The sequence below is a fragment of the Apium graveolens genome, chromosome 9 (genome assembly GCF_009905375.1).
Source record: "Apium graveolens cultivar Ventura chromosome 9, ASM990537v1, whole genome shotgun sequence".
NCBI classification, from domain to species: Eukaryota; Viridiplantae; Streptophyta; class Magnoliopsida; order Apiales; family Apiaceae; genus Apium; species Apium graveolens.
The window spans coordinates 255,972,519-256,044,607 of NC_133655.1; the positions used below are offsets into that span (position 1 = coordinate 255,972,519).

The 72,089-nt window shown below is 36.3% G+C and overlaps 2 protein-coding genes and 1 non-coding gene across 8 annotated transcripts; 1 reads left to right on the forward strand and 2 right to left on the reverse strand.

Annotated features, from left to right (window-relative positions):
- Nucleotides 1-16,649: 16,649 nt before the first annotated feature.
- On the forward strand, nt 16,650-34,809 carry LOC141683617 (lysine-specific demethylase JMJ31). Of its 6 annotated transcripts, none has more exons than XR_012560374.1 (16): nt 16,650-16,868; nt 16,965-17,042; nt 17,799-17,882; nt 17,976-18,143; nt 18,321-18,389; nt 18,681-18,807; nt 24,258-24,330; nt 24,448-24,564; nt 26,915-27,034; nt 27,170-27,188; nt 27,831-27,909; nt 28,059-28,384; nt 28,905-29,020; nt 29,106-29,199; nt 32,028-32,185; nt 34,530-34,809. XR_012560374.1 is itself a non-coding variant. In XM_074488350.1 (15 exons), exons 1-15 carry the CDS (start codon nt 16,776-16,778, stop codon nt 32,094-32,096), a joined length of 1,632 nt encoding a protein of 543 aa, XP_074344451.1. In that variant the 5' UTR covers nt 16,650-16,775; the 3' UTR covers nt 32,097-32,347. The 6 variants fall into 6 exon arrangements, 2 of the variants coding, with proteins under 2 accessions (XP_074344451.1, XP_074344452.1); XR_012560375.1 differs by lacking the exon at nt 34,530-34,809 and adding an exon at nt 33,766-34,333; XR_012560376.1 differs by lacking the exon at nt 34,530-34,809 and adding an exon at nt 29,389-29,656 and having other exon boundaries at nt 32,028-32,347.
- A 2,321-nt stretch (nt 34,810-37,130) lies between these two features.
- On the reverse strand, nt 37,131-40,558 carry LOC141682615 (protein indeterminate-domain 12-like). The gene is made up of 3 exons (XM_074487319.1): nt 39,966-40,558; nt 39,396-39,795; nt 37,131-38,171 (listed from the first exon to the last, which is right to left on the reverse strand). Exons 1-3 carry the CDS (start codon nt 40,135-40,137, stop codon nt 37,328-37,330), a joined length of 1,416 nt encoding a protein of 471 aa, XP_074343420.1. The 5' UTR covers nt 40,138-40,558; the 3' UTR covers nt 37,131-37,327.
- A 10,761-nt stretch (nt 40,559-51,319) lies between these two features.
- Nucleotides 51,320-51,426, reverse strand: LOC141688448 (small nucleolar RNA R71). The gene has a single exon (XR_012561890.1). It is a non-coding gene; the product is annotated as a small nucleolar RNA R71 (small nucleolar RNA).
- Between the last annotated feature and the right edge of the window lie 20,663 nt (nt 51,427-72,089).

The window sequence follows — 72,089 nt, forward strand, 5'->3', positions numbered from 1 at the left end:
CAATTGTAGACAAAGGCCGAATGAAGAACTGGGGGACTATCTGGCACGGTTCAAGGAAAAAGCTGGGATAGTCACCAACTTGGACAAGGTCACAAAGCTATGGACTTCTTCACGGAGGGGATAGACCTCTACAAGGGTAAAAAGCTTCGCCCATCTCTTTATGATTTCCCCCCAAGTCCCTTAATGATATATATGTGAGGGGAGAAAATATCCGAAGGAAAATAGAGAGTATAGTGGGCTATAATTCTCCCGAAGGGATGATCGACCGAAGTGATCAGAAAAATATGACTATCCCTCTACGTCCGTTAATGACCGAAAGGACAACAAAAAAGATAGTAAGAAGGAACCTGATTGTGGGGCCGAGTGACGTCGAGATAGAGATTCGACTGTGTTTAGTCCCTTGAATGCATCAATCTCCAAGATTCTCCACGAGATCAAAGGGAAGTCGGGATTTGTTCATTCCGCTAAAATGAAGGTCCCAAATCATATGAAGAATCCTGACAAATACTGTTATTACCACGTAAACAAAGGGCATAACACTGATGAGTGCTACCACCTCAAAAAGATGAATGAGCGAATGATCAAAAAAGGAGAATTAAACTAGTTCGTCCGAGATCTGACTGACAGGCTGTACCGAATAACAATCATAGGGAAGAGACCGAAAGAAGAGACAGGATTAGGGGAAAAGTGAAGACGATCTCTGGGGGAAGTGTGTTGGACCGAGACAGCAAAACTGTGAAGAAAAAATACGCTCGACAAGTGTACAACATATATCCATTCGGTCCGTTGAAGCAACATGAGCCCATGACATTCAGCACAGAAGACTATGAGGATGTGATTCATCCTCATGAAGACCCTCTCATCATCAATCATCTTATCGGGCAGAACAAATTTTGGAAAGTGTTAGTTGACACTGGCAGTTGAGCCAACATCCTCTTTCACAAGACTTACTGTAAAATGAACTTGGTTGAAGAATAACTGGAACCTTGAGATGAAGCACCTCTTTACGCCTTCGGCAGACATCACATTCACTTCGAAGGTATGATCACTCTACCAGTCCTCATTGGTAAAATGCCCTGTATGATTGAAAAGCAAGTGAATTTTTACGTGGTTCGAATTAAAAGCCCCTACAATGCAATTATGGGATGACCGTTCCTATCCACCTTTGAAGCTGTAAAGTCTATTCCCCACCTTAAATTAAAATTCCCAATGGGAAAGGAGTGGGAGAAATGAGGGGCGACCAAAAGACTGCCAGAACAATCATGTTGGAAGACCTTGAGAAAGATCAGTTGTTCGAAGCGCGGATGAGTTCGGGAAAAGAAAATGTACGGTTTCCGAACCAAGTGGCAGTCGACAGACCTTGAAAATTGAGTTAAAAAAATTTGGGGCAGATCTCTCATGTCCCATTGCCGAACCAGCTGCTGAAGTTGAAGAGGTTGAGTTGTACGTAGGTCATTCAGGCAAAATGGTAAGCATAGAAAAACCATGGAGGCAGATTCGAAGGAGAAGGTAATTGATGTAATCCGTCAATACCATGATGTGTTCGCCTGGAGACCAGAAGACATGCCTGGTTTGGATCCCACGATGGCTAAGCATTGCCTTAATGTGCAGCCCGAGGCCAAGCCAGTCAAACAGAAGAAAAGAATGTTCACGGCCGAACGATAAAAAGTGATCGAGGCCGAAGTAGAGAAGCTACCAGAGGCCAAGTTCATTGAGGAAATTGAGTATCCTGATTGGCTTGCTAACATGGTTATGGTAAAAAAGTCCAATGGAAAGTGGAGAATGTGCTTGGACTAAACAGATCTCAACAAAGCTTGTCCGAAGGACCACTACCCTAATCCCAACATCGACCAACTAATAGATGCCACGGCTAGATACCAAGTTTTATTTTTCTTGATGCATTTTCTGGTTATTACCAAATTATAATTAATAGTAAAGATATACTGAAGACAACATTCATAACTCCAAAGAAAATCTATGCATACATCAAGATGCCCTTCAAGGTGTTCAAGGAACAGATTGGCCGAAACATGGAAGCTTATATGGATGATATAATCCTAAAATCATTGTTCAGAGATCATGCTGAAGATTTAAAGGAGTGCTTCGAGACCCTTCGAAGGAACAACATGAAAATTAATCCGAACAAGTGTACACTCGGAGTGGCAACTGGCAAGTGGTAAATTCCTAGGCTATATGGTTAGTGCCCGAGGGATTGAGGCAAACCCAGAAAAAATCCTACCCGTTATCAACATGTAAGCTCTAAAATGTATTCGGGATATACAGAAACTGACCGGACGACTGAAAACCCTTCGTCGCTTCATCTATAGATCTGCCGAGAAAGCAATACCTTTCTTCGCCGTACTCAAAGGGTCCAAGAATTTTGAGTGGGGGCCCGAATGCCAAAAGGCCTTTGAAGAAGTAAAAGAATATTTCACCAAGGCCCCACTCCTACTAATACATTTTCTGAAGAAAACCCTTTAGCTTTATCTTGCTGTGTTCGACCGAACCCTGGGAGTTATTCTTGTTAAAAATCATGATGGCAACCAACATCCAGTTTTCTATGCCTCCCATGTGTTGAAGGATGCAGAAACAAGATACCTAACACCGAGAAGTTCACATATGGGCTGGTTATGGCCTCCCGGAAATTGCGATATTACTTTCAAGGCCGAACGAAATAAGTTGTAACTGATCAACCATTAAAGAAAATTATGACTAGGCCAGAATATTCGAGAAGAGTTGTAGCTTGGTCAATTGAACTTGGGGGATACGATATAGAGTATGTCCCTCGAACAACTATAAAGGCTCAAGTACTAGCGAACTTTATGGTCGAATGCACCTTCTCAGGTCCGAAGGATCTTACCCCGGAGGAACAGCTCATTCGGACTCGGGGAAATGGAAGATTTTTGTCGATGGCTCAGTCGTCGGGAAGATGTGTGAGGCAGGGTTGATCCTTTCTAGTCCCGATGGGTTTGAAATCTACCAATCAATCAGGTTCACCTTCTCCCTCATCAACAATGAAGCCGAATATGAAGCACTGTTGGCTGGAATGCAACTAGCTAAGAGTCTAAATGTAAAGCATCTAAGAGTCTTCAGTAACTCAATGCTAGCGGCCAAACACTTTTTTGGGGAGAACAAAGGGATCCCCCAACGAAGGCTTACACAACAAAGGTAAGAGAAAATTCCCCGGAATTTGAATCTTTCAAATTAATTCAAATCAGGAGAGGGAACAGCAGTCGGGCAGATACCCTCTCAAGACTAGTTTCGGCCAAAATATAGAGCCTAACTGGATCTATTTATTTGACTGAAGCAAAGATACCTTTGATTGAAAAAAAACGGTGCTTAGAGATCCACCAAGGAGCAAACTCGATGACTCTAATTCGGATTTGGAGAGGGGGATTCTACCCCTCGACCGAAATGAGGCCCAAAAAATCGAATACTGAGCCGTGAGTTACACTATTATCCATGGAAGACTGTATCGCTGATCCGCTACTCAACCACTATTAAGATGCTCTGATTCAGATGAACAGCTCATGGCCTTAGAAGCTGTGCATGAGGGGATATGCGGGGAACATCTTGCTGGCCGGTCCCTAGCTTTCAAAATCCTTCGACAAGACTTCTTTTGGCTGACTTTGAGAGCAGATGCAAGCGAATATGCAAAAAAAATGTAAATAATGCCAATTGTTTGCAACTGTCCCCAAACAACCTCCGGAAGAAATAACTTCGGTCTTAAGCCCAATGTAATAACCCCAAAAATTTTGGACTTTTTGTAATCCTTATGAATAGTGATTTTGCTAATTATACTGATTAAGGAAATTTTTCATGCCACACTATGTAGAAGTTCTTTTGTCGATATTCTGATATCTTATTAGTACTCCATAAAGTATACGAGTGTATGTAAAGATCGTCAGAATCCAAATTCGAACACTTTGATTTTTCCCGAAAATTCACCTGATACCGAAAGAATTGAGTATAAGGTAACATGATTAAAAGGATTTAAATTCAAGGATTATAAGAGTGGATCATAAAAGGAATATAAAGTATTGATAAAGGTTAGGGGAACCCAAGTAATAAGATCCCGGATATGATCCCTCAAACGACGAACGAGAACGAAAGTTAAGCGAACCGTATAACAGATAAGCGGTCATTAGCCAAGTAATTAAGGTTTAATCAAAGAGATTAGTGGATGATGATGTCATCACACCACAAGGAAAAGACATGTGTTAAAAGATGACACAATCATGATGACATAAGCATGACAAGTAGATTTGTTTTGTTGGATGATTATTGGCCAAGTAAAAGTTACCATGGTAAATTCAAAAAAAAATAGCCAAGCCAAAAAGGGAAGTAAGCAATCAAAATATCATAACACAAAAATTAGAAGTTGACTTTGTTTTCCAAGAATAAAGCTCCCGGCCTCCCCCATATCAAGAAGAAGAAAAATTTAAAACTCAAGATCCAAGCTTTGTTATTTTGTAAGGTAATTATCATAGGTCCTTTATGCTTAGTTATGGCTATCCTAGGAATCTAAGCCACAAATTCCTTCATAATCTTTTTCAATAAATCATTGAAGAAGAGAGTGAATAGTGTTTTCAAGAATTATAATTGTTTGATCTTATGTTTTCGGTTAGATCTAGCTTTGGTAAGGACTTTCAAGGGCTATTTCAAACTTCTTAGTAACTTCTACTCACCAAGGAAGGTAAAACCACATAACCTAGATTTACTTTTCAGTATTTAGGAGTTTTTATGCTTGATATAGTTTATGAGAAGTATGATTCTTGTTTATTTAAAGTTTGGATTGGATTTGTAGTGATTTTGGTTTATGAATCTTGGTTAGTGGTCAATGAATCTTAAGTATAGTTAGTAGCTCATGTTTATGATTGAATGAGTTGGAAAATCTTGAGGTTATGGACTGATGTGGTGAGGTTTAGACGAATTTTGGTTGTATTGATGGTTATGAGTTGGTTTGTAGTTAATTGGAGTGGTTTAAACATTGATAATCGCATAAACATAGCCGTCGTAATGCCCGTTTTTATTCAACGGCTTGTTCTTAGTGTTTGGGACAGAAATCTCACTGACCAATCTGTAACTTTGTCATTTTTAGCTAGATCATGTCGTAAGCTTCGTTTTGATATATGGTTCGCTTGAATCCGATGTACAGTTTAGGAGAAATGACCATTTTAAGTAACGGCGTTTCACGAGCGAACCATTACCCCTCGCCTTACTTTGAAACCTTTGTTAAGGTCCTTAAATGACTAATTGTAGTATGAAACAATTATGTAAGATTAATTGGTCAGTTGGTAGAGTATTCGCGAAAGAGTCGCCTTAAAAAGTTAAACTGTTAATTTTATAAAAATGGTGGAGCCGAGGGTACTCGAGCGACTTATGTGAATCGTGAAGCCCAAAAGCGAACGTTAGGGTCCAATTGGTTAAAGTCTAGTTTCTTAAGCGATCGTGGTTTAATTCCAACTTATATGTTGTTTATAAGTTACCAGACTCGCCCCAGGCCTTTTACCACCCCCATTCGCTCAGGCAAGTTTTCTACCCGTATAACTGTTGTTGTGATGTATATATGTATGTGCATTATCTTGTGATAAGTGCATGATTGTTATTAGAAAATCTTGTGATATATTGGAGCATGTTGATATGATATATATGCATGCCTGTTTCATAATCTTGATATCTCATTGTTGATTCAAATGCTTATAAACTGCATAATACTAATGCTAGAGATAAGCAGTACTTGCGTATACCCTTAGTATAGGGGACCCAAAGGTGAACATTTTTCTAAACCAGGAGTCAATGTTCCCGAGTATAATATATGTATATATATATATAGTTTTTTATAACTATTAATCGAATAAGGTATATTCGATGGTTTTGAATAATAATCAAACGTGTTTTAGATTATTCAAATAAGGATCGTACTTTCGTATTAGTATATTTTTTGTTATTTATTATTCGTTTCAAGTATGAGTTTTAAACTTCTACTTCAATTATTTTTATAAATATTATCCTTTATGGGAATATTTTTTAAATAATAATATTTAGATATTTTCTAATATATCGGGACTGATTTATTTTATTAAATCATCATTACTCTAAACATTCTTTAAAATATTTTCGAGTCTTCAAAATGATTTTAAAAGTTAGAGCGGATCCCAAAACTCGTTTTCAAATTTAAGATCTCCATTTCGAAGGGGACTTGAATACTCGCTCAAAAATCTAACGGATCCGGCTCTATGGTGTATTTTATATTCGCAACGAGGTTGTTGTTTTGAGAAAACAATTTGATTACTTGCCAAATGAGTATTAGCAGCCATTTCCAGCTGTTGTTCCCCTCCCAAGGGCAGGTTCTTCGGGAAGTAAGTTCATCTAATTGAGTCGACATAAGCGACAGGTCGGGGTACGGTTTATGAAGGTATAAAAGGCTGGGTAGGGGTGAACACGGGTCGGTTTGGGCGGTTTTGAGGAAAAAAATGACCCAACCCAATATAATCGGTTTACAAAAAACATAACCCGTTATTTAAAAAATATTTGGCAAACCCAACCCTATTATTAATATGTCGGGTTGGGTCGGGTAGGGTTGGGTTAGTTGGGTTTCATTTTCCTGTCAAAATTGAAACTAAAAAAATCAAAATTTCCAAACATTTACAATACATCATAAACAAGAGGAGATGCATAACAACATTAACATAAGTCCACTGCCACACTTAATAAGTGGTCACTGGCATAAAATCCACAAGCCCAACAATATCCATGCCAACCAAAATATTACAAGATAGGACTATATGAATAAGTTCTTAGAAACATAAACTAGTTCAAAATAAATTAACAGGAGTTTTGTAGATGATGGCATAGTTCTATTTGTTTAATAAACAAACATGAAACATATGTCTTAGTTCTTACTGTGATAGTTTAATAAATCAACTTATGAACCTAATTTACCAAATCATGTGAACACTAGTTTAACTGTTAATCCAAGTGAAGGTAAACACAAAAAATCATACCAGTACGAAATCAAGAAAAAGTAATCTTTCGACAAATAAATAAGGGAAAGCAACTAGTTTAACAAATTAAACATATGTATTACAATACTTGCTAAATCTTAAGAATGTAAGGGTTATTAAGTTACTAATTTCAATTGAAACTAAATAAAATCAAAAAGAATTAACATATAAAAAATCAACAAGAAATAAATCAAATACAGGTCATAATTTACTTACAGAGACTGACAGAGTAGAACTAGAAACAAGAAAATACCGAGAAATAACAGAGTAGACTTACAGAATGAGAATAGAGAAGAGAGCGAGAGGCGGGAGCTGAGCAGCGGCTGGACCTGGACTTATGATATTGTAAGTAGTAACCCTAGGTAATTTAATTTAGGTTACATTCTCAATTGGGCTGGACTCTGGAGTGGAGAACTGGAGATGGACTATGTTAGACTACTGGACAATGGACTGTATAAAAATTTAATGGGCCTGTACTATTTCTAATCGGGTTGGGTCGGGTTGGTTCAGGGTTAAAATTAGCCAAGCCCTGAACCAACCCAATTTAATCGGTTTTTTGAAAATTAACCCGTTCAAATCTCGGTTTTGAATGGGTCGGCTTATTCGGTCGAAAAAAGGGTTGGTTTGGGTTGGTTTTGGCGGGTCGGTCAATTTCCGTTCACCCCTAAGGCTGGGTGACAGTCCATTCACGCATGAGTGGCCGGGTAACAGTCTAGCGCGAGATCCTAATGCAGCCAGGGTGATGACTGGCGAGGAATTCATCCATCTACAGTATAAAAGATTACTTAACGGATATCTTTGCCTGATCAGCAAGATATCGGGTTTATGCCAAAATTCTCTTCGTTCCAAATTCATTGGATATTACAACTCTGTTTATACTTTTCATGATAGAGGTTTTCAGGGAATGTATGTGAGATATATATAGGTATATATATATATCATGACTTAATGAAGTATCTCTTAACTTCATTTCATTCAAATAATATTTCAAAGATTGAATCTATTCAAGTCTTATGTTGTAGTCCCATCTATGTGATGAACCTTTGAAAACTTATTATACCTTGAACAGTGGTAGTTCAAGTAGTTTCCTAAAATGATATAAGTATATGGAAGTATTTTGTAACTTCATTTTCCTTTAAGCATACATCCAGTAAGTAATTATCTTACACTTGATAAAGATTTTCAGTAAGTTATCTATGTAGATACTTGCATTATTGATTAAACTATATATTATCTTGCGAGCTGTAATGCTCACTCTTGCTTCATTTCTTCATCACACAACAACAGTTAGGAAGGATGGCCAGACTCAAGCAGACCCATCGCAAGAGCGTGGGAAACGTCCCGCGTCTTCCCGTTGATATCATAGCTGTCATAGCTGCAGAGGTAGATCTATTGGTAGGCCAGGCATTCTACTTTTGGGAATCAATTATGTATGATTATAACTTGTGTTGGATAATGGCAGCTAATTGTAAACTTATTAAGTAATCATTTTGGGTTGTAATAACTTTTAATTTATGGGTTCAAGGACTTGTACTTATTTCAATTTCATCTCTGAGACTATAACGTGTTGTGGTGTGTGTTATTGTGGGGTCACATCACGAGGTTATTTATTTTTAATTAAGTTAAGTGATATTGTAATAGCCCGCACTTTCGGACTATTAGTTGTAAAGCAAAACTCAAATAAAATACAATTATTAATCTAAAATTCTATTACAAAAGTGATTAAACGAATGCGCAACTAAAAGCGGAAATCCAATAGTCAATCTACTCCAATTCTAAGTCATCGAACTCCAATGCTATCCAACTCGAACTCTTAAACGAAACCTGAAATATTAAAAGAATGAGCTACAAAGCCCAGCAAGTACAAATTGACTAACTATTTAACCGAAAAACAATGGGTGTTTTAATAAAATAATTTTTCTCAAAACAATAATATTTTGTAAAATAATTTCTAAAAATAGATCCAACCCAAAGTTTTATATTTTAAAATTCAGAATTTAAAACAGAACAGAGCAGATTTTATAACAGATATGAACAGAAGAAAACAGAACGAAACGATAATTCTTATAAATACCACAGTCTTGATCTACGGCCACACTTTACCAATAGCCGGCATCTTATTCTTATTCTTATTCTTTATACCACACTTTGTCAGTGGTCGGCATCTAAAGTTCAATAATTACGCGCCCTTAATAGGTATCTAAAGTTGCACACTTGTGCGCCTAATAAGGGTATCTAAGGCTAGTTCCGGAACTATAGCGTAAATTACGAACGGGTTCGAAAATGTAGAGACTGGGTTTCAAAAGATTATCGTATCTTATTTCTTATACAGTTCGAAACATAATTCTTATAACTTATACGAAATTTGAAAATCAGAGTATCAAAACTTTTCCGAAAATAAAAGTAAGTCAAAAAGTACTTACCTCAAAGCCTGCCCAGATCTGAAATTAGCCTTTTTGATGCTCTAAATGATGTTTTCTTGAAAAAACGAAAGACGAAAGTTGTAGAGAACGAAAAGATCTTTCCGAAAAGTCTAGGATCACTGAATTCCGACTTACGATGAATTTTCTACGAATTTTACAAGACTGCTGATATTTGTCGAGAAGAGCCCTACGAATTTTACGAATAAAAACGAGGAAGATGAATAGGATCTATTTATAACGATACAAAACCCTATTTCTTAACCTACAAGTTATCCATATTAGAATCTGATCCAAATTTTAGGCCCATTACTCTAATTCAATTTGAAATCCTAGTCCTTATCAAATTTTAATCCCTTTTTCCAATATCCTATTATTATTATTATTCTAAAAATTACGGGATATTACATACTACCCTCCTTAAAAAGAATTTGGTCCCCAAAGTCACAACAATCCTGAAGTTCGAGACACATCTACCCCCTGATCTACCAAAGGTCAAACTATGGTCCACAGGAACGCATCCTAGAGAATGTATAAGTCTCATACCTAATACACTCTAAAGGACAGCCTGCTCATGATACCAACTGTAATAGCCCGCACTTTCGGACTATTAGTTCTAAAGTGAAACTCAAATAAAATACAAATATTAATCTAAAATTCTATTACAAAAGTGATTAAACGAATGCACAGCTAAAAGCGGAAATCCAATAGTCAATCTACTCCAATTCTAAGTCATCGAACTCCAATGCTATCCAACTCGAACTCTTAAACGAAACATGAAATATTAAAAGAATGAGCTACAAAGCCCAGCAAGTACAAATTGACTAACTATTTAACCAAAAAATAATGGGTGTTTTTAATAAAACGAATTTTCTCAAAACGATAATATTTTTGTAAAAACAATTTCTAATATAAATCCAACCCAAAGTTTTATATTTTAAAATTAAGAATTTAAAATAGAACATAGCAGATTTTATAACAGATATAAACAGAAGAAAACAGAACGAAACGATAATTCTTATAAACACCAAAGTCTTGATCTACGGCCACACTTTGCCAGTAGTCGGCATCTAATTCTTATTCTTATTCTTCATACCACACTTTTCCAGTGGTCGGCATCTAAAGTTCAATAATTACGCGCCCTTAATAGGTATCTAAAGTTGCACACTTGTGCGCCTAATAAGGGAATCTAAGGCTAGTTCCGAAACTATAGCGTAAATTACGAACGGGTTCGAAAACGTAGAGACTGGGTTTCAAAAGATTCTCGTATCTTATTTCTTATACAGTTCGAAACAGAATTCTTATAACTTATACGAAATTCGAAAATCAGAGTATCAAAACTTTTCCGAAAATAAAAGTAAGTCAAAAGGTACTTACCTCAAAGCCTGACCAGATCTGAAATTAGCCATTTTGACACTCTAAACGATGTTTTCTTGGAAAACATAAAAGACGAAAGTTTTAGAGAACGAAAAGACCTTTCCAAAAAGTCTAGGATCACTGAATTCCGACTTACGATGAATTTTTTACGAATTTTACAAGACTGCTAATTTTTGTCGAGAAGAGCCCTGCGAATTTTACGAATAAAAACGAGGAAGACGAATATGATCTATTTATAACAATACAAAACCCTATTTCTTAACCTACAAGTTATCCATATTAGAATATGATCCAAATTTTAGGCCCATTACTCTAATTCAATTTTAAATCGTAGTCCTTATCAAATTTTAATCCCTTTTTTCCAATATCCTATTATTATTATTATTCTAAAAATTATGGGATATTACATATATTTATGGAAAGAAAGACCGTGATGACCCGGATTCCCGACCCCGGATATGGGGGTGTTACACCCAATACCCTTGGCCACGTGGGATGTGGATATTATGGGCATTCTCCCCACCAGCACGATGCACGCGAAGTACTGCATCATCGCCATTGACTACATGACCAAGTGGGTAAAAGCAAGATCTTTATCTGCTATAACCGAAGATGCAGCGAAGAAATTTATGCTTGAACAAGTCATTCTAAGGTTTGGAATCCCGAAGGTGTGTGTCTCAGACAATGGCACACATTTTGTGGACAATAAGTTCTGGAATTTTCTCCATCACTTCGGGATTCAACAGAAGCTTAGTTTAGTCTCTTATCCTCAGGGAAATGGGCAGTTGAAGTTGCCAACAAAATAATCTTTCAAGGCATCAAGAAAAGATTGGGCGAAGCCTCGATGAAGTGGGAAAAAAAATATCCTGGGTCTTATGGGCTTACCGAACGACTCCTAGATCCTCTACAGGTGGAACCCCCTTCAGATTAGCTTATGCCACATATGCCTTGGTACTAGTGGAAGTGGGCCTTGAATCTTACTGAACAGAGGTTTACAATGTGGAAGCTAATGACTTCAGACCGAGAGAAAATGTAGACCTAGTAGAAGAGAAGATAGAAGCAACTCACCAAAGAAATATGAAGTATTTGCTACAGGCCGTGCAACACTATGATACAATTCATGCATAAAGAAAAGATCTTTCGGTATATAAGACTTCGTCCTAAGGGAAAGAGCCACATCCATGCCAACAAAGCAAATGAAACTTCATCCAAACTTAGAAGGGACTTACAAATTGATAGAGATCGTTTGCCCTGGAACTTACAAGTTAGAAACACTGCCTGGAGAGACGATCAAACAAACTTGAAAATTCTACCAGTAAGAGACTTTCTTATATTTTATTATTCTTACTTTCCTATTGTACTTATTTCTAAGCAAGACGTGTAATAAACTAATGATCAATGAAAATACATTTTCTTTGCAAATGCTATTTGACTAGGAGTAATAATAACTGAAGTGTAGCATGGACGAACGAGTATTATCTATGGCAATCCCGAAGAAGATAATATCCTTCACCCCCTTACACATTATAAACAAAGCGAAGAACATTATCTAGGGCTATGCTACAAAGATAATATACTTCGCCCTTGTCTTACAACTCTTCATTCAAACTAGACATGTACTTAACATGAATCTTTCAAGCGCGAATGAATATTACCTAGAGCCCCCCAAAAAGATAACATCCTTCGCCCTTAAAAATTATATTTAAGACGAATAATTTAAAAGGACGAAAGAGGCATTATTTAGGGGCCACCCAAATAAAATAAGCCCTTCGTCCCTCAGAATGAAAAAATTAGTGAACACATATCTAGGGGCAACCCAATAAAGATAATTCCTTCCCTCACCGTCTCTCGCGTCTAAAAGACACAAGGCATATTCTTTGAAAGTGGGGCGAAGAAATCCTTATAATACTCTGAAAGAAAAACCCTTGTCCCTTGGACGAAAATGGGATGTATAAGAAAAAATGAAGATGCAATGCATAAGAAAATTGCTAAGGTAATATGAAAGAAAGAAGCAATAAAAAAGATGAAATAAAAGGGCACAAAGGCCACCAAGTAGCACGACCGAAGGCAATTGAAGTTAAAAGCCCGAAGGCAAAAGTATGATACACATAAGAAATAAAATTACAAGTCCAAATCTACGACTGAGGATCATGATCTGAGAGCTTTTATCTGCACCGGAGAAGACTTCCAGAGGCTCCGTGCCACCAGTTCGGCCAATAGGATCTTTAATAGAATCATCTAAGAGTTGTTTGTAATCCCAGCCAAGCCCATGAGCCTTCTTCAGCACATGATCGGTTCCAAATTGGAAGCATCGCTCCTTAGTCAGATTCATCGCCTTCTTCGTCTTCCGGAGCTCCGTCCGAGACTTCTTCAACTGAGTATTCCTCCCGTCAATATATACGTTTGTTTGCCCGGTCTAAGTTCTCATTCAGCCTCCTTTTGTCTTTGATTAAAATGCCAACCTGCTGGTTCAAGGTGTCATTCTCCAGTTGTACCCTGCGAGCTCCTATTCGGCAATGGTGGCCCTTCGCTCCAGCTCCACCACTTTAGCCATTCGACCCTCCATGTTTTAGACCTTATCGGCCATATTAGCGGCCCAAGGGGTAGCCTGAAATTAAAAAAAACTAAAGATAAAAAGTCAGACCGAATAAAAAAAGAGATAATAAGTGGAATGGCTGATGGGCAAAATGAAGCGCAAAAAATTGATACTTACATGGGAGAGGAAGGAAATCAGCTCCGTGCAAGCCTTCATCGGCGTGGCCGCAATATAGAGCGATCAGCCGGAAGATGAAGCCCCCTTCAAAGGTCAGGTACCACTTCTTTCGTAGCTTCCATTTCCAGGTAGATTGTTTGATCACTCGTCAGTACGCCCCAGCCAGGGACATACGTCTGAACCATCCCATCTCGGCCCCCATGTCGCTTGCTCACTTGCTCCAAGTTCTCATTTTCTTAGCCTCCCTGGCCATCCTCATCAACTTCGGCCGAAATATGAGGCTCTTGTCGGCCATATTCCGACTCTTTTGCCATTCCCTCTCCTTCGCCTGAAGGACTCGTTGCCTTCAGCCTGACAGCCTTTTCAACAGCCTTCTTCTCGACCACCTTCATCCTCTTCCTTTCTAAGAGAGCCTCCATGAAAGATACTAAAAATAAAAAAAAGAAGGACGATTAGGCAAGGCAAATAAAATACAGATAAGACGAAGCTATGCATATGAAAAAGATAGAACGAAGGAAAAAGAATCGTCACACCCACCCCACAAGCCGTAAAGCCAGTATTGGCTTCGGTACTCCCCAAACATGAGCTTCGCCACCTTAGCATCGACCAAGGAAGCATAGAGTTCCTTCTCGTCCTCGCTCAAGTTAGGCATAAGAAGTTTTCTGGGGTCAACTTCTTGCCAGACTAAAAACCTGGCAAGCTTCGGACCACTGATAAAACACCATTGGGTGTGAGTTGTCTTGTTACTGGAGTTAGTAGCGGTCCAGTCACGACCTACCATGCGAGCGATGGTGTAGAAACTCGGACTCTTGGGGTTCTTACGGAAAATGTAGTGGAACCATATGAGTCGCGTGAGCGGCTTCATCCCCACCTGCAAACATCGGTTCTGGAAGCAGTTGATGTGGATGAACCCATTCGGGTCCATCTGCCCCAAAGCGATGCCCATTTTGGACGAACATATGTCTTAGGATCTTCAACAGTGGGACTCAGAAGCCACACTTGAATGCAACTTCAGAAATACCAAATGCCCTATCTTCGTATCCTTCCGGAACTCCTGAGTATCAAAGATTCTCTCATCGTTCTATGCATCGTACATCCAGTACGCACTGCAAGGTATCATGTACTCGTCGTACATCCCTTCCACCTTCTGCTTCGGCATCTCCAAACGATTTCTGGCCGCTGGATACGAAGCAACGGATCCAAAGAGCATTCTCTCCGTCCGTTTGGGGCGGGAGGTGGAAGTTCCTGCTACAGTATTCGCTCGGTCTATGTCCCTGTATTAAGAAAATAAAGAGACATTAGTCCATGTACTCGGATGAATTGCAAAAGACAAAAAAAAAAGAAAACATTAAGAGCCGAATACATGTCCCTAGACCGAACGAATGGGGAAGGAAAAAGGCCAAGGGTCAGTTCCCGAAAGATGTTCTAAGTCAACAATATCCGAGGAAAGTTCTTGCTCAAAAACACCCTGTATGCCATCTTTAAACCCATGACTCTAAAAGTAGGAGACTGAAAAATTCCAATGGTCGGTTACTGAAGGATATTCTAAGGTAAGAATATTTGAAGGAAGTTCTTGCCCAAAAACACCTTGCATGCCATCTTTAAACCCAAGGCTTTAAAAGCAGAAGACTGGAAAATGCTATGGGTCGGTTACCAAAGAATATTCTAAGACAAGAACATCCCAAAGAAAGCTCTTGCCCAAGAACACCTCGTGTACCTTCTTTAAACCCAACAGACATCCTGGAAAAAGAAAAACCAAACCCCAAAAAACCCAGAAACAAGAAAACCGAGGATAAGGGAACAAAACCAAATCATACATTCACAAGAAGAATTCAAAAGAATCAGAAAAAGCATGTAGTACTATAAATATAAACACATTCGAAAGGAAAGAACTACAATTTACTGATTTCAAGATGTTGTTCGTATGAAATCGGATTGTCTGGAAACACAGAATTAACAATGCTCGTCTTGGAATATGCTTCTTGAAAGTGTTTGTAGGAGGAAAGGAAAAAACTGGAGTGATATCTAAAAAGTGAACTTGCCAAATGGCTTTATAAAGGCGCCCAAAACTGACGTTTGGGAGGTAAAAAATATAACTGCCGGCGTTTTAAAATTGACGGCTCAGATTTGTGACGGTTGGAATTCAAGGGCCACGATGAGATCTTGGATCTCGATAGTGGGACATCTGTCATCATCAATGAATCCCCACTTCCTCATGACACAGACACGTGTCTAACCACGTCTGAATCACTGATCAAAAAATACCCTAGGGTTCAAACCCAAAGATGGGCCGAAGCCTCTTGTTCTTCACCTTGCCGATGGGCCAGCCGAAAAATAGGGACATGTTAGCTATAGGCCCAATACGGCACAATGTACGAAGGCCCAAAAACTTTTGGGACCATTGGGTCAAATGATCACTAAGCTTTCTTCTAGCCGTTAGAAGACACAGAGAACGGTTCCCCCCTTTTTTCTCCTCCAACATTCATCCGTATCTTTAGTATAATGGACGAGCATTAATTTCACAGGTTTCACAAGTACAAATAGAAGATGGAAGTAAGAAACACACATTCTCTCAACACTATTTACACACTCAAATACTCTATTTGTATCCTCAAACTATTATACACTCAGATTATTGATTTTCACCCTGAATGTGAATCAGGGGGAAAATCCCTCACATTTTTTTCCTTTTCGAGTTAAGACTAAAGGAAGTTCTTGGACGACGGAACGGTGTTCTTGCATCCGCAGAAATTTGGGCGTAACAGCATGCTAACATATAATTAATAGTTATTTTGGACATTTTCTCGTATTTCTCAACTTCGATTCATTTAATTTTACACCATTAATTTTTTTAATCAAGTTTGGTTTCAATTTCTATTTTTTTACTCACCCATAATTATATTCTAATATAAAGTATATACGAAAAAATGTTTATGGTTAGAAAAAATATATAAAGAATACTCCGGTTACTCTATTTATTTTGCTTTCTACCTAAGAACCCCCTATAAACAAATAATCGATAAACAAATAATTTCGTCAAATAAATATTTTATTTTAATCCCAACGAAATAGAGACAATGTATTTTTCACTTTGATAAATGAATAATCTCTATTACACAATATAATATTTCAGTTCAAAGGGTATCTATTGATCGAGGTTTAACGCATTTATCCCCAAAGGCGAGCGATCCCTTCAATTTTCTCCGCATAGTCGAGCGCCCATTCCGAGTGTCCTCCATCCAGTCTCGCTAAAAAAGAATGGAGAACGAGTGTATACAAATTCGAAGGTGCGAGAAGATTCCAACACCTGAAGAATTCACCTCTCAAATCGAACTCAAAAACGTCCCTGCTGTAATTCTTCTCCTAACTAACAAACATTTATTCACCGCCATTTTTCCAAAACTAAAATAGATGATAACGGAATGTTTTCACTTTTTTACTGCGCAGGTAATTGTTGGATGTATTAAGAATTGGAAGGCTTTTACTCTCTGGAATCCATCCAATGGCGGTCTTGATTATTTGCAGGTCTGTATTAATATGTTTAATTTTTGTTTTTTAAATTATCGATAATATATTATTATGAAAAAATGTAAATATTTTGAATGTGTTTTAAGCTAAAATACAGTTGAACAGTTGAATAGTTAAGCGAGTTGAGGTAGATTATACGATATTAGGATGGAGGAAGAAGAGAGGCATTTCGTTTCGTATGATTTGTAATGTTATCTATGTGCCATTTATATGTCCTTTTTCGAGCTAGTAGAGTTTGAGTTAAGATCGAGATATAAGTGAATAATGATCGATAGTTACTGCTTGCTATTTGCACTTATGCGCTAGACTGCTATTGTAGTTTTACTAATTCATTACTAGTCGGCTTGTGAATTGTGTTCAGCTAATTCTTCTACCAGAGATGAAACATTTGAAATAGTAGAGTTCGAGTTAAGATTGATGAATAATTGTGTTCAGATAATTGTTCGGTAGTTTTAGTTATTTATTTACTAGTCGCGCAATTGTGTTCAGCTAATTGTCCTGCTAGAGACGAAACATTTTAAATGTACGCGAAGATTGTATTATATTATAATTATACCAATTTTTGTTATAATTGGTTTTATGAGTGTGCAATGTATATGGCAGTGCTTTATTCATTTGATAAATCTATGGCTTAATCAGTTAGTCTCGAAAGTTTTACAAGTATCAATTGGTATGTGCTTAATCCATTTATCACGCCAATATTTATTTAAACAGTGCTTTTTGTTGTCTGCATTTTAACAAACGGATACTTAGGGACAAGTGGGGTCATCGATTGTTGAGGCCATGCTGTCCAAATCTGCGCCAGTATTTTATGGTGATATCAGAAGGCATGAGAGGGTATATGCATAATGTCACCGCTTTATCAAAGTAGGTTCAAGTATCTGTTCCGTTTGCATACTCTCTTTTAACTTTTATTTGCGTTCATTGCAGGTTCCATTGCCCTTTTCTACCTTTATAGGAATTTGTAAGGAGCTCTACCAAAACAAAGATAGTAATTTAGGTGCTTGCTTTAACACAGAGAAAGATGTGCAATCAGATGAATCAGGCCAAAGATGTTTAGCATCTGAAGATGATAAGCAACAAGTTTATTTAGCACAGGTTGCAACTTCAGAGTACTGTTTCCCATATTTCTAAATTCTAACGTACTTTACAGAATATTAACTAGGTGGATTATATGGGTCCACATTCGCTGGACAACTTTTACATATCTCGTCAAATATTTTAGGAGCCCAACATGGCAATTACTGAAGTTGGTATTTGAACTCTATAATGCAGGTTCCCATTATGAACACTGAGCTTGAGGAAAGAGTACAACTGCCAACTTTAAGTGAAGACATTAAGCTGGTATGTGTTCTTTCAGCATATATTTGCTTGTATGTTATCTTTTCCAATTATATTTGTATACATATTTATTACAATACAACATTCTATTATAACATAATAGTAATTTATATTGGCACTTCCTGTCAGTTTGTACCGTGGAACCATATTTTTAGCACAATTTTGAGGAAGAGAAGTAAAAAATGCTTCTCTTATAGTATTTGGGAAGAAAGGAATGCTTTATTCCTAGATATACAATACAACAATGGTGACCTCAAGTTTTAATATCTGTTTATATTTTGTTTATTTGGATAGCCTGAGTTTTTGGAAGCTAAATCCTTGGCTTCTATCAATCTGTGGATGAACAGTGCCCGAGCCAGATCAAGTACTCACTATGATCCACATCATAACGTTCTATGTGTAGTCAGTGGATGTAAACAAGGTTTGTCCTTCAGTTATCCATACCTTTATGATTAATCGAGTTAAAAGGTGTCTTTGGTAGCCGGTTCTTGATTTTTTCTGACCAATGAGATGCTACATGAAATATGAATGTCAATAAGTTTTTATACATTTTTTCTGGTACAAATTAGTAAAAACTGTTGTTCGTTAATAAGATATATAACGTCTTCTTAATGCTCTAGAGTCCTCTTTTTCACTTCCCAAATTTTAATGACAATAAAATATTTGATCTCTGAAAGGATTATTATATGTAAGTTTAAAAGTAGATTATTAATCCGCAGTCCTATTTACATCTTTTTATTTATTTAGTTATTATAATATCAATGTACTGAGAAAATAAAAGAATGTAGGATGCACTTGGTTATCAAAATGTCGATGACTGATGTAGGACAAGAGAATTAAAATGAATAATCAAGCAGGAATGATATGAATCTCAGAAATGATATGAATCTGTCAGGAACTAGGGTTTCTGACTTTGAGTTTTCTGAATATTTGATTGTTCTTGTTGTTTTCTGATTTATAAGTGCAGAATTGTAAGGATAACAGCTAGGACAGAGAATATAGAGAGATTCGGAAAGAAACAGAGAGGTAAGAGCAGAAATATAGATCAGAGATAGACAATCAGAGAGAAACTTGCAAGAGAAGATAGAGTTTTAGAGTAAGAAACCCTAGAGAGAGAAAGTAGTTATAGAGAGAGAAAGAGGTTGGTGGCAAATGCCTTTTCCATATATTCCTCATAATCAAACACAAGTCTCTTTACAAGTATATATAGACAGGACTGACATATAACTAACTAATAGTAAAAGACACTTCTACCCCCACTAAGTAGCACAACCAGCATATGTACAATACAAAACACAGCACTTACTAGCACATTACTATTTACTATTTACACACTAATAGACAGTAATGCAACCCAATCCTGACGGAATCCCAATAATTATCAAATATATTTTTCCAAAGAAAAGTGTATAATCAGACCATGCCAGTACTAGTGTAATGTTTCGGTATATATACCGAGATAAAAAACCTAACGGGCTAATAATAAACCAAGGTCCGAAATATAATAAACCAAAGCCGGATAACATAAAGTCTAAAAATCTAGAAAAAAGTTTAATATATTACTAGCACTAGCTTAATATTGTATGTAAAGTATAAACTAAACATAGAGTAGTAAAGTAAGAAGATTTCTGGTAAGATTGCATTGTGCTTCAAATCGATACAAAGCAATCTTTATATAGAGAGCAAAAAGGCTTCCAAAAACAGCCCCAGTCAAACAACTTTTACAAAATTCAAAAGAAAACTAATGACTTACAAAAATAAAGATAAAACAAACATTATAGATGCCCGGTATAATTTGGTCCAGATCGTCACATCAAATAATAAAGGGTGCAATTCAAGACAAACAAAATACTTTGACAAAAACATGCAAATTACTTTAATAAAGCAAACATTATTGTTGTCGAGTGCTCTATTGAGCGCTCTGTTGGCCCCATTAATGGAAAACAAAATTATTATTCCTACTGATTTTGAAAAGATTCTTTGATTTGATTCAACTAGTGAGGGTATCGAGCTCCAGAAGCTAAAGAGTCTTTGAGCAGTTTCAAAAATCAATTTGAATATCATGGGTGGCTCTATTCTTACTTCCCATTAAGGCCGCTTTCGTGATATTTTCGAAAATATTCGTTCATTTGAATATTGAGTCGCTCAATTTGCTTATCTTGCCTTTTGAATTTATGACACGCCTGATTCAAAAGGGTAATATTTATTCCCTGTTTTCTGGACTTTCTCCCTTGTTGGAACATATAGAAATCTTTGCATCCTCGATATCTTCATGAGATGGGGAATACCGCTCTTGTAGAGACCGAGATTCGCCTGCTAGACAATTAAAGGTATTATTTGAAGTCCAGAGACAGTGGTGATGAAGCCATCTTCATAGATTCATCTCCATCTTTAGAATACGTAATACACAATTGGTTTTTCATATGATCTAAGACTAATATTTATTTTATCCTCAAAAACTTTTGGATATTTCTTTTGAAAATATTTTTGAAATTTGCAACTGATAAGGGTTGTGAATATGATTCTTTGATACCCCTGAATCTTATCGGTATTAATAATAGACCTATTTGTTTCAGTTTTTAATTTAATATCCTTACCTGGCATTCCCCCCACCACTTGAAGAAGAAATTTCTTCTTATAATAGGAATATTAAGTTTGTTAGTAGAGATTGAACCTAACCATCTCCATATCTATGGAAGAATTTTGTGAACAAGACTAACGGTCATTGTCTGTATATCAATCTTTCAGAGATTGCTTTTGAAACAAGAGGGATATTATCATACCAAGGATTATAAAGGTCTTTTAGCACTTTTGGAAAAACCTTTATTAATGGGCCAAATTTTGACCATCATTCGAGAAACCAATTTGGAAGAATACGTGTAGAGAAATTTATCTAGAAAAATCAGAGAATGACGGGCCAAGTGTAAGTGAATGATAAGTGAATACTTGTCCAATATTTGAATGATGGGCCAAGGATTTCTCCAGTCAAACAAATGCAAGGTTTCAGAGCTCAATAGCCTCACCGGTTGAATCAAATCAGAGATTTTTTTCTAAATCAAGAGGAAGAATAATTTTGTCTGCCACCAATGGCGCCATCAAAGCACTCAATAGAGCAGTTGACAACAATATTGTTTGCTTTATTTAAGAAATTTGTATTTTTATGCTTTTGTCAAAGTCTTTTGTTTGTATTAGATTGTAGCCATTATTTGATATGACAATGAGGCCCAAAGAGAATCCGACATCAATAACGTTTGCTTTTTCTTTATTTTTGTAAAAGTAATGGTAAAGTATCAGCTAGGAAATGATATAAGCGAGATGATGTCACTCAGGCTGACTTCTTGTAGCAAGAGTAACCACCAAGTAACTACTGTAGAACGCTTTAGTTAGAAGCTAAGTTTATCCACATAAAGAGGCTAGCCTTACTTCTTATAATAACGTAACATATTAGAAAATGTACACACATTTTATCGCATCATTATCTCTCTACGTTATCTCTCTTGTATTCAGGTATCTATACGTATAAGTCGTGACATGGTATCAGAGTGAGTACGCAATCTGGCAGAAAAAACAAGTTTTTTCATTTAAAGCATCAAGTTTCTCAAGGGAAACTTCTGCCCAATTTGAGAAACAAAATTATCTGACCAGAATAGGGAACATACCATGGAGTAGAGAACTGTAAAATGACTAACCGGCTAGAGACTGGTTGGAAGTAGCCTCGTGAAGCACATACACACACGGATGACTGAGGCTTCGAATGATGAAAAAGATGTTCTCCGATGTGACTATTGTAATAAGTTTTACCATTCCTGTGATAAATGCTTTATCTTACACCTTCACTTATGAGGTCTTGGCCAAGGAGGACAAAGTCGAGCAGTTCATTCGATAGAGGCTTAGGAAGACACTCACAATATTGCTTATCACGCTGCGCCAAAAGAGCATGTTGACTCAACTACTTTAACAACGGGGACAATGAGTGTGACTGAACTCAATGCTTTCCGTCAGGTATTGGCTCGAGTGGATACTAATTCTCCAAGACCTTCATCTACCACTTCTGCCTAAAATTACATAATCAATTACATAATCACAAGGTAAAATCTCAAGTTGGATCTTTACCTCAAAGATGGGTACACTCACGATGGTAAATTATATATTGGGTCTAGTTGGACGCTCGGGTTACGCTCACGAGCTCCTAGTGATCCACTCTTCAATCCCAAAATAGGTTTTTCATCCCAAGATGGATATTCGAGTGAGGGGGGCATGTTAAATATCAGTTAGAAAATGACATAAGCGAGATGATGTCAATACAACCCAAACATCCCTTTCCAGATCATAAACCTCCGCACAAAACTTTGGCGGTAAAACCCTAACCTCAAAATCATTATCTATTGGATTATACAAAAATTCATAAGCGGTTGTATTCCTCTTAACATAGTTACATGATTCTCGGGTTGACCCATGGATCCGTGAACTGGGTCACTCGTACCGGAATATGGGTCGAAGAAGACCTGGATCGCCATGGTTTTTATTTTATTCCGATGACCATAAAAGCGAAAAGAAGCAAGAAAGTGAATGTTGGATTGTTTAATTTGTGTATTATATGGCTGATAGTTTTTTTATTTTAAATGTTATGTGGTTGTGCGTACAAATTTGATGCGAGTTTGAAGAAGACGGCGTGGAGGGGTGGAGTGGTTGGGCATGGGAAGAGGACTGTTTTTTATGGGAATAAAATATTAATAGTATGTACATATGTACTCGTTTGTGACTATATGAAATGAAGATGGACTATATCATGCTTATATTCATAATAACTTTTATTGTTACCGGGCCAACTAGTCACCAACAACATCCACAACATCCACATCTTGTAATTTAATTACAATGCATTGCACTTCCATATGCATTTGTACATTTTAATTTCAATTTTTATTATAAATGCAAAATATTAATTTTTAAGATTAATTAATTTTAAATTATTACAAATATTAATATTTTACTTTTAAAATTTAGCTATCAAAATGAAAATCTGTATAATACTAGCTGAAATTTATATATAATAAATATTTATGATTAAAAAGGGCTCCTCAAATCGATATGTGAACCCGATTCATGACTCATTGTACTTGATTCACTCAAGCTAACGTCCATGTACTCGTATCACATACCCGATTGAGCCGAGATCCATGGAACTATGTTTAAGCTTATTCTCATATTCTCATGCAGACAACACGACGAAATAGATTATAAAGATCATAAAGATTATTTATGTTTATAAAGAGAAAGGATGACTTAGGGTTTTGGGGATATACACACTTGTCTTTATGTAAATCATATAGATTATGCATGTTTCGCTATGTATATAGTTAAAACATAAATGCAGCTCCAAATTTGTTATATGATTTAGGTTTCATGTTTGTTTATATTTTGACACTCAGATATGGGCCAGAAAATAAAGTCTCAAAAATTATTTGTTTAATGTCCAATGTTATTATTTTTAAACATTAAGCCCACACTATTCGAAATATGGGCCCAAATTACTTATTATTCACAAAATATTTTATGTATGTTTGACTCGGTTAGTTTTTTAAGCATAAGCTTATATATTTTCTGCTTCGCATCATTATATCACTTTTTATTTGACATTTTAAGATACATGTTAATTTTGATAATTTGTTCGGGAGAGCTTGTCTCACTTGTAAATCCCCATTCCTGTCCTACCCCCACTCACAAAATACGAAGACAAGAAACTCAATATCGTCTGAAGATATTTTTAACTTTTGTAACTTTAACCTCTGTGTGTAGTGTGCTGTAAGGCTTTTATTATTGAGGTCTGGGTATCCTAATTCTTTAACTCTCTATACCATGTACTCCCAGTTCTCTTATGGCCCCCTTCAGCAAGTCCGTACTTATACCCAATGCCATTACACGGGGAGGCTTCAAATCATAGGTACACCGTTTATGTCATTTTACCTTTTTCCTCCATGGCCCTAAAGATGAGGGGCTTTTAATGTTTTTATGAGTTTTATTTTGGCATTAAACCTATATTTCATTTATTTGTTTAAAGTGCTGTTGCTCTAGGAAAAGTTGATCTTTTAGTGCACCCAAGAGCAGAAGGGTTAGCGACAATCTCCCAGAAAGTCACAATCCATGCAGGCGATGCACTTTTCATTCCTGAAGGGTGGTAAGTTTTCTATCTATTTTGTTTGTACTGCTTCACGGTGATGCTCGGACTCGCCTGTTTACCATGCCGTACCCGTGTCGACACGACCCGGGTACGGACACGGAATCCGGGTCCGATCCTGCCGGTGAAATCTGGACACGGCCGCCGGCGATAAGATTCCGGCGAGTCAAAATTTAGGCGATAAGCACAGGTTGGCGTGAATCATGCCAAGAAAAGGAAGGAGAAAGAGGGTTGGGGAAGAAGACGACTGGAAGGGAGAAGATAAACAATGACTCGAGTCCTAAATCAGAGTTACCCGGTTCGTTATTCCGTCGAACCCATATGTTCGCGTATGTATACATATTCGTGTATGTATATCTTTTATGCAGAAAAGTCAAAGGAGAAGGAGGGTTGTTGGGCTGGGTTGTGGGGGATAATAATTGTAAAATGTAAAGAGGTAAGACCGATTGAAACTTACAGCTGTACAAAGCAATAGAAAACATAATTATTATTGTCGTGGGTCCTACTTCTATACACATCTTCTATCACTTTTCTTAATTTTAAACAAAGCATGTACTTGTCTTATTATTTGGTCATTTTCATATTTTTATTTCATAATTTTAATTAAATATTTATGTTTTAATAAAAAATGGTTATGGGTAAAAGCAAAGACAATCGTGATCAAATTTAGTGCTTGGACGAAATATTAATCTATATAGTGGCTGGAATATATATGTGCATATCTGTATTTTTCCAAAATATTTATAATTAAAAAGGGATCCTCAAATCGATTCACGAAACCCGTGTCCAAATCCCCGTGTCCGATCCTTTTTAAACGTGTCCCCGAGTCATTGCTTTTGGAGTTCAAACAGTCAGACACCCCGATCCGTATCCGTGTCCGATCCTTCCAAACGAGTCCGAGCATCATAGGCTTCACCTTGTTCGAATTTTGGAATGGCAAAACTGTATAAATGCTTTAGAGACGGACTGAACTTTCCTATACTTCTCTTTTGGTGTTATGATGGACATTCTAATTTCTCATATTAAAAAAAGGTTATGTCTATTCCAGTATTACGCAGGGATAGTATTTGGATTACTTGAACATCCAGATTAGAGTCTTCACGAAACTAGGCACAGGCCAGTGACTTTGGAAATTTTCAGAATGCAATGTTCATGGATAAAATGCAGTACTAGATTTTGCATTTTCTTTTAGTAGGGCACTAGGCAGGAAATAAAAGAGTGTGGTATTCTTTTTCGTTCTTCTTCCAGTCCAAGGTTCATTTGTCTCAGTTGTATTTTTAATATTTTACAATCAATGAATGTGGAGATGTAGTTGGTCTAAGGGCAATGCACTGTTAACTTCAAGTTTCATACAGCGTGAGATGTATGTTTATCCATCAATTTTTATGTTTCTGGTATTATATTTCTGATTTAGTTTGACTCGGATTGTAGTGTTAAATTGTTATTGCTTTTGTCAAGTTTTTTAGATCTTAGGGTTAAAATTTTTAGTTGTAATTGCAAGATGATATGATGAAGGGGAACACAAGTGAAAATGAGTGAGGTTCTTTTATTTATTATAAGGTAGTTCATGTATATCTAGTATTGAAAAATTGGTGTATTACTTTATGTGGTCTGTAGATAAGAATTTGTAATTATATCAGGATGCAGTTTTGATATAGATTTTTTTTTATAAAACAAATTGGTAGATTCTTCCTAAAGATCAACGCGAAACCTAATCCACACACCCGCTCATCAATCACGGCGTTCAGCTTACTTGCACATGATAGACCCCTTTGTCTTGGATTTTGGCGCCCATATTTTGACTGTTGTCAGCTAATCTATTCAATATTAGATTCTACTCTTTGTTAGAACCTTTTTGAAATAAGCCCAAGGGATCACATGCCTTACTCTATCATGTTATCAGCCCAATGGAAGTGATGTAGTCCCCGCGTAGAAAAATCTGCTGCTGTTGGGAAATCTTAGGGTAGTGGTGGTTCTGGGGTTTAATGACCTTACTTCTATCTCTTCACTTTTTTCATCAATATTTTGTTGTATCTAATTTGTTCCAACTTCTGTCTTGCATCACCTGACAATGACAGTAAAGGCCTGTGGGTGTGGCTATCTATTATTTCTACAGGCAACTACATAAGTGAGATAGTGTAAACTGCTGTATTTTACTTTCATCTACATTTCGCTTAATCTAAAGAACAAGAGAAGTATGTAATTTATCAGACCTGAAGTAAATTTTCAAACTTTCACTTAATTCCTGATGTTTTTGGTGTCTATGTTTCTGAGTGGCAAAGAAACCTCAAGTTCTTATGTAATATATATCTATACCTTAATTTTTTAATGCCATTTTCTTTTTTCACAGGTTTCACCAAGTAGATAGTGATTGTCTGACCATAGCGGTGAATTTTTGGTGGCGATCTGAGGTAATGTTGGGGATGTCAGAGCATATGGATGCTTATTACATGCGCAGAATAGTAAAAAGGTGCTTATTGTCCTTCACTCGTGTTGTTACTTTCCCTTTTTTCATTTTTAAAAAAATGTATTACTCAATACAACAAGCTGATGTATTTCCTTTTTCTACATGTATCATTTGCTGTCTTCTTGATTTATTTTAAAGACTAACCGACAAAGAAATGGTAAGCTACAGTTGTTTCTCTTCATTTAATTTTTTGTTTTTCACTTTGTTGTCAAAGTTGTGGTGGCAAGAGAATAATATCTCTCTTTAGCATCTGTACTTTTCTGGTTAAAAAATGTTTTGTTTAGAGAACCCTGCATTTCACATGTAACTTTGTGCACTTGGAAAGTTGACGGTTTTTTTGTCTTATGTTTAACTAGTCTCATAATCATGCGTGTGTAAATCTGTTTTGCCTGAACTGGAAGTGTAAAATGTGTAAACTTCGTAGTTTAAATTTCAAAAATTCCTGATTTCTTGTTTCCCGTTTCATTTGTTATCAAATTTGCATCCTTTGTGCTTTCCTACACAAGTGCTACCTTCTAAATTCTTAATTCCATCTATTATTTTAGAGTTGTAATATGTTGTGAAGTTGTATTGTCCCCTCTTACTTTCCGTCTCTGCTGATTAAAAGTCTAGAATTTGTGTCTTTGATACTTTGTTTGTAAATTTATTGCATCAATTGTAATATTTTGAATTAAATGTCATGAAACCTCTTATTGTGAGAAACACTATTCAGATCGTAAGAATTATATGCATTTTTAATGTTTCTTAATTAGAATAGCAATAAGCATAGCAATAAATGTGGCTCTCGTGATCAGAACAGAACCAAGTGCTTTGTAAAGCTTCAAATGCTGTGGGTCAAACAGTAACAAATACAAAAGACTTGTCTGATAGAAAAACAGGTTTGCTTCTCTTTTGTTGTTATATTGTCCTCCAGACTTTGTACGTATATGATTGCTATCTCATATCTCTGTCCCTTCTATCAGTCTAAATGCTGAGCATAGAACTCTGATTCCAAGCATTAATACAAAATAAAATGCTTTTTTAACAGATAATGATGTGCCTAATCTGAACAAAGATTGTTTGACCAAGGGTACGAAAGCAAAGAAGCTTATAGAAAGGACCACATTGCATGAACTGGAGCCGCTTGCTATGCAGTCCCTCCATGCACTTGTGTCTTTAGTCCATGACTGTGTCAATATTATGGATCAGAGTCAATCAACAGAACCTTCTACATCGAATGTCTTTGCTGTTGGAGAAAAAGACGCAAATAAATTTAATTTAAAAGATGCCTATCTTTTAGAAGATGATCCAGTTGCAAGTATCATTTGGAAACTTCAACCGCTTACCCTTCAAAGTGTCTTGCTTGCAATGGCGGTGAGTTTGTATACCTTTGTTTAGTCTTTTGATGACTCTGCCATCAATCTGGTAAAGTCATATTGAGTCGTACTGATTATTATGCTGGGGATGATGTAGTCAGTTTTCTTGTCGGGAACCCTCGACTCGTATAACACCTCATCCAGGTTTTTATAATTCCGTCTCAACTAATCACTAGATTCTCTACCGCTGAGTCAGTGTCCTCGGAGGTTTAGAATAGATAATTTTCACCTTAGATACGTTCAGCTTGACTAGAACCACTGTTCATTACTTCATTTTGGTGGGATTTTCTAAATTGTTTGTCTTTGTCGTGTCTATCGTACAACCACTAACTTTATCCGGTCTTATGTTCATTTTATATATTTAGGATGGTTTCTTGTAAACTAGAGATGCTGCTCCAGTGACAGAATTTTAAATTAAAATTTGAAATCTTGCCAGTCAAATATCTAATTGTAGATGTGGTTTATATTGTTATATTACCTCTCCTTGTTGAATATGTAAACTACTTTATTCTTTTCAGCAAAATTTTCCTAGAACTCTAGAAGCTTTAGTTCTGCACTTGCTTTCACCAGTAGGGGCTGAAGTCCTTACAAGGAGGCTGGAAGAGATGGATCAATCAATGGATGAAGAAGATCGGTGGGTGTTGTCATGCAAAGTTATTGTTTTAAATTGTTAACAGTCTTATCTAAGCACCCACCTGTCTGTCTTGTGACATTTTTAGGAACCAATTCTATCAGATCTTTTATGGGGTATTTGATGACCAATTTGCTGTAATGGATGCTTTACTGAATCAGAAAGAGTCATTTGCACTTCAGGTATTACAACTGTTGTTTTATATGTTGCTTATTTTTTGTGTAATCTTATATATTTTCTTATAATAAAATTATTTTATGTGTCATCAAGGTCATCCCTTATAGTTTTGTGATGTTTACGGTTTACCCAATTTTCATAAGTATGTTCTGTAAGACATCATGGAGCAGGACTATGACTTTTTTTCCTATTAGTATGTTGTTTAGTTATAGCATTCATTGGAGTCAAAGTTACCTTGTGCATGGATACTGGGACTTAGCTGAGACATGTATGCCGGAGTTCAATGAGACGGCAGAGGATATGAAACAAGTGACAATAGGAGGGAAGAAAAAATATTAGCAAAACTTATCTTTATCAATCATAAGTATATTTTTCAAGTCTACCACGAAAAAAACAGGATGAACGGAAAACTTCATCGTATGCAAGTGAATGTGCGGCCTCCTACCCAGTGTTATTCCAGAGGTAAGCCGACATGGGTCTTACATTGATTAATAGAGAGGCTTGAGACAAGGCAGTCACACAGACCCGCAGAGACACAAACACATGCATACTTTTTTTTTTTTTGAAAAATAAGAACTTGTGTAGCTATTTGATTTTACCTAACATTAATCATAATATATATAAGCTTTTGCTCAAATGAGAACTTCTTAAAATGAGAACCGGTGATTTTCGTAATCAAATTTGGTGATTTTATAAAATTTAAATTTTTTGATTTGCACAAAAATCACCAATTTACCAAATTCGAAATTTCAACTTTTCAAAAATTCACCAATTTTAACTACATAAATCACCGGTTCTCATTTTAACAAGTTCTCACCGGAGCGCGACCCCCCCCACATAGGATAGGTGATACGACACTCTAATATCTCTTTAAGTTAATTCTTCTAGTATGTCATTAAGCCTTTCCCTATAAAAGTGCAATCAGATTCTTATGCTTTATGCTTCTTGCTTTTGTGCTCTATGATATATAATGTACTATTTTTAAGCATATTCCTCTTTCTTGCCCAAACATTTATAACGAGAATTATTTTATCAATCATATATTTTAACAAATTTTATTTTATGTTTCAATATGTAAGTTGGTTTTTTGATTTTACATCTTCAACATGATATTGATGTATTAAACTACTTAAATATATAAAAAAAATTGTCGTTTAACAATCTCATCATTTAGATTTTAAAATTTTGACAATTTTTTTTTATCAACGTTTATAAATATTTTATTGAACAGCCGAAAAAATCTTATTATTCTAATTTTATAATTGAACTTTGCAAAGGGTCTTTTATTATGTACAATGTAAATAACGTTTTTATTCTTAAATATTATAATTTAATAATTGAGTAGTTCTTTATTTTCTATAATTCTAAATATAAAACCAGTTAATGCAAGTATTGATCTAAATGATTATTTCAAAAGAGAATCTACACACTTAATCTTTTTATTATTGTTCCACCTAATTATCTTTTAAATTTATAATTATCTAATAATCAAATATTTTTCGTACCAAAAATATTAGACTATCTAATTTCAAGAATAAAGTTTAAAATTTATAAACTAGAATATACATGGGGCATGCTATGCGCGGGCCGGATCGGATCGGGCCGGGCTTTTTTCTAATTTAAATCAGATCTAGTATTATTAGAGATTCCGAAGAATACATGTGTTAGCAACTAGATCATCGTAAAAATGTATTAGTTTACATGGAATATTTTAGGAAAACATTACTTCGTTGAAAACATTTAAGTTCGGCAAAAAATAAACATGTTTATATAATATATTTTATCATTGTTATGATAACAATGATAACAATGATATCATTGTTATGATAACAATGATATCCAAATGTTCGTGACAATGATATCAAAATATATATAGTGTACTTATTATATCTTCTTTCATTATTTATGCACGAAGTATATAAATAATATTATTAATCACAAATATGTAAATATATATGTGTTTAAAGTATTATTTATATTTATAGTAAATGTGAATTTATAAATATATAAGAAAATATATTAGAATAATCAGATTATAACCGGGCTTTTTCGGGCTTTTAATCGGGCCGGGCCGGGCCGAAGCCCGGGCTTTTAACCGGGCCGGGCCGGGTTTTGCCTAAAAATATCGGGCCGGGCCAGATTTTCGGGCCCGGGCTTTTTGTGCATCTCTATGCGCGGCTAAGTTAGCTAGTTAGTCTTATAATAAATAAAGAGAGTATACAATTTCCTGCAGCAACATAGCAATAATGGCATCACAGGCCATATAGTATATTGATTCTTAAAATTTTCTGATTTGGACTAGTTTATCATGCTCGTCAGTTCCTCTGAACCCTGAAATGTTACAAAGGTGAGAAGTCATAACTTCTTGGACTAGAAGAATTGCAGCCAAGGTTCAATATAAGAAATTAGATGTAGACAATATAAATACTCTTATTAAAGTTATCCGTGCACATAGTTTTTGTACTTTTCACAGTTTTGCAGAGGAACTGGGTTCATGATTTTGGTTTTTGCAAGAATCCAGTGCATGACCTGAATGATTGAACTAAATGCTTGCTCAAGTTTGTGGAGTATAGGCAGGGCTTTAATTAGCATATTTACTTTCTACCCATTCAACTTTGATAGAAGTATTGATTCTTCTTACAGTGAAAGTTGCAATATCCTGAATTTTTTTAATTTCTTTGCGAGATGTTTTCTTTCTTCCGAACTTGTATGGTAATAATAACCCACATATGTATTCATAATTTTATGTGTTAATTCAAGAGAAATGAACACTCACTTAAAAAAAAATTGACCAAACACAAGCAATGATGCATTTATTTTTTTTGACATACAGGCTTTTAAAAACGTTCTAGACAAATATATGGGAATCAAGTTTAATGGATCAACACCATGGGTTGGATGAAATATTTATTAACATGGACTCCCTTAAAGCAGCCGGGCCCTTCAGTAGTGCAAATTGATTGCCTCACCAGTAGCAACTCTTGCATACTTGTGAGTTTACCCTGGATATTACTATTACTTCAAGTTTAGTCCATGTAAGCTGTTTGTCAATTTTTAAATTTTTTTTGACATGGATTACATTTTTTACTAAAATGTAACGTAGGGTCTTAAAGTTTTAGTTGGTACCATATATCTACTTTCAATCATTCAGCATGCTTCAGAATTAGCTTAATCTTACCTAGTGTTTTTTTGTTGTACTAATCTCCTTGTATATAATTAGAGTAGTAGGGATCTTTGGTCATCTCCCCCGTGGGCGCTCGACCCTCTCCTAGTATTTTAATATCTTCCTCTCCTTAATCTTACCCAGTGTCTTAATATCTTTAAGAGGAAATGAAAGTCTAGAAGATAAGTCTCTTTTGTTGGGCTGCAAGGAGATTGAGTGGTGAACTTTTATTTGTGATCTCATTGCTGCACATAAGTAGCCATGGTATTGTGAATTTTAACCGCAGTTGTGGTCCAAAAACCATACCGATATATTCTCTTAGACTTTATCTGATTTAGTTGGTGAAAGCTACTAAGAAACACAGGACCCACGTAGCGAAATGATTAGAAGCTGACTGGTAAGGTAGAGAATTTAGGTGACTTATGCCTCTGTTAGGACTTCATTACAATTTTTTCTTTTGGTCTCATGGAATGGTTATAATCAATTAACTTTTGTTCTCATGACCCTGTCTGATTGATCCATCTGTCTAAATGCTGTCTGCATATTGTGCTGAGAATTAGGTTTCCTTGTTCATTTCCTTTTACTATTTGCATAAGTAATTCTTTTACTACTTAGCATTAGTAGTAAGATATATGTCATCCAATTATATATGATTTCTATAAAAACCAAGTTGAGTTGCTATTGCGATTTATAACTTGTAATAAAATACGTCAAAACATTCAGAGAAACATTCCTGAAGCCTTTAGAGGTCTGGTAATTCAATCTTTCAGCAGAAGCCAAATCCTATCATCACCACTTTATTAAATTGAACTTTAATGCTGAAGATTGTGATTAAAAAGTGAGATTTACATAAAAATGTGGACTGGGGGTATTAAATTATTAGTATATAATTGTCACTATATCAGTGTCTTTACAAATAAACTAAGACACGTTCAAATTAATTTTCTACCCCCCTAGATCTTTTGTTAAGTTCCCACTTCGAAAATATTTGATTGTGTGACTTGTAAGTCTATTAGGTTCGCGAAGGTATCGTTGAAATGTATAACTTGTAAAAGGAAATATGTAATATATAGGTGAATAGTGTCTTGAATATTTGGATTTGTTCTATTTGTATTATACTGGATAATGGTAAATTTAAATTTTATATTGGTGCAGTAATTAAATATTCTCGGTCTGTCGGATTACAATAAAAGCTTTGTCTCGTATGGAGATTTAATCTATTGGTTATAGAAATATATTGTGGTGTGGCATTAAAATTGAGGATTTTAACACTCTTTGATTAGATATCTTCTATATTGACATGATCAATACTGTGATATTATTCTAGTCTGTGGTCTATTTAGAAGAGGCTATGCCGGTTTAAGAACTTCATATTCTTTAATCTTATGCTGTTAAATATTTACTATAGGGGAAAATGATCTCCTCAAACTTGCTCGACCATTGGTCATCCAAGAAGAGCTCAAGCAGGGGAAAGGGAAAAGCAGTTAGTTATTATTGGTCTTAGAAGGAAGAGGAGAATAAATAAAGAAATAATTAAGTTGTGAAAATGAGATTCCTTGATAAAAGATGGCATATGCAAAATTCTGTTAGATAGAAAGAGAGAAAGGGTAGGGAATAGAAGAGAACCCTTTTAGTTTGTCTGGTTGTGCTGCAGGGGACGATAAAAAGAGGCAGCCAGACTCTTTTAGTAGGCAAATGGTATATATTGTACCTAAGCCCTGCAACTTACATTCATACTTTCTAAAAGCTTAGGATATACTATAAACCCTGGTCCTTCATTGCATTAATCCCTAGGACCACTCTTCCACTCCCTCTTCTCTTTATAGAGGTGTTCAATAATGAATATACCTTCTTTCGAGCTACGGTGTTTTTAGCTCATAATTTTCATTTTCGAGAAATGTGGCTCCTAGGAGTAGTAAATGTATTGTCTATGTACATCTTACATTTTCCAAATCCAGCTTGAACCAGATACGCTGTATTTTTGTTTAGTTTTATGATAAAACGCGGATTAGATGTCATAATCACATGCTTGATTGCCATTCTACTGCACTATGTCTATGCAATAATTTTTGATATTAGTACTTGTTCAAATTCGGAATCAAGTTATCATGAAATACGATTAGCATAATCGAAATATTGGTGTTCTAGTTGATGGGTATGTGGTCCATACAGATACAAGGAAGAGCGTCCCGAGATTATGAGAAAGTTTGTGGTGGTATTACACATTTGTTTGTTTATATGACTGCCAAAAACTGACCGATATGTAACATGCACGGAATTTAAGAAAGAGTAAACCGTGAAGGGGAAAAGCAGCAAGACATGTTCCGGTACTTCACACTTTGAAAATTTCATGGTATATCTTTTGCAAAAACTCGTTGACATTTTATTAGCTTTTGTGAAATGATGCATGTCACTTGAATGTATTTTTTAATTTTCGTCATCTTTTTCGTCTTTATTTTCATTCCTCTCCTTTATTTCCCTTTAAATTTTGTACCACACTGTCCCGGACCACCTGCAGCACTTGCGCGCTCACACACATAAACCCACACCATCATCTTTATACTCATGCTTACTGCAGGTTTTATACTCCCCGGCTTTACAAAAGTCTACATAAACTTCTGTGTATTTCATCTAATCTTTTTCCTTTTCTTTAATCTTTTCTAATAAAAGTAGTAGAAATTGCAGTAAAATCATATAATTACATCAAGTCGGCCTCTCTCTCTCTCTCTCTCTCTCTCTCTCTCCCTCTCTCTCTCCCGCTCTCAAATTAATTAGATAATCCTGTTGCACTTAAATATAGATCGATGTGGTTATTTCAACCACTGAATCAATAATTGATGAATTAATAAAAATAGTCAACAACTACATCTATTTTAGTGGAGGAAGGTACACTGACATGTATGCTTGTTTTTACTGGAGATTGTTGAAATTCATATATATTCTGTTTGGTACTACTTGCTTTGCTCATCTTGTACTTGTACTACTCACTCACCTTCTGATCTCGCATGACAGAATTTCTGTTTTCTTCACTGTCAAGTGGCCCTTCCACATGTAAAACCAAAGTAAATAATTTAAAAGTTTGTATATGGCTATATGCCATTAATCATTTCTTTACATGCAATTGTCCCACACTTCTTTTACGCTTTTGTTTTAAATTCGAAGATATGTAACAAAATATAAGTTTGAATCCATTCCGAAAGATTGAAGATAATTTGTCCCATTTGCGAAGCTGTTTGACTAATCTATGCTGTATACTTGTTAATAAGATTAACATAGGCAATAATTATGATACTGCTAGTAATAGAATTTCGATACCAAACTGATCTCCGAACCAGGATTTGTAAGTTCTTATAAGTTAAAGCTAGGATTTAATTCAGAATCGAAAATAACAACACAATCAAGTATTATGAGACAATATAGCGGTAAAAAATAAGGAAAATGCTAGTGGTATTAAATTGATTTCCAAGAAAATTATAAAATGATATTTGTCAATTTTTTATTGGCAAAAAAAAAATTCTAAATGAAAATGGACTCTCGTACATTTACATTATAATCACTAATAAAATCATTTCAATGACTAGAGTTGGCCAGTTGGCCTTGGGCGGTCCGTGCGGGACGGACTGAACGCAGGTTGAGTTCGTGAAGCATGAACACTGAACCGGTACACATGATTTACGAATCGGGCCAGGCCGGACTCGAATAAAGAAAATAAGACTCGTAATCGATACTGAGATTCACGAGCTCGCGTGCTTGTGCGAGTCATTTTCATTATTTTTAACAATTTTTTTATATTTTTTTTGTACCTGTAACATTACCCAAAATTTTGGTAATAACCCTTATTATCATAATTTGGGGAAAAGGCCCTGAATCTCACGCCCGCTGAAATATGGCCTTTTTTATCACTTGAAAACGCAATATTTTTTTGCGTTTTTAATTTAAACAAAAAACGCATCTATTATTTGCGTTTAATAGTGACATGTGATTTTATTTGCTTATGAAATAATTGTTTTCTGTTTAACTTTGCGTTAAAGGTTCAACGCAAAATTTTTATGCGTTATATTCAGAGGCAACGCATCAGTAGTTTGCGTTTGTTTTGATTCAACAATATAATATAGTGCACTTAGGATTCGAACCCGGGTCAAATATAAATATAATATAATTCAACCTGTGAGATTTTGGACCTTCTTTACCGAAATTGTGAGAATAAGGGCCATAATTCCCAAAATTTAATGTGCGAAAATAAACTCAAATTAGATATCATTACAATTATGTGGCAGAAGGAACACACGACTTTTTGTCCATTTAATTAGTGGCTGGAGTATCCAATTCTTTGTTAAAACATAATTGTATAGTCGAACATGCCATGACCATGACCACTTTCAAATGTAGAGTGCGGGAGGTTTGCCTTTACTCACACTTGCGCAAGTATATAAAAGAAACAGGTAAACTCGAGCAGATAGGTCTAAATAAATTACTAAAAAAAAATTAACCCAATCCAACCGTAATTTTTATCTCATAATCCTGAAACCTTCCCGTCTTTTCGTGCGAGTAAAGAGACATAGAAAATTCAAAATATTTTCGAGCAATATCAGTGGGGTGTGATGGATATCTGGTACTGATCGTTGCCTATTTTTTTGTACATATATTTTGTAAGTGTGCACCTCAAACGTCTACAGGGTGGAGCTTCTAGTTTACACAATAAAATTAAGCACCCGTAATTAAAGTCGTGGTATATATATAAAGCACAGTCAAAAGTTTTGAGAATCAAGAACATAGATATAGATCTTTCTGAATATCAACTTGAATTGTGCAATTTATATATTTAATCGAAACCCGTTGGGAACGAAATAATAAAGCCATGCAGTCCTAGCTCAAATTAAAGCATGCCACAAAAGGTTTGAGAATCGTAGACATCAAAAAAAAATTCATAACATTCTCGTAGCTTCTTCATAATCTCTGATCTGCCTCTCTTAACAATTGCCCCAAGCATCAGATCCATGTGGGTCGGATACAAACCCGACCCGAGTCCTTATGAGTGAATGGTCACGGTCATTATACCCCGGGAACTCAACACCCCCGGTGTAAGATAGCAGACTCCTCAAGTTCACGTTAACGTTAACATTGACGTCAACATTTCCTCTCTGATCACCTCTCTCTCCTCCTGTCAACCCAAGAAAATCTCTAGTCAAACCCTCACTCTTCTGCTGCTTTGTAGCGTAGTTCCCAAGGTAGTCCGGTGACATGCTGGCACTCACGTGGACCCCACCACCGCCACTAGAACCTCCCATGCAGCCAATATCCATGGTGCTCATGGTGGAGGGCATCTGCCCCGGAGAATGTGCCCCCACCGTAGCAGCTTTCTGGAGCAATGCAGTAGCCGAGAGGTGCGCGGAAGATGGCGCATGTCGGAAAGATGACGTCATGAGGCCAGGATCATGGTAGAACAACAATGGTGAAGAAGAAGGCACTTGAAAATCATCATTGCTGTTGAGATTGGTTTGTTCAGCCTTGATGTGTTTGTAGGTAGGGTTAGTAGGGTTTTGGGGAGGTGGGTCCCATGGGTTGAAGGAGACATGGATAGGTGGGTTTTGTGGGAGATGATGATCCTGTGTGTGGGTCCCATTCCCCTGAGTGAAGAAATTAGGGACAGAGAGGAGAGGAAATGGGTAAGTTGATGTTGGGATTGAGGTGGTGTTGGTGTTATTAGCATGAGATGATGGTGACATTAAAATGGGGACATTTGCAGCACAGAGCCTGGCACTTTCTTCTGCTAGAGCATCACAGAATGCTCTGTGTGTAACAAAGCTATCCTTCCTGAATGCACCATCAAAAATTGTAACATGCATTTTGGTTGTTTTTTGTACACACATGGCATGCTTCAAATGTAATCTTGTACTGGAACATATTAGGTACTCTTAAAGCTACATCAATGAAAATAACTTTGGAAAGGTCAAAGTTAAAGTAGACTGATCAATGATGTACAAGACAGAGGGGATGATATCATGAGAGTTGACTGATGTGTGCATGCAAATGCAATGCAAGCTTGTGTTGTGTCATGTGTGTACTGTGTACTACTGCATGCATAGGATATGAATTGTGTGTATCTTGTGCGTGTGTGTGTATCTATAAAAGTTGCAAGTAAATGGCAATTGGAATGGGAAAAAGTGTATGAAAAACTGGAGCTCATGCAAGAATATGACCACAAATACTAGTTAGACGTGAGAATAGATGGGGTAAAGAAAGCAACTCAACGCCAACTCAATTTTTCAGATTTATTAGCTACTATTCATCATGATTAATCTCTGAGCTACACTAGACTTGGCCTCTAAAATAATATCATCATCACATCCTCTCTGATCTCTGAATTAAAAATATAAATAAAAATAAAAATTACCCACAACTCCACAAGTACGTACTCTCCAAGACATCTGACATTTTTCTTAACAGACACCATAGAACCATTATCATATTTTGCTGCATTATCAAGTACTAGTTCTGATAAAAGTGAAGCTATTGCAGACATAGCTGTACACAGTATATGTGACAATAATACAACACATAAAACAAATTTGAAACTTAAATGCATTGAGCTCTCTTCTTTGTTTATGTGTGTTCAAAAGGAGCACTAGTTTACAGGCTCAACTGAACTTACAGATCTTGTTCACTTTCTTCCTTGGCATAAAACACAAATTATAATAGACTCTATTTTAGTGCTCCTTGCTGTAAAAAGCAGTTTTGCAGTTTGTATATGTTTCAGTTTCATTGCATATTTTGCATGCAAGGTCTTTGCACTCCTATGGTATGCAGATAACCTTAAAAAACAAAGAATTACAAACACTACTATAGACTTCAGGCTTAAAGATTTCAAGAAATTGCATAAGATGTCACACATGCACAACAAGTATATGCAACCTTCAAAACTAAGAATTACCAGTACACAAATGTATGACTTGGGAAATTTCAAATTACAAACAGGCATGAACAAGGAAGAGAGACTAATATTAAAGTAAAACTTTAATATAATGTAATTGTTAATACCTGGAGAAGAGGGTCCCACAGTCACATCGATACTCTCTTGTTCCACAGGTTTTAGTGTGAGCCTTCCAATCTGATTGAACAGCATAAATCTTGGAACATTTCTCACACTTCCATTTCTTTTCCCCATGCTTTCTGCAAAAGTGTTTCTTGATTCCTGTGAGATCTCCCAGAGCCCTTGAAGGATGATGATGCACACATGAAGGCTCAGGACACACATAGGCTTTCTTCTTTATCACATCTTTACTATTTCTCTGCTTCAGTTTCCATGGAAGATTATGACCTCTTCTATGAAGCTGCAGATTTTGATCCCTTTGAAACCCTTTGTTGCATATCTCACACACAAACCTATTTGTTGTCATTAGTGTCTTTGGAGATAATGCAATCACTTCTGCATCAGGATCTACATATACATACATAAATATCAATAAATCTTGAACATCTAAAATAACCTTAAGAAAAAATGTACCCAGAAAAGAGATAGAGGGAGAGAGAGAGAGAGAGAGAGAGAGAGAGAGAGAGAGAGAGAGAGAGAGAGAGAGAGAGAGAGAGAGAGAGAGAGAGCGAGAGTACCTGGATTTCCAGGGAGGTTTCTCTTTCTTTTGATTTTCTGCTGTGTAGGTTGATGATCAACATGAGGAGAGAGATTAGAAACAAGTGGATTTAAGCTACTAAAAGAAGATACACAGCTAGCTTCTTCAGACAAAGAATTTGAGTGACTAGTCATATTGGCAACATGAAACATTTGGCTTGCTAGCTGAGAAAAACTAAGAATTTTGCAACTCTCTCTGTATATATAAAAAACTTAAACTAGTTAACTAACTTAAGTGCAAAATAAAGATTTGGAATTATATATAGTGTAACAAACTATTTACCAAGTAAAGGAAAAAAACAAGAAAAAAGAAGAGAGATTCCAGCTAGCTGAGAACAGGTGGCAGTGACCATAAATTTGACTAAAGGGAAAAAACTCGTGAAGGAGAGAAGGGGATGAATATATAATATTCAAAGTCACTATCTAATCATGGTTTGCTTATATGTATAGATTTACTCTGCACAGCATCTCTGCTGTATAGATATAGTTTTGATCTTCTTTAGACTTGCTATATATAACCCCTTTCATGCAACGTTCAACAATATGAAATGGTATAACATTAACATGTACATGCATACATCGAAGAATGGTATTTGTACAGAAGGTGATGATTGCATTGGCAGATTAAGATGTTATTAAAAAATGATAAAAAGGAAAAGCTTAGATAATAGAGAAAGAGACTGTGAGTTGGACATAAGCAAAGAGAGTGAAGAAGAATTGGACCCATTAGAATTATTTTCATGATTATGTGTTATACAAACATTAGTTGTTTAAGTGATTCAAGAATATTTATTTATTTTGTCTCCGACCCTTGGCACTTTCTGTCTTTCTCTTTGTTTTCACCATAAAACACCCAAATGCTAGAAAGGAATGAACTGCTACTAAAGAATGCTTAGGAAGAGGAAAAGGCTAATTATGATTAAAGTCAATTAAAAGTGTTCTATTAGCTACATAGAGAGATTAGTTCCATAAAATTAACTTTTCCTTAATCTCAACTTTTCTCAAATTTTCCATTATTATCCTGACATTGGCAAGCAAAAAACTCATATGATAATGATACTATCTCCTTCCCATTTTAGCTGTCATATTTTTATTTATAAAAGTTAAATTGACTAATTTTTGACCAAATATTAAACATTACTCATATATTATTTCAAAAAACTGAAAATTATATATTAAAGTAGATTAAATCTGCTTTCAGGTGATATAATTTTTTTATTTTGCTCAGTCATAAATTATTAATAAACTTCGGTCAAACTTAAATAAATTTGACTGACACAAATACAAATACAAATGTGACAATTAAAATGAGATGGAGGGAGTACTAATTAACACACCTACTGTGATCAACAATGGAATCAGACTGGAATTGATTTTGTTGCAGCTGTCATTAAAATTTTAAAATATTTAAAAATCAGTGAAAAGAATAAGTGAAAAAATGCATTAACCTAGAGTTTATGATAAGTGTGAGGTCTCACCAAACCGGAAATAAAAATTATATTTGATAATATTTTGTAAACAAGCAAGAAATTGATTTCCCGGTTAAGTTCGACAACTGGAAAATGTGTGGCATGAAATATGCAACAAACCACTAGATACAAGATCTTGCATCTCCACAAGTAGCAATGATGAAGCTATATTCCACACTGTTGTCACATACTGAAAAGTGTGATTAAGCTAGTAATTGTCAAACCGAAAAAGGAAGATTATCTAGTTAAGCAAGTAATTATGAAATGCTGGATTGTATTTGTACGTACTATCTTCACATCACCTGACTCTCCTTTGCATCTCTTTTTGGTATCCATACTCTTCTATTATTTGATTCTTATTCTTTTACCTAGAGGTACTACTAAAATTATTCAATGTACATGATCAAGTGACTGAATTAGTACAAACTAGCCTATGGAATCTTTTAATAACTTTCTTGTTTACAATTATTTTAGGGAGGATTTTCTCCTTTTTGTCTTTCTTTCTTTTTCAAATATTCTCTCAACCCAGCTGTAGGTTACACTAAAGCCTATATATCTGTGTCTGTCTGTATCTATCTATGTATAATTCTTACCACCACCCTGGGGATTTTCGAGTCGGGACGGTTTTATATTTTACATTCTTAATTTCGGATCAATTTTATTGATTTAATTTTTATCAGTTTTACTCTATTTTGGTTCACTTTAATTTATTTCAATTTTTTTGCCCGATTCTAGTATGTATGTATGTATGTATAATTCCTTATTACCACCACCACCACCACGGGAAATTTAAGAATTCAGAATGTGTCTCTCTTTTTCTCCTTGTCATGAACCTTTTTTATATTCCTAACCCAAACTTAAAGTCATACAAGTATATACCATCTTATCCCTTTAATTTCCTCCCACCCAAAATTCCATTTTACAATAATATTGTGGAACTAAATGGCTAAACATGTAATTTAGATGCAAAGAATTCTCTTCTTTACAAAAGACATGCATGTTTTAAAAGTTTAAGTGTATATATGTCACACCTTTTATCTTAATAATTCATAAAGCAAAAATAAGACCACAAATCCACAATCCATGCAAATGATCAAAACATGAGCCTCTTAGCATGCAAAGGGGCCCCATCTATATTTAGGCCGTACATAATATACATGTACACTAATTTACTGCTATATATGAGTTGATTTTTCAAATAATTTACCAAGAGTTATTAGGGGAATCCTATGAGCCTGTAACTCATACAAGAGTTGTTTTTGCTATATTTTGGTTAATTAATCAGAATATACTACTCCTGTACAAGCTTTTGGTTAAAGTTGGCCGATTCTTTTCCTTTTGTGATAAAATGAGTGTGTGTATATTACTGAAGTCTATATTATTATTATTATTATTATTATTATTATTATTATTATTAAATGAATATCCTTGATGACCTAAGTTTAAATAAAAATTTAGTGTATGAAGCTCCTTGGCAGACACTCATCATCCTTCTCCTTGTTGCAGGGATTTGACAGTAACCTGCAATCTTCTTTGCGTCCTTCTTTGATTCACCCACAGACACACACAAACAATTAATTACATTATAAAAGGAAATAATATTCATAAAAAATAAATAACAGTTCTATAAACTCTTGTTGATCCTAATAGATGACCACATTATTCCTTTTGAGGAGCAGAGATATCTGAAGACAATATACGTAATAGTAAATAACAGACACACACTTGATTTACTGAAATGGATAAACTGGAAAAACTACTTTAATTAGAAGTGCATACAGATTACATATAATCAAAAACTAACAGCTATCCAAGACTCCTACAAACTAGGAACTACACTGCTACTTTTCCTCCACTAGACTCCAACAACTCGCCACCTCTTGATGACTTATTCTTCTGAGCGATATACACGCTGCTTATTCATTACATGAAGTGGACTTGGACTACGTTTAGATTACTAAGCCCAGCAAAGCCCAACATACTCTCCCTTAATCTAAACGCATTCCTAGACGATCAGTAAAGCCCAGCTCCTGCAGTATCTTTGACACCGAGTAACTTCCTCATTTTCTCAAACTTCCCCACTGATAACGCCTTTGTGAGAATGTCTGCACGTTGCTCATCAGTTTTAACATGCTTAACGATTATCAATCCTTGCTCCACGCATTCTCTTATAAAGTGATATCGAATATCTATGTGTTTGCTTCTTCCATGGAACACTGGGTTTTTCGCCAAGTCGATAGCTGATCTATTGTCAATGTACAGAGTCACAGGACCAATCTTCACATTACAAATTTGATTGAGAACCCTCTGCAACCATATTCCCTGGCATGCTGCAGCCGTTGCAGCCATAAATTCTGCCTCACAAGAGGATAGGGCGACACAGCGTTGCTTCTGAGAGATCCATGTGATAAGACTTTCATCTAAATAAAACGCCACTCCACCCGTACTTTTCCGGTCATCAACATTCCCGGCTAGATCACTGTCGGAGAATCCTGATAACAGATAATTACCCTGGCCTTGAGTGTATGTTAAACCAAAATTCAAGGTTCCCTTCACATATCGCAAGATCCTCTTTGCTGCATTTAGATGTGTCACTGTTGGACGTTCCATGAACCTGCTAATTACGCCAACTGAATAAGCTAAATCAGGACGGGTGTGCACTAAATAACGTAGACCCCCAACAATAGACTTGAATTCTGTTGGGTTTACTGGTTCGCCATGTTCATCCTTAGTCAGCTGTAGCTTGAATTCCATCGGGTACTTCACTGCATTACAATCTCGCATACCAGATTTCTCGAGCAACTTCTTAGCATACGCAGTTTGCTTAATCTGAATAAAGCCTTGTCCCTGTTCGACTTCCAACCCGAGATAATATGAAAGCTTGCCCAAGTCTGTCATATCAAACTCCTTGCTCATTTGGTCCTTGAATCGCACGATGTTTGTAACAGTGGTACCGGTAATGAGGATATCATCTACGTAGACTCCAATGATCAATGAATCTCTCCCTTCCTTTCGAGTATATACAGCGTGTTCGAAAGGACATTTGACAAAACCTAGACGTTGCAAACATTTATTCAGCTGTGCATACCATGCTCGAGGAGCTTGGCGAAGCCCATACAATGCTTTGAGTAGTCGATACACTTTGTTTTCTTGCCCGGCTTTCACGAAGCCTCGAGGTTGTGAGACATATACTTCCTCCTGCAGTTCCCCATTCAAGAAAGCAGACTTGACATCGAGGTGGTGGACTTCCCAGTTGCATTTGGCTGCTAAAGCAAGAAGTAATCGCACAGTCTCCATTCTTGTTACTGGGGCGAATACTTCTTCATAATCAATACCGTATTTTTGAACGTAGCCCTTTGCAACCAAACGGGCTTTATGTTTGATTACCTCTCCATTTGTATCCTTCTTGAGCTTATAGACCCATTTCAAATCAATGGCGTTGTGGCCTTGTGGTAGGTCTGTTAGCACCCATGTGTCGTTCTTTTCAATGGCTTCAATCTCACTTTGCATTGCATCTCGCCACGATTTTTCTTTAACTGCTTGATCATACGTGACCGGGTCATTAACTCTCAACAGTAGCAGCTCATCTGCTAGTTCCACTATTTCAGTATTATCATATACATCGTGTAATGATCTGTATCTCAGGGGTGCAGTACTTTCAGTACTGGTGGCAGAATTTACGTTGCTAAAACTCGAGCCTGTACTTTCTGAGGTAGGTGTTGTTGTTTTATCTGAAAGACTCGAGTTTGGAGACTCTGGTGTATTATTATCGAATGAAGTGTGGCTGGAGTTTCGAGTGATTTCATTACTGCCAGATTCTTCGTCAATTAGCTCTGTGTCTACCAATGTGAAAGCACCAGTGTTATGTGCAGCACTCTCTGTTGTCGAGTCATTCCATGGCCACTCCTGTTTTTCATCAAACACTACGTCCCGACTTACATTTATTTTTCCTGTAGAAGGGTCGTAAAGGCGATATGCCTTTGTGCCGGGTTCTCTCCCCAAATGCACCATTTGTTTGCTCCGATCATCTAACTTGGCAACTTGTACGCTGGGCACTTTCACGTGGGCAACACAGCCAAAAACTCGTAGGTAGTCGACAAATGGCTTTTTCTGAAACCAGGCCTCATATGGTGTCTTTCTTGTCAAGCTTCTAGTGGGAAGTCTGTTCAATACATATACCGTGTGTCGCACAGCCTCTCCCCACATGATTGAAGGAACATTCATTTCTTTCAACATACTTCGAGCCATAGCAACCACAGTTCTGTTGCGTCTCTCAACAACTCCATTTTGTTGAGGAGAGTATGGTGCGGTATAATGACGTGTAATCCCAGCTTCTTCACAGAATTTAGTAAAAGCACTTGAGCAAAATTCTCCTCCTCGGTCAGTACGCAGCACTTTGATCCCTGGGAATGTGGTTTTTTCAACTAAGGCCTTGAATTTCTTGAACACTGTAAGTGCCTCATCTTTGGTTTTGATCATATAAACCCACATCATGCGAGTAAAGTCATCTACAAGCAATAGGAAATATCTATTTCCAGCTGGGGTAGGAGGGGAAATGGGACCACAAATATCTCCATGTACTAGTGCTAAGGGAACTTGTGCAGAGAAATTTGATTCAGAAGGGAAAGGCTTACGTGTTTGTTTTGAGAGAAGACATCCATTGCACAATTCATTTGGTATTTTCAGCACCGGTAGTCCATTCACCATTCCAGCTTTTGACATGTCCGTCATTGCCTGGTAATTTACATGACCAAAACGTAGATGCCATAGTCTTGTACTATCTTCTGTCTTCGTAAGTAGGCACGCCTTTTCCTTTACTTCTGATATATATATTTTATATAGTCTGTTCGAGGAGCGTTGAACTCTCATTAACAGTCTATGCTTTGTGTCATGGACTCGCAGCTGATCACCATCAATAACTACCTTGTTGCCCTCCTCAGATAGCTGCCCCAGGCTAATTATGTTGCTTCGAAGATTGGGAATGAAGTACACATTTTTAAGTTCCTTCTCTTCACCATTTTTGCAGTGTATCTTTATCGATCCAATCCCCTTTATGTGCACCGTGGAACCGTCTCCGAATTTGACTTGGCCAGTCACTCCCTCGTCTAACTCAGCAAACTTTTCGCGGTGCCCAGTCATATGATTACTTGCACCGTTGTCTAAATACCACATATTTGCTTCGATCTTAGCCTCAATTTCTTTACCCACGTCAGTCACGGCTCGTGAGTCACCAACATGCAGCATCACCGTTTCCCTTGTGTTCTGCTCAATCTCTGCTACTAGTAAGGCTGGCTCTTCATCATTTATCTGTGCCAAGTTGGCCTCTCCTTTTTGTTCTCGATCTCGTTTAGGCTTCCTGCATTCTGCAGCGTAGTGCCCAAGGTTGAGACAATTGTAACATCGAACTCTGCTCCTGTCACGAGTGTTTCGACCATCTTTGCTGCGGTTTTCATAGACTCCACTCTTATTCGTTCTTTTCAACCATTCATCTCTAGTAAGTAGCAGTTTTTTCTCAGTCCCTTCCCGTTTAACCCATTCATCCTCGGTTAACAGGAGCTGTTGGTTATTGTTGTTGTCATCTTGTCCCTTGATTCGTTCTTCATGTGCTTTGAGCGATCCCACGATCTCCTCAACTGACATGGATTCCAGATCACCAAACTGCTCTATCGCTGAAGCGATTTGCAGAAACTTAGCCGGTACAGCTCTCAATAATTTTTTGACTACATACGTTTCCTCCACCGTCTCGCCCAATGCACGAATATTCGTCACCAGGCTGTTCAACCTCATACAGAAATCATCCAATCGGTCTGTTTCTTTCATCATAATTGACTCAAATTCTGCTTTAAGCGTCTGAGCTCGTGCCTTCTTGACCTTGTCAGCTCCCAAACATAACGTCTTAATGGCCTCCCATGCTTCTTTGGAGGTCTTCTTTGTGGCCAGAGACAACAGAAGATCTTCAGGTATACCCTGATAAATTATGGCCAAAACTCTCTTGTCCATCTTTTCTTCAATGGCAGCTTTGGGATCCTTTGGTTCAATGGCTTCCCATACTCCATGCGCTTGCATGAACACAGTCATTTTCAGCGCCCAAGCAGTATAGTTGGTTTTTGAGAGCATTGGGTAGCTCAGCCCGAATGAGGAGGATGCCTCTTTAGATTTGCTGGGTTCCATGATCGATCTGCTGTGTTGGATGTTGAAGACTCAAAGCTCTGATACCAAATGAAGACAATATACGTAATAGTAAATAACAGACACACACTTGATTTACTGAAATGGATAAACTCGAAAAACTACTTTAATTAGAAGTGCATACAGATTACATATAATCAAAAACTAACAGCTATCCAAGACTCCTACAAACTAGGAACTACACTGCTACTTTTCCTCCACTAGACTCCAACAACTCGCCACCTCTTGATGACTTATTCTTCTGAGCGATATACACGCTGCTTATTCATTACATGAAGTGGACTTGGACTACGTTTAGATTACTAAGCCCAGCAAAGCCCAACAATATCACCATTAACTACAGAATGTTGTTCGTGTTGCAATACAATATAGTCGGTGAAATCCAGTTGAAAATAAAGTTGTAGATGATTTAGAAAAAAGACTGTTATTGAATCATATATTATATTCTAACGAATACTTCAACCTCCTCTTGGAGTATATTTTACAGGTAAAGCATATCATTTACGTTCACTCGTAAAACATTTCATTTTACTTGTAAATATGGTACACATTCATGTATACAAAAGGTTAAATTAAGATTTGGTTTATGTACAAACAGTACTGTACCATTTTGTTTTTTGTGTAATAATCTTGGTTGGAATTTGGATGATCGTTGACAAAATTCAGGTATCTGCCCTGTTCCTGTTATGTGTTTTGTCTACAGTAGGAACAACAGCCTAGGGGTGCATGGTAGCTTTTTTAGTCAAATTTATTATAATCACATTTCACTATTTTATATACAGACAGACATACAGGACTCAGGAGTCTAATATTATTGTCATCCATATATTCCTCTAGTATTATTTTGTCCAGTTCGTTCTGAAATAGTGAAATAGCAGCAGGAGCAGTAGTAGTAGTACATGTCTCAATGATGTGATCCGGCCCACGCTTACGATTCACGGGTTCTCTATTTCCAGATAAACCTGTACTTTAATCAATGTTAAGCTTCTTCTCTCTAATTTTCGATTACTCGGATCGAGTCGGTCCATTTTCACATCATTATTTTTATATATTTATAGTCAAGAATCAAGATTACGATTCCGTAAATATCTGTAACTTTCTTTGTTTTTTTTATTAATTGTTTTTCTTTGATGAAATGTAAGGATACTCATTAGTATCAGTTCAGTATAAATATTCGATATAGGCGAGAATAGAACAAACAGCTTTACCACTTGAACTACCCTCCACCCACCCATTGTAGCGATAAAATTCTTGTATTACTAAATTAACCATGAGAAGAACACATGCTCTTGAATGGAGAGATGACATTGAGTTCCATACTAATTCAGGGTGGAGCACCGCGAGCCAAGTGGGAAATACATGGGCCGAAATAATCTTCCCAACCAATATTAAGTTACAGTTCCACCCGGGCTAAGTTATGCTACATTTGGGTGATCTCACTCCAATTTCATTGCTAAACTTATATATACAATTACAACCCCACTTTAAGCCCTTACTTAGCAACTCTACTCTCTCTGCATTGTCCATTTAGTAAATTTAATATATTCCTATTTATATTCATATTTTGTTAAAGAGGTAATTGTTGAGAGTCATCTATGACACTTTATAATGCTCTAATAAATTTTGAATTGATGCGTTCGTACTCAAGTTGTTAAGTGTTTTCGAGTGTTTTTGCATTTCAGGCATTATCTAGGTAATAAGGTAAATTAGCATTGTTTTGGTGCTAATTTGGTGTTAAGGTGGTGTTGGAATAAAAGCTCGAGGCAAGCCGTCTCGAAGTAGCGAGAAAAAGAATAAATTCTGAAGTTTTTCCAGAAATACGGCGCGCACGCGCTGGTCAAGCGCGCGGCCGCGCCAGGATGTTAGAAAGGCAGCGCGGCCGCGCCGAGTCATTTTTGTAGAATCATGTTTCTATTCTAATTCGAATTGGAAGACTTCTAGATTGCATAAAGCTGCTATATAAACAACTTTAGGTCGTTTTTCATAATATATCAAGTCAGAGACGTACTAGAGCGCAAGGAGAGCCGTAAGAAGACCGTTTTAGCACGGATTCAACGAGGACGAAGAAGATCTTATTTTTACTTGTGAATCTTTATTTTAAGTTGTAACTTGGATGCTAGTTTTCTTACTTGTGAACCTTACTCCTGTTTCATACTTGGTTTTGTTTATTCGTTTTAAAGAGTACGTTTGTTATACCATACTTTCATCGAAACCCACATTGATGATGAGTCCGATTATGGGCTAATCATTATCGTAGGGCTCTAACGGATTTATTTACAAATTTCTTTAGTTAATTTATTTCGATGCCTTAGTGTGTGGTGATTGTATGATAGCCTAGTATTGGTTGTGCGTATTCGTCTTATGAGCGTCGCGAACTTATAAGATAGTGTGTTAATCTTTAATGAAACGACATTGAATTTAAGGATTTAGAACTTGTCATGTTAGCATAGGTTCATGTGTTATTGTTATGCATGATTCGTAGGTAATTTTAACCATCTTACTTACCCTCTGTAATCAAGATAGATAACTTGTGTTTAAACCGTTATGTTGTCAAATTCTATAGACATATAGGGTCTCAATATAATTGGTGTCTATTCAGCTTCTATCTCTTTTTTGGATGTCTGGTAGTATGGTATTCGTGCAACGAAAGTTGGCGTTTATCAGTTTCATGTTATCTGATTAGTGTCATCACCATTGCATGCTAAGGTTAAGAACAAAAAGGCTATTGAATGAAGTATTTAATAAAGTTAGAATCTCATGTTTGTCATATTTATTAATTCAATCATTCTTACTCTCTTAGTTATAATTGTTAGTTTAATTCTTAGTTATAAATAACCTCAATTTGTTATCATCTTAGCATTGAATAATAACCATACATTGTTGCTTAAGTGCATAAATTAATTAGTTAACCAAGCCAGTCTCTGTGGGAACGAACTAGAAAAGATTCTATATTACTTGCGAACGCGTATACTTGCGTGTATTATTAGCGCGTGTTTAGCCACTAACAAGTTTTTGGCACCGCTGTCGGGGACTGCAGTGTTAATTTTTAGTTTATGTATTTTCCATTAGTGGTCGTTAAAGTTCATTGACTCGGACATTGTTACTTACTTGTTTCTTTGTCTTATTTCAAGTACTCTAGCGAGGGTGTATGCATACGCATTCGCGTACTCGTAAGAGAACACTGGATAAAACCGAGGAAGAAGTTGTGGTGGTTCGAAAGGAAGTTTTTGAAGAAGAAAAGAAGGTAGAAGAAGAAGAGAAAGTCGAGGAACCAGTGTTAGTAGAAATGGGTGATCAAGCAGAAAATCCTAAGGTTTTGATGGACTATTCTCAGCCTAAGATTAATTACATTCAGTCAAGCATCATCAGGCCATCCATTAGGGCTAACACTTTTGAGATCAAGTCAAGCACGATTCAGATGATACAGAACTCAGTTCAGTTTGGGGGTTTCCCCTACTGAAGACCCCAACATGCACATTAGGGATTTCATCGAGATCTGCGACACGTTCAAGTTCAATGATGTGACTGAAGATGCTATCAAGCTGCGACTCTTCCCATTTTCTCTGAGGGACAAAGCTAAGTGCTAGTTACATTCTCTACCAGCAGGGTCTATCACCACTTGGGAAGATCTTGCTCAAAAGTTTCTCACTAAATTCTTCCCTATGGCGAAGACTGTTGCAATCAGGAATGCTCTTACTCAGTTTTCTCAAAAAACTGGAGAATCTCTGTGTGAGGCATGGGATCGATATAAGGAGATGCTAAGGAAGTGCCCACTCCATGGCATGCCTGATTGGATGATTATTAACTGTTTCTACAATGGATTGGGTGCTACTTCTAAACCCATGTTCGATGCAGCATCAGGAGGAGCCTTGTGGGCTAAAAGCTACGATGAAGCTTATGAATTAATTGAACTGATGGCTGCTAATGCATACCAGAATGCTTCCCAGAGACTGACTCTGGAAAAGGTAGCAGAAATTCTGGAGTTGGATGCAGCAACTGCTATAGCTGCCCAACTTAAGGCTTTGAAGATGAAGGTGGACACTTTGGCTAATCATGGGGTTAATCAAATCGCTAGTGTCTGTGAGCTTTGTGCTGGTGCCCATAAGACTGAGCAGTGCGTAATTTCTAGTGAATCAGCTCAGTTCGTGAGCAACTTTTAGCGTTCGCAGCAACCTGTGCCAACCACTTATCATCCTAACAACCGCAATCATCCTAATTTCAGTTGAAGCAACACTCGAAATGCAGTTCAACAACCTTATCAGCGGTATCCAGCTAAGCAGTACAACCCCCTGATTTTCAGCAACCGCAATATGCACCGAGACAGCAACTTCAGCTGCAACAAGCTAATGAAAAATCTGAATTAGAGGAGTTGAAGCTAATGTGCAATAGTCAAGCTGTTTCTATCAAGACCTTGGAAAAAAAATTGGGAAAATTACCAATGCCTTGCTAAATCGTCAGCCTGGTACGCTACCTAGTGACACTGAAGAGCCAGGAAGGAAGGAAGCTAAAGAGCAGGTAAAGGCAATCACCTTGAGGTCTGGAAAGATTGTTAATCCCGAATAAACTCAAGCGTTGACTGAAGAAGCTGAGGATGAGAAAGAAGTAGAGCAGTAGGAAGTAGAAGTGGAATCAAGGAAGATTACTTTTGAGCACACTCCTCCTGAGGGTAATACAGGGGAGAAACAGATCTACCCTCCACCGCCTTTTCCAAAGCGGCTGCAGAAGAAAAATCTAGACAAGCAATTTGAAAAGTTTCTGGAGGTGTTCAAGAAACTTCATATCAACATACCTTTCGCTGAGGCTCTTGAGCAGATGCCTAGTTACGTAAAGTTTATGAAAGGTATTCTCTCTCAGTAAGTGAAACTAGATGATTTAGAGTCTGTCGCTCTCACGAAGGAATGCAGTGCAGTGCTGTAACAGAAGTTGCCTCCGAAGCTTAAAGATCCAGGAAGCTTCATTATTTCGTGTACTATTGGAAAAGTGTCTTTTGACATATGCTTATGTGACCTGGAAGCTAGCATCAATCTGATGCCTTTGTCAATCTTCAAGCAATTAGACTTACCTGATCCAAAGCCGACCTATATGACCTTGCAGTTGACCGACCGTTCTATTACATATCCGCGAGGTATTATGGAAGATGTCTTGTTCAAGGTTGATAAACTCATCTTCCCTGCTGATTTCGTCATTCTTGATTTCGAGGAGGATAAGAAGATTCCCATAATCTTGAGAAGACCTTTCTTGGCGACTGACCGAACCTTGATAGATGTGCAGAAGGGTGAGCTTAAAATACGAGTGCTGGATCAGGATGTAACTTTTAATATGTTCAATGCTATGAAATTTTCTATGGAAAATGAGGAGTGATTAAAGGTGGAGTTGGTCGATTCTGTGATTATTTCAGAACTTGATCAATTGCTAAGGTCCGATGCCTTAGAAAAAGCCTTATTGGGAAATTCAGATAGTGAAGATGACGAAGGTGAAGAACAATTACAATATTTGAATGTTTCTCCATGGAAGAGTGTAACACCCCCAGATCCGGGGTCGAGGATCCGGGTCATCACGGTCTTTCTTTCCACAATATCACTTCACTTAATTAATAATAATAACCTTATGCTGTGACCCCACACTAACACACACCACAACCCGTTATAGTCTCAGAGATGAAATTTAAATAAGTACAAGTCTTTGAATCAACAATTTAAAAGTTATTACAACCCAAAATGATTACTTGATAAATTTACAGTTAATTGCCATTATCTGCCACAAGTTATAATTATACATAATTGATTCTCAAAAGTAGATGGTCTGATCTACAATAGATCTACCTCTGCAGCTATAGCAGCTACAACATCAACGGGAAGACGCGGGACGCTTCCCACGCGCTTGCGCTGGGTCTGCTGGAGTCTGGCCATCTTTCCTAACTGTTGTTGTGTGATGAAGAAATAAAGCAAGGGTGAGCAGCAAGCCCACCAAAATAATATGTATAATGATTTACAATATATGAGCCTACTCATAATACTCATGAAAGTCTTGGTCAAAAGAAATGAACCAAGTTTGATATCTTAATGCGATGAAGTCGCAAAATATTCAGTATATATACATATATACTTTTCAAAATATTGGAAGTCCTCTTCCATGCATAATATACACAAAGTCCCAGTGTATAACTGTATAAAAAAAAATATCGTTGCAAGGTGATCTCATATATCTAACCTTGTTTCAACGTTTTTCTGAAAATCTTTGTCATTCCTAAGACAATTATTAATTAGATATAAGTTTAAAAGATGAGGTTACCAAATACCCCAATATACTTATATCTTTCCCAATACTACTTGAACTACCACCGTTCAAGTTATAATCAGTTTCAAAAGTTCATCACATAGATGAGACTACAAGACAAGATTTGAATAGATTCAATCTTTGAAATATTATTGAATGAAATAAAGTTACGAGATACTTTATTTAGTCCCGATATATATATATCCACATATATATATATCTCTTAAACATTTCCTGGAACCTCTGTTATGTAAAGTATGAACAGAGTTTGAAACATCCAATGAATTTTGGAAAGGAAAAGAATTTTGGCATAAACCAGATATCTTGCTGATCAGGCAAGGATACCCATAAGTAACCTTTTCTACTAGTAGATGGACGAATTCCCCACTGGTCATCACCCTGGCCGCATTAGGACCTATGCTGGACTGCCACTCAGCCACTTATGCATTTGATGGACTCCCACTGAGCCACTTACACTATCATGGACGCCCACTGAGCCCATGTTGCTTATGCCGACTCAATAGATGGACTTACTTCCCGAACGTTGGGTAAGTAATCAATTCATTTACCAAAACTGCAACCTTGTTGCGAATATAAAATACACCACAGAGCCGGATTCCCCAGGTTTTGAACGAGTATTTAAATCCCCTTTAAAAGGAAGATCTTAAATATAAAAATGAGTTTTGGGATCCGCTCTAACTTTTAAAAATCATTTTGAAGACTCGAAAACACTTTAAAGAGTGTTTGGAGTAAAGCTGATTTAATGAAGTAAATCAGTCCCCAGAATATTTAGAAAATGACTGAATATTATTATTTAAATAATATTCCCATAAAGAATAATCTTTTATAAAAATAATTGAAGTAGAAGTTTTAAAACTTATACTTGAAACGAGTATTAAATAACCAAAGATATACTTATATGAAAGTATTATCTTTATTTGAATAATCGAAAATATGTTTGATTATTAACACCTTATTCTTTAATAAAATAAAGAATATATTTCAGCAAATAATCGGAGTCATAGATCCTCAAATGAATATTCAAATAATATTCATTAAATAATATAAACTGAGTCATAAGCCTTCGAATGAATATTCAAATAATATTCAGATAAATAAATAAAAGGAGTCATACGCCTTCGAATAATATTCAAAATAATATTCATTAATAAAGTAAAAGGAGTCATAAGTCCTCGAATGAATATTCAAAATAATATTCAATAATAAAATAAAGTTAAAGTTATCGAATAAACCTTATTCGATTAATAGTTTTAAAAACTATATCCATATATATATATATATAAATAAATATATATATATATATATATAATATACTCGGGAACATCGACTCCCGGTTTAGAAATATGTTCACCTTTTATCCCCTATACTAAGGGTATACGCAACTACTTGCTTATTTCTAGCATAGGTATTATGCAACTATAAGCATTGAAATCAACAGATAGATAACCAGATTACGAAACAGACATGCATATATACCATATTAGCATGCTCCAATATATCGCAAAATTTGCTAATAACAATCATGCAATATCACAAGATAATGCATATACATATATTTACATCACAACAACAGTATAACGGGTAGAAAACTTGCCTGAGCGACTGGGGGTTACGAATGGCTCGGGACGAGTCTGGTAACCTATAAGCAACAAGTAAGTTGGAATTAAACCAAAGTCACTTGTAAATCTATACTTTAACTAACTTAGACTCTAACGCTCGTTTTGCGCTCACTGATTCGCTTAAGTCACTCGGGTACCCTCGGCTCCACCATTTTTAATAATTTAACCTTTACGAGTTTTAAAGCGATTCCTTCGCGAGTGTCTTACCAACTGCCTAACACACTTACCATAAATGTTTCATACATTAATTAACCCTTTTTGGTCTTTAACCTATGTTTCAAAGTAAGGCGAGGGAAAAAGTTTCGTTCGCGAAACGCCGTTACTTGAAACGGTCGTTTCTCCTAAACCGTGCATCGGAATCGAACGTACTACATATCAAAACGAAGCTCGTAACATGAGCTATCTAAACATGGCAGTGGTCATAATCTAGCAGGGGGTCCTCGGGTCCTAATGTTATGCACAAAACAGTCTAAAGAAAATCGGACGTTACGACGACTATGTTTACGCGATTACCAATATTTATACCACTCCAATTCTTTACCAATTCACTACAAACCACCCAACCATCATCAATACATCAAACACAACTTATATCAAGGCAAAGTCAGTCCATAATCTCAAGGTTTTCCAACTTATTCAACCGCAAACATGATCTACTAACCATAACTTAAGATTCATTAACCATTAACCAAGATTCATATCCAAAATCACCACAAATCCAACCAAACTATCTAACATACATGGATCTTGCTATACATACATGGATATTTCTATATATACATTAATCCATCCATAAACTCATCAAAACTCAAAGTTCAAACTATAAGTTAAAGGTGAAAGTTGTTTATACCTCCTTGAAGCTTCCTAACACAACCCAAGAGCTTTGAATGCCTAAAAGAACCTTGATCCTTGCTTGTATAACCTTAATCTTTCATAAAAATTCAAGAAAACTAAAGTTATTTCTTGAAGGTTACTATTCACCATCTTCTTCCTTGATTTATTGGAAGAGATTGTGAAGGAATTAGGAGCTTAAACTTATAGCATATCCATATCTATGTACAAGGAAGCTTAGATAATTACCTTGTGATTTAACAATGCTTGGAACTTGATTTTTGAAATTCTTGCCCTTGAAAAAGATGAAAAGCCGAGAGCAAGATGATGAGAATGAAATGATTTTGTGTTTTTTGATTTGTTTGGCTTAGCTTGGTTGTTTTTTTGTTTTGTTTTTGGTTAATTACCTTAATAACCTTATATTTGTGTGGTTATAAACCAACCACACCTCCTCCTTCCCTATGTCATGCTTACATCACATTGCTATGTCATCCTCCCTTCCTTGTCCTCTTCTCATTGGTTGGGTGACATCACTTCCTCTAATCCCTTTGCTTAACTTCCTAATTGTTTGCCTAATGACCGCTGATCTGTTATACGGTTCGCTTAACTTTCGTTTTCGTTTATCGTTTGAGGGATCATACCCGGGATCTTATTACTTAGGTTCCCTTAACCTTTCTCAATATATTATATTCCTTTTATGATCCTCTCCTATAATCCTTTAATTTAAATCCTTTTTATCCTGTTACCTTATACTCAATTCTCTCCGTATCTAGTGGATTTCCGGGAAAAATCAAAGTGTTCGGATTTGGATTCTGACGATCTTTACATACACTTATATCCCATATAAAGTACTAATAAAATCTCAGAATATCCATATCAGAACCCCTACATAGTGTGGCATGAAAAGTTTTCTCATTCAGCAAAAATTTTATTACATAAGGGTTTCAAAAATTTTCCAAAAATTGGGGTTATTACAGTCTCCCCTCCTTAAAAGGATTCCGTCCCGGAATCAGATAGAAATGAATAGGGATACTTTCTTAGTATTGCACTTTCTAACTCTCAAGTCAATTTTCCCACATTGTGGTTCTACCATCAAACTCTGACTAGTTTGATAACCCTTCTCCTAAGCACTTGTCCCTTTTCGATCTATAACCCTTTCTGGTTGCTCCATATAGGTTACGTCGGGTTGCATATCTATGCGCTCATATGCCTCTATTTATCTGGCATCTGAATTACACTTCCTTAACATTGATACATGAAACACGTTACGACCTGCTACATGTTCGGGGTTAGGGCTAGCTCATATGCTAACTTCCCAAACGTCTTAATATATCCAAGGGTCCAACAAATTGTAGACTTAGCTTTCCTTTCTTTCCGAACCTCATCAATCCTTTTTCAAGGGTTTCCAAGGGGATACCTATAACATTACTAGGCCCCCTATTTCATACTCTTTATCCTTTCGTGTCAAATCAACATACTTATCATGTCCATCTTGGGCTACTACCAGCCGTCCTCTGATTAGATCTATCATATCCTTGGTCCTTTGGACTACTGCGGGTCCGAGCATCTTACGCTCTACAACTTCATCCTAACATAAGGGAGATCGACATTATCTTCCCTCAAGAATCTCATAAGGCGACATCTCGATAATGACATATGATCTATTGTCGTAAGATAACTCAATCTGAATTAAGTGATCATTCCAAATTCTTTCAAGTCTATTGCACAGACTCTCATTATAGCTTTTATCATTAGAACTTTTACTTCTCAATACCCATTCTTTTCCAGTTCGTAATCGCTACTACCTTCCGTTCCTAATATTATACTGGTTATACTTTTGCTCGTTAGCGTTCTATAACCTTTTAATAACCACGTCAACCTTAGTATCACGAATGTGTTCCCATTCCGCATACTACCACCACTTTATTACTCCTTTTTCAGTTGTTTCTATTTTCCAAAATTTGATCAATCAAATAGAAGTAAAGGAATTTGTTGAGAGATCACTATGATCATGAACACTTGTTATATCGCATAGTTAGTACAGAAGGTGGCCAGCCTTTAGTACTTGACAAGCAATTAAACAATAGCTGGTATCCTACTCGGCTTCTATCACACAGATAGATAGTCATTCGGCAATACCTCCCCTTCTGGAAGGGTTGTTCTTCTCAGCTTACACGAAATGAAAAGAAGAGAAAAGAACGAACTGAAGAGAATTGTATATATGAAAAAAAATATACTGCCATAAAATATCTGGCTTGGAACCTACCTCTGAACTATAGAGGTTTATCATAGAAGAATAAAACATATATGTATTTATATCAACATCAAGTATTATAGCATCGCATTTCACGTGCCTAAATATTTTCGCTATCCCGTCCATCATTCTATGGACCCATGCTCTTCCTCGAGCTTATACACAATTACCTTTGAAACTCCCTCGACATCGAAAATCGAATTTGGGATCTCATTCTATATATCACCGTTACTAGGATTCTATGCTCGCACCGCAACCTTCCTCGTATAATAATACGACTCTCTATTGATAAGAAAGAATAATTATTCACTAGGTAGATACTCTACTTAATTAGTCTATCAATGATAACTTATACACTACCACGACCCGATTAGTGGTACTCAATCTCAACACCCATTCCAATACAACTCTCATGGTTGTAATCAGCTCACTACTCGCAGAATTATTGCTGCCTTACTATGGTCCACCACTGACCCACTATAGTCATTCATTTTCCATGAAATCTTATTAACTAACCATACGGAGTCCATACATCTCGTATCTAATTCTCCTAAGGAGTTAACATAACCACCAATCACAATTCATGAAGAACACTCCAAACTCTGACGTACCTTCATGACATGAAGCAGATAAAAGTGCAGAAGAGTTTCAATCAAAGCAACGATAGCAGGTTAATACCATTTTTAATCATATTCCTTAAATAGAAGACTTAACTCAAAGGTTCGTCTAGTCCTTTTGGAAATATGGTCCTGGCTTATCCCAAGATAGGACCTCCTAAGATAGATAGCCCGTTCATGGCGATTACACGAATTAAACTTTTACCAACTACTATTACGGTTGGATATTGCACAGTCATCAGAAGGAATGTCAATCTTCCAAACCATAATTTAACTTTCACATTTTTAACCATCATCACTGTATTCTTTTGGCACACGCGCCTATAATTATCCTCTTACCTTTAAAGTGTCGGCCACCTCTTTGGCCTTTCCTGATAGTAAAATTTCCTTACAGTCAATGTCATTTTAACCACCTCCAAATAAATTTTCTACCTTATTTCCGATCACTGCTTGAGTGAAAATGCTTTCCTTAAAATCTGATGAGTAAAAAAAAAATCACCATTTTTCCATAAGTTATTGCCTCAGTCTTTAGAGGTTAATCACTGTCGCGACTGACTCTCGATCGTACTTAGAACATCTTTTGTCTTAGGTCCTAATTGCCCTGAATAATTTCGACCTTTACTGGTTCGATCCATACTTTCTCGTGGTTTAACACGTGCCCCACTTGGCATCATTATAATTATGTCAATTTCCTTTATCAACATTTTTATTCTTGAGAATTTCGAATATTTCCTTTCTCCTTGTAAAACCTCTAAGGTTATCCTTCAATCGTTCCTCCTATATTCCCTATATACAGGGCATATCAAAATACCATTTATTGATACTAGAACCATTGTCTATATACTTCTGAAAAATTTCTCCACTGATCCTTAAAGGTTATTATTACCTTAATGCTTTCCAATTCATACTGTCAAAACTCATACTATCCCTATCAAGGGTGAAATGCCAACCTTTATGCATTCCCCTAGGATTCGTTTTAAGTTACCGATGTTCTATCCTTAATTCCACCTTTAAAAAGGTACAAGCATCCTTCCATGGATAAATAAAGTCATATATCCCTGATATGGGTATCTTATTCAATCATTCCCACCTCGATAGTAAATGCCTAATTTCACAATAACATCTGTATACAAAATGAGGTTAATCAAAATGGCCTCCAAAAGATAACAACGGTTATCCGCTTTTCTTGCCTAATCTGGTAACGATAACATGGATGTTCTGGAAGATATTGGTCGTGTTCAACGTGAACTTCTTCTTAATAATTCCTTATTTACTTTTGTTGTTTATCTCAACAGTCACCTCAATGTTGGGATATCTTTCATATCTGGCGTCTCCCTTTCTGGGTATCATGCCACCGGTCTTACACTTCACCTTCTTGAAGGTCACTTCCTTCATCCAATTTTCTTAATTTCTTACTTTCTTATCCCCTTAGTCTATCCGCGTCTCATTATTTATCCTTCGAATTATCTCAAGGTTTCCTCGAATCCTCCCAACTTACAGGGGATAAACTATATGTATCTCTTATGCCCTCAACCATCAATTTTAACTTATGGTGAATCACCCTCATCCTGACGAATGCATACTTTTCTATTTCTATTGCTACGAGTCGTTAGGGTTTCCTTGTACCCAACTCCCTTATCATACCTCAAACTCTATTGCCGTTATATTCCTTTCCACTTCAATTTCTTTTTTTTTTCCTTCTCTTATCATTATTTCATGAACCAACACAACATAAGCATTGATTTCAAACATCCCGTCATTCTAGATTCGTGTCTTCAGAACGAATCTTGATAACTTTTACCACTTAGATTCATAATTCATCATACTCGTCTGCCTTTGTTCTGGCTCTAAAGCTTTTACACTATTCCATAACCTTGGGAATTACTTTCCCGAAAACAATTGGCTGAACTTTAATCAGTTTATTATAATCTCTTGCTCCGTGCCTTCCTTGGCCTTTCACCAGCGGGTGGTCTCTCTCTTGGGAGGGTAAGTGACAAAACAGTCTTTTGTGGTTCGTCAATCATTTAGAATCTCAAATGATTCATCTATTTCCTTTAGCCAGGCTCTTGCCTCGACTGGGTCAGCTTGTTCCTTGGAACTCTGAGAGCTTAGCGACTTAAAGGTCATGAAAGAATTTCCTACCGCATTGTTTCCTCAAGGTGGTGGTTAGGGATAATAGTCTAAGTTCTTTTTAGGCAGGTCCATGAATTTCCGTATAGGAGTACCGTCTCGGGTCTCCTTATCTCGCTCGACTTTTGTTTTCTCCGTCTAAATATTTCTTCCTACTCCCCATACTTGGGGTTATCTTATACGTTAAAATCCTCATTTTCCACTTCATTATGTTATGGGTTCCTTCTATCTTGATGGCGTCCTCCCTGACTATCACATTCAGGGTTTGCCCTTAATCTTATTCCTTGAACTATGACTTTCATCTAAGATCTCATCTTTAAGCTCTTGAACATTTGGAATCCAAATTCTATAGGAATACCTCATTATTCCCTTATCATCTTTCTCGGTATTAATCTCATATTTATTTGTTGGCTCTCTGCCTTCATTCATCACCTTTCTCTGGCACCGTATGCTCTTTTCCAATAATTCGGTCTCTATTGCAATCTCAAACAGCTTTTCGGTACCGGCTCCGGTTACCTTCACTACTATTTCCAAAATCTCTTATAAACTCTCCCAAAGACATTATCATCTTGAGTCTCTCCTTTTTACTAAGGGCATCAGCCACCACATTGGCTTTCCCCGAATGATAAAGAATCTCCCAATCATTATTCTTGATTAGCTCTAACTGCCTCCTCTGGCATATGTTGAGCTCTTTCTACGTGAAAATGTACTAGAGCACTTATGGCTTAGGTAATTCTCGCACTTCTCTCCATACAAGTAGTGCCTCCAATCTTTAGGGTAAAACTATTGCCACGAGCCTAAGCTCATGGGCGGGGATATCGAACTTCATATTACCTTAATTGTCTTGACATGTACGCGATTATCTTGTTGTGCTGTATAAGAAGCACCCTAATTCCTTATGCGAAGCGTCTCTTCCAAATCACAAAATCTCCATTTTCCATCCGGCAACGCCAACATAGGGGCCGTCACCAACCTTTGCTTCAGTTCTTAACAGCTGTTCTCGCATTTCTCTGTCTATTCAAACTTCTCATTCTTATGAGTAAGCCGCGTCAAAGGGGCTGCGATCTTCGCAAAGTCCTGTACCAATCTACGATAGTAGCCGGCCAATCCTACCTCTGGGAGTTGCCCTAACCATGGTCATCAATTCCTCAGTGGTCCTTTATTCATTCTTGTCAGGATCCTTCACGGAATCCTCCTCAGCAACAATCCCTTCTAGGATAACATCCTCAACCGTTACATCCTCAATATCAACATCATCCGGTCCTGCGTTAGGACACTCTATCGGATCCACAATCCGATCTCCAATTAGTAATAAAATATCATCGCACTGTTGCTCCTCAACCTCAGGGTTCGGAGTCCCGCTACCATATACGATAACGAACTACGCTCCTATCACGATATTTATAAGGGTTCCCATAAGGGTTTTAACTGTCAGTACTACGTTAGGTAGCCCGACTATGAACTTGGCAAGAGTTCTTATTATCTTAGTTAACTTATTATCTTAACGTCCCATCATCTCTGAGGTTTATAACGCTTAGCTCTGATACCATTTCTGTAACACCCCCAGATCCGGGGTCGAGGATCCGGGTCATCACGGTCTTTCTTTCCACAATATCACTTCACTTAATTAATAATAATAACCTTATGCTGTGACCCCACACTAACACACACCACAACCCGTTATAGTCTCAGAGATGAAATTTAAATAAGTACAAGTCTTTGAATCCACAATTTAAAAGTTATTACAACCCAAAATGATTACTTGATAAATTTACAGTTAATTGCCATTATCTGCCACAAGTTATAATTATACATAATTGATTCTCAAAAGTAGATGGTCTGATCTACAATAGATCTACCTCTGCAGCTATAGCAGCTACAACATCAACGGGAAGACGCGGGACGCTTCCCACGCGCTTGCGCTGGGTCTGCTGGAGTCTGGCCATCTTTCCTAACTGTTGTTGTGTGATGAAGAAATAAAGCAAGGGTGAGCAGCAAGCCCACCAAAATAATATGTATAATGATTTACAATATATGAGCCTACTCATAATACTCATGAAAGTCTTGGTCAAAAGAAATGAACCAAGTTTGATATCTTAATGCGATGAAGTCGCAAAATATTCAGTATATATACATATATACTTTTCAAAATATTGGAAGTCCTCTTCCATGCATAATATACACAAAGTCCCAGTGTATAACTGTATAAAAAAAAATATCGTTGCAAGGTGATCTCATATATCTAACCTTGTTTCAACGTTTTTCTGAAAATCTTTGTCATTCCTAAGATAATTATTAATTAGATATAAGTTTAAAAGATGAGGTTACCAAATACCCCAATATACTTATATCTTTCCCAATACTACTTGAACTACCACCGTTCAAGTTATAATCAGTTTCAAAAGTTCATCACATAGATGAGACTACAAGACAAGATTTGAATAGATTCAATCTTTGAAATATTATTGAATGAAATAAAGTTACGAGATACTTTATTTAGTCCCGATATATATATATCCACATATATATATATATATATCTCTTAAACATTTCCTGGAACCTCTGTTATGTAAAGTATGAACAGAGTTTGAAACATCCAATGAATTTTGGAAAGGAAAAGAATTTTGGCATAAACCAGATATCTTGCTGATCAGGCAAGGATACCCATAAGTAACCTTTTCTACTAGTAGATGGACGAATTCCCCACTGGTCATCACCCTGGCCGCATTAGGACCTATGCTGGACTGCCACTCAGCCACTTATGCATTTGATGGACTCCCACTGAGCCACTTACACTATCATGGACGCCCACTGAGCCCATGTTGCTTATGCCGACTCAATAGATGGACTTACTTCCCGAACGTTGGGTAAGTAATCAATTCATTTACCAAAACTGCAACCTTGTTGCGAATATAAAATACACCACAGAGCCGGATTCCCCAGGTTTTGAACGAGTATTTAAATCCCCTTTAAAAGGAAGATCTTAAATATAAAAATGAGTTTTGGGATCCGCTCTAACTTTTAAAAATCATTTTGAAGACTCGAAAACACTTTAAAGAGTGTTTGGAGTAAAGCTGATTTAATGAAGTAAATCAGTCCCCAGAATATTTAGAAAATGACTGAATATTATTATTTAAATAATATTCCCATAAAGAATAATCTTTTATAAAAATAATTGAAGTAGAAGTTTTAAAACTTATACTTGAAACGAGTATTAAATAACCAAAGATATACTTATATGAAAGTATTATCTTTATTTGAATAATCGAAAATATGTTTGATTATTAACACCTTATTCTTTAATAAAATAAAGAATATATTTCAGCAAATAATCGGAGTCATAGATCCTCAAATGAATATTCAAATAATATTCATTAAATAATATAAACTGAGTCATAAGCCTTCGAATGAATATTCAAATAATATTCAGATAAATAAATAAAAGGAGTCATACGCCTTCGAATAATATTCAAAATAATATTCATTAATAAAGTAAAAGGAGTCATAAGTCCTCGAATGAATATTCAAAATAATATTCAATAATAAAATAAAGTTAAAGTTATCGAATAAACCTTATTCGATTAATAGTTTTAAAAACTATATCCATATATATATATATAAATAAATATATATATATATATATATATATATAATATACTCGGGAACATCGACTCCCGGTTTAGAAATATGTTCACCTTTTATCCCCTATACTAAGGGTATACGCAACTACTTGCTTATTTCTAGCATAGGTATTATGCAACTATAAGCATTGAAATCAACAGATAGATAACCAGATTACGAAACAGACATGCATATATACCATATTAGCATGCTCCAATATATCGCAAAATTTGCTAATAACAATCATGCAATATCACAAGATAATGCATATACATATATTTACATCACAACAACAGTATAACGGGTAGAAAACTTGCCTGAGCGACTGGGGGTTACGAATGGCTCGGGACGAGTCTGGTAACCTATAAGCAACAAGTAAGTTGGAATTAAACCAAAGTCACTTGTAAATCTATACTTTAACTAACTTAGACTCTAACGCTCATTTTGCGCTCACTGATTCGCTTAAGTCACTCGGGTACCCTCGGCTCCACCATTTTTAATAATTTAACCTTTACGAGTTTTAAAGCGATTCCTTCGCGAGTGTCTTACCAACTGCCTAACACACTTACCATAAATGTTTCATACATTAATTAACCCTTTTTGGTCTTTAACCTATGTTTCAAAGTAAGGCGAGGGAAAAAGTTTCGTTCGCGAAACGCCGTTACTTGAAACGGTCGTTTCTCCTAAACCGTGCATCGGAATCGAACGTACTACATATCAAAACGAAGCTCGTAACATGAGCTATCTAAACATGGCAGTGGTCATAATCTAGCAGGGGGTCCTCGGGTCCTAATGTTATGCACAAAACAGTCTAAAGAAAATCGGACGTTACGACGGCTATGTTTACGCGATTACCAATATTTATACCACTCCAATTCTTTACCAATTCACTACAAACCACCCAACCATCATCAATACATCAAACACAACTTATATCAAGGCAAAGTCAGTCCATAATCTCAAGGTTTTCCAACTTATTCAACCGCAAACATGATCTACTAACCATAACTTAAGATTCATTAACCATTAACCAAGATTCATATCCAAAATCACCACAAATCCAACCAAACTATCTAACATACATGGATCTTGCTATACATACATGGATATTTCTATATATACATTAATCCATCCATAAACTCATCAAAACTCAAAGTTCAAACTATAAGTTAAAGGTGAAAGTTGTTTATACCTCCTTGAAGCTTCCTAACACAACCCAAGAGCTTTGAATGCCTAAAAGAACCTTGATCCTTGCTTGTATAACCTTAATCTTTCATAAAAATTCAAGAAAACTAAAGTTATTTCTTGAAGGTTACTATTCACCATCTTCTTCCTTGATTTATTGGAAGAGATTGTGAAGGAATTAGGAGCTTAAACTTATAGCATATCCATATCTATGTACAAGGAAGCTTAGATAATTACCTTGTGATTTAACAATGCTTGGAACTTGATTTTTGAAATTCTTGCCCTTGAAAAAGATGAAAAGCCGAGAGCAAGATGATGAGAATGAAATGATTTTGTGTTTTTTGATTTGTTTGGCTTAGCTTGGTTGTTTTTTTGTTTTGTTTTTGGTTAATTACCTTAATAACCTTATATTTGTGTGGTTATAAACCAACCACACCTCCTCCTTCCCTATGTCATGCTTACATCACATTGCTATGTCATCCTCCCTTCCTTGTCCTCTTCTCATTGGTTGGGTGACATCACTTCCTCTAATCCCTTTGCTTAACTTCCTAATTGTTTGCCTAATGACCGCTGATCTGTTATACGGTTCGCTTAACTTTCGTTTTCGTTTATCGTTTGAGGGATCATACCCGGGATCTTATTACTTAGGTTCCCTTAACCTTTCTCAATATATTATATTCCTTTTATGATCCTCTCCTATAATCCTTTAATTTAAATCCTTTTTATCCTGTTACCTTATACTCAATTCTCTCCGTATCTAGTGGATTTCCGGGAAAAATCAAAGTGTTCGGATTTGGATTCTGACGATCTTTACATACACTTATATCCCATATAAAGTACTAATAAAATCTCAGAATATCCATATCAGAACCCCTACATAGTGTGGCATGAAAAGTTTTCTCATTCAGCAAAAACACTATTCATAAGGGTTTCAAAAATTTTCCAAAAATTGGGGTTATTACAAAGAGGAAGATTAATATATTTTTAAATCTCTTGGAGTGGAGGAATTGAACAAAGCTCCTAAACGCCTCAAGCCATCTATTGAGGAAGCTCCCACTCTTGAGCTTAAGCCTCTACCTAAGCATTTGAGGTATGCGTTTTTTGGTGATGCATCTACTTTGCCTGTTATTATTGCATCTGACCTTTTAGGTAGTGACGAGGAAAATCTCGTGAGACTTCTAAGAGAGTTCAAATCGGCAATTGGTTGGACTATATCAGATATCAAGGGAATCAACCATTCTTATTGCATGCATAAAATTCTGCTAGAGGAATGTAATAACCCCAATTTTTGAGAAATTTTGAAACCCTTATGAATAGTGTTTTTGCTGAACGAGAAAACTTTTCATGCCACGCTATGTAGGGGTTCTGTTATTGATCTTATGGGATATTATTAGTACTCTATGTGGTATATAAGTGTATGTAAAGATCGTCAGAATCCAATTCCGAACACTTTGATTTTTCCCGGAAATCCACAAGATACGGAGAGAATTGAGTATAAGGTAACAGGATAAAAAAGATTTAAATTAAAGGATTATAAGAGAGGATCATAGAAGGAATACAATATATTGAGAAAGGTTAAGGGAACCTAAGTAATAAGATCCCGGGTATGATCCCTCAAACGATAAACGAGGACGAAAGATAAGCGAACCGTATAACAGATCAGCGGTCATTAGGCAAACGATTGGGAAGTTAATCAAAGGGATTAGTGGAAATGATGTCATCCAACCAATAGAAAGAGGACAAGGAGGGGAGGATGACATCATGAGGATGACATAGGCATGACAAGAAAGGAAGGAGATGTGGTGACTTTTTAACCACACAAAATCAAGGGCAACTAGGTAATTTACTAAATCAAACACAAAAACAAGCCAACCAAGCCAATCAAATCATTTTCATCAAAACACAAAAACCATTCTCTCATCCAAGCAAGCTTGCTCTCGGCTTTTACTATTGCAAATGGAGGAGAAATTCAAAATCAAAGATCCAAGCTTCCTAAATTGGTGAGTTAATTCCCTAATCATCTTCATGCTTAGTTAGGGCTATATCATGAGTTTAAGCCATCAATTCCTTCTCCATCTTCTTCATTTAATCAAAGAAGAAGACTATGAATAGTGTTTTCAAGTTTTTAACTTGAAGTTTTTCTTGTTTTTCTTGAAGATCCAAGCTTTCCTAAGACTTCTCAAAGCTTCTTAAGGCTTCCTAGCTCCTCCCACCACTTCAAGGAAGGTATACCATCTCCAAACCCTAGATTCCTATATATTATAAGATGATTTTGATTAGTAGGATGATATTGTAGCTTGTTGTTGTGATTAGAGTTTGGGATTTGAAATGGTAGTGAAATGGAATGGTAAATGTTGAGGTTTTGATGAAAAGAACTTAAGTATGATTAAAGTTAAGCTTAGGCATAAGTATGAATGATTAAATTGAATTGGTTGGGGTTGTTATGATGTGATGAGGATGGATTTTGGTTGTATGTTGGATTTGAGGTTGATTTGGAATGGGTTTGAATGGTTTAAAATATTGGAAATCGCGTAAACATAGCCGTCGTAACGTCCGATTTTCTTTGGACTGTTTTTGTGCATAGCATTAGGACCCGAGAACCCCCTGCTAGATTATGACCACTGCCATGTTTAGATAGCTCATGTTACGAGCTTCGTTTTGATATGTAGTTCGTTCGATTCCGATGCACGGTTTAGGAGAAACGACCGTTTCAAGTAACGGCATTTCGCGAACGAAACTTTTCCCCTCGCCTTACTTTGGAACGTAGGTTAAAGACCAAAAAGGGTTAATTAATGTATGAAACATTTATGGTAAGTGTGTTAGGCAGTTGGTAAGACACTCGCGAAGGAATCGCTTTAAAACTCGTAAAGGTTAAATTATTAAAAATGGTGGAGCCGAGGGTACCCGAGTGACTTAAGCGAATCAGTGAGCGCAAAACAAGCGTTAGAGTCTAAGTTAGTTAAAGTATAGATTTACAAGTGATTTTGGTTTAATTCCAACTTACTTGTTGTTTATAGGTTACCAGACTCGTCCCGAGCCATTCGTAACCCCCAGTCGCTCAGGCAAGTTTTCTACCCGATATACTGTTGTTGTGATGTAAATATATGTATATGCATTATCTTGTGATAGTGCATGATTGTTATTATCAAATTTTGCGATATATTGGAGCATGCTGATATGGTATATATGCATGTCTGTTTTGTAATCTGGTTATCTATCTGTTGATTTCAATGCTTATAATTGTATAATACCTATGCTAGAAATAAGCAAGTAGTTGCGTATACCCTTAGTATAGGGGATAAAAGGTGAACATATTTCTAAACCGGGAGTCGATGTTCCCGAGTATATTATATATATATATATTTATATATATATATATGGATATAGTTTTTAAAACTATGGATCGATAAGGTTTATTCGATACCTTTATTTTATTATTTGAATATTATTTGAATATTCATTCGAGGGCTTATGACTCAGTTTATTTATTTATTTGAATATTATTTGAATATTCATTCGAGGGCTTATGACTCAGTTTATATTATTTAATGAATATTATTTGAATATTCATTTGAGGATCTATGACTCCGATTAATTGCTGAGATATATTCTTTATTTTATTAAAGAATAAGGTGTTAATAATCAAACTTATTTTTGATTATTCGAATAAAGATAATACTTTCATATAAGTATATCTTTGGTTATTTAATACTCGTTTCAAGTATAAGTTTTAATACTTCTACTTCAAATATTTTTATAAAGATTATTCTTTATGGGAATATTATTTAAATAATAATATTCAGTCATTTTCTAAATATTCTGGGGACTGATTTACTTCATTAAATCAGCTTTACTCCAAACACTCTATAAAGTGTTTTCGAGTCTTCAAAAATGATTTTTAAAGTCAGAGCGGATCCCAAAACTCATTTTTTTATATTTAAGATCTTCCTTTTTAAGGGGATTTAAATACTCGCTCAAAACCTGGGGAATCCGGCTCTGTGGTGTATTTTATATTCGCAACGAGGTTGCAGTTTTGGTAAACGAATTGATTACTTACCCAAGGTTCGGGAAGTAAGTCCATCTATTGAGTCGGCATAAGCAACATGGGCTCAGTGGGCGTCCATGATAGTGTAAGTGGCTCAGTGGGAGTCCATCAAATGCATAAGTGGCTGAGTGGCAGTCCAGCATAAGGTCCTATTGAGACCAGGGTGATGACCAGTGGGGAATTCGTCCATCTACTAGTAGAAAAGGTTACTTATGGGTATCTTTGCCTGATCAGCAAGATACCTGGTTTATGCCAAAATTCTTTTCCTTCCAAATTTATTGGATATTGCAACTCTGTTCATACTTTACATGACAGAGGTTTTCAGGAAATGTATAAAGAAGATGTATATGTGGATATATATATATATCAGAACTTAATGAAGTATATCCTAACTTCATTTCCTTTAATAATATTTCAAAGATTGAATCTATTCAAGTCTTATCTTGTGGTCTCATCAGTGGGATGAACTTTTGAAACTAATTATAACTTGAACGGTGGTAGTTCAAGTAGTATTTGGGAAAGATATAAGTATATTGTGGTATCTTGTAACTTCATCTTTTAAACTTATATCTAATTAATAATTGTCTTATGAATGACAAAGATTTTCAGAAAAACGTTGAGTCAAGGTTAGATATATGAGATCACCTTGCAACGATATTTTTTATATACAGTTATACGCTGGGACTTTGTGTATATTATGCATGGAAGAGGACTTACAATATTTTGAAAAGTATATATGTATATATATATATACTGAATATTTTGCGACTTCATCGCATTAAGTTATCAACTTGGTTCATTTCTTTTGACCAAGACTTTCATGAGTACTATGAGAAGGCTCATATATTGTTAATCATTATACATATTATTTTGGTGGGCTTGCTGCTCACCCTTGCTTTATTTCTTCATCACACAACAACAGTTAGGAAAGATGGTCAGACTCCAGCAGACCCAGCGCAAGCGCGTGGGAAGCGTCCCGCGTCTTCCCGTTGATGTTGTAGCTGCTATAGCTGCAGAGGTAGATCTATTGTAGATCATACCATCTACTTTTGAGAATCAATTATGTATAATTATAACTTGTGGCAGATAATGGCAATTAACTGTAAATTTATCAAGTAATCATTTTGGGTTGTAATAACTTTTAAATTGTGGATTCAAAGACTTGTACTTATTTAAATTTCATCTCTGAGACTATAACGGGTTGTGGTGTGTGTTAGTGTGGGGTCACAGCATAAGGTTATTTATTATTAATTAAGTGAAGTGATATTGTGGAAAGAAAGACCGTGACGACCCGGATCCCCGACCCCGGATCTGGGGGTGTTACAGAAATGGTATCAGAGCCAAGCGTTATAAACCTCAGAGATGATGGGACGTTAAGATAATAAGTTAACTAAGATAATAAGAACTCTTGCCAAGTTCATAGTCGGGCTACCTAACGTAGCACTGACAGTTAAAACCCTTATGGGAACCCTTATAAATATCGTGATAGGAGCGTAGTTCGTTATCGTATATGGTAGCGGAACTCCGAACCCTGAGGTTGAGGAGCAACATCGCGATGATATTTTATTACTAATTGGAGATCGGATTGTGGATCCGATAGAGTGTCCTAATGCAGGACCGGATGATGTTGATATTGAGGAAGTAGCGGTTGAGGATGTTGTCCTAGAAGGGATAGTTGTTGAGGAGGATCCCATGGAGGATCCTGACGGGATTGGATAAAGGACCACTGATGAATTGATGACCATTGTTTGGTCGACTACCAGAGGTAGGATTGGCCGGTCACTACCGGAGGTTCGTTCAAGTTGTAAAGATAGTAGCACCTTTAACGCGGCTTACTCGTAAGACTGA

Coding starts and splice junctions, on each gene's coding strand:
- LOC141683617 (XM_074488350.1), top strand. CDS start 16,776: ATGGAGAACGAGTGTATACAAATTCGAAGGTGCGAGAAGATTCCAACA. Junction 16,869..16,964: donor AACTCAAAAACGTCCCTGCT/GTAATTCTTCTC, acceptor TTTACTGCGCAG/GTAATTGTTGGATGTATTAA. Junction 29,021..29,105: donor TCAATGGATGAAGAAGATCG/GTGGGTGTTGTC, acceptor TGACATTTTTAG/GAACCAATTCTATCAGATCT.
- LOC141682615 (XM_074487319.1), bottom strand. CDS start 40,137: ATGTTTCATGTTGCCAATATGACTAGTCACTCAAATTCTTTGTCTGAA. Junction 39,796..39,965: donor AAACCTCCCTGGAAATCCAG/GTACTCTCGCTC, acceptor ATGTATATGTAG/ATCCTGATGCAGAAGTGATT. Junction 38,172..39,395: donor TGTGGGACCCTCTTCTCCAG/GTATTAACAATT, acceptor TGGTGCATTCAG/GAAGGATAGCTTTGTTACAC.